At 38.6% G+C, this 72,089-nt stretch overlaps 4 protein-coding genes across 4 annotated transcripts; all 4 read right to left on the bottom strand.

Moving 5' to 3' along the window:
- Positions 1-8,236: 8,236 nt before the first annotated feature.
- On the bottom strand, positions 8,237-13,062 carry LOC130998343 (polyadenylate-binding protein 2-like). Its single transcript, XM_057923770.1, has 9 exons — positions 12,383-13,062; positions 11,203-11,321; positions 10,132-10,788; positions 9,946-10,023; positions 9,768-9,857; positions 9,419-9,553; positions 9,041-9,214; positions 8,765-8,962; positions 8,237-8,678 (listed from the first exon to the last, which is right to left on the bottom strand). The coding sequence occupies exons 1-9, from the start codon at positions 12,642-12,644 to the stop codon at positions 8,442-8,444; spliced, it is 1,950 nt and encodes a 649-aa protein (XP_057779753.1). The 5' UTR covers positions 12,645-13,062; the 3' UTR covers positions 8,237-8,441.
- Positions 13,063-16,333: 3,271 nt separating this feature from the next.
- Positions 16,334-17,875, bottom strand: LOC130998336 (WUSCHEL-related homeobox 4-like). Its single transcript, XM_057923764.1, has 4 exons — positions 17,766-17,875; positions 17,530-17,708; positions 16,826-17,083; positions 16,334-16,694 (listed from the first exon to the last, which is right to left on the bottom strand). The coding sequence occupies exons 2-4, from the start codon at positions 17,650-17,652 to the stop codon at positions 16,545-16,547; spliced, it is 531 nt and encodes a 176-aa protein (XP_057779747.1). The 5' UTR covers positions 17,653-17,708; positions 17,766-17,875; the 3' UTR covers positions 16,334-16,544.
- A 26,969-nt stretch (positions 17,876-44,844) lies between these two features.
- LOC131010623 (uncharacterized) lies at positions 44,845-48,019 on the bottom strand. The gene is made up of 4 exons (XM_057938240.1): positions 46,871-48,019; positions 46,054-46,796; positions 45,481-45,960; positions 44,845-45,381 (listed from the first exon to the last, which is right to left on the bottom strand). The coding sequence occupies exons 1-4, from the start codon at positions 47,742-47,744 to the stop codon at positions 44,845-44,847; spliced, it is 2,634 nt and encodes an 877-aa protein (XP_057794223.1). The 5' UTR covers positions 47,745-48,019.
- Positions 48,020-67,658: 19,639 nt separating this feature from the next.
- LOC130998331 (ethylene-responsive transcription factor ERF010-like) lies at positions 67,659-68,637 on the bottom strand. The gene has a single exon (XM_057923758.1). It carries the CDS (start codon positions 68,301-68,303, stop codon positions 67,854-67,856), a length of 450 nt encoding a protein of 149 aa, XP_057779741.1. The 5' UTR covers positions 68,304-68,637; the 3' UTR covers positions 67,659-67,853.
- Between the last annotated feature and the right edge of the window lie 3,452 nt (positions 68,638-72,089).

The raw sequence follows: 72,089 nt of genomic DNA, 5'->3' as shown, positions 1-72,089 counted from the left end.
AGGACACTATCGACTTAAGACAAATTGTCCCGTTATATGTGCTTTACGATTCGACAGCAAATGCCTCCAAGATACAACGGTTCGGAGAACTCGAGGTGTTGTACAATAACAGGCTAGACGTTCTGACGAATTGCTCGATATTCGGGACTGGGTACTTCCTTAAGACTCGAACTATATGAAAAAAAATGAAAGTAGAGTCGAATACGTTCGATTCAATATGTTGAATGTGTTATTCTGACCATGGGGGGACCTCTTATTTATAGCAGAAGGTAAGTTTTGTTCTTGAAGGGGTGCGAAGTGGTTTAGGGTGGTTGAACCCGAACAGGTGTGTGCGGTTGAACCTTGGAAGGTGCATGTCGTTGCGAATGGGTGTGTCTCCTGACTTTGAGTCAGGGCACGTACCATGTCAACTTTCACCATGTCTGCGCCATGTAGTGCAACCGCTGTCATATGTTTCCGCCCTCTACCACGTCACATGTCCACGTACGCACTGAACCATACCGTCTCTGGGTATGAGCAGTTGTTGAGCCATCGGACCCCCACATTGATATCATAAATCCCTTTGTATACTACTTTTTCCGCGTAATATTACTATGTATAGAATATCACATGTGGTGTTTAACTTTTAATCCTTAGAATTAAACATTTAATTTCTCATGTTCTTGAAATAAATGACTTCTCATTAATTACACAACATTTAATTTCTCCAATTAAATATTTTTACTTTAATAAGATACATTTATTACTACATAAGAACTTTGGTCTCTTCAAACTTATTCACACTTATAATAAATCGTGTTGTGTTTCTACATTATTTTTTATTATCTACGTTCACAATAGACTCATCATGTTCAGTTTAAACGTAAATAAATGAACAACAATATGTAGCCATAACAATACTTTATTTCTAGGGAAAATATCACTTTTTGGCTCATCGTTTGAGCGTTCTCTAAAAAATTTCTCACCCTGAGGGTAATTACGAAGCAATACTCATCGTTTCATTTTTATTTTCTTGTTTGTGGCCCGTGGAAATACTTCGACGACTGAAAAGTGAGCTATTCCAGCGAGTAGCCATGTATCAATAAGCTTGGAATTAAAAAAAACAAACAAACAAATCCACACACACAAATTATGACCTAGTTCCATAACCCTTCCATCTATGCATAACAATGGATTCATCTCTCGAGCTTGAGAGTTCCTAGCTGCGCGCAAGCGGGCAATGCATCGAGCAAGCTCACCCAATTCGGCCACACCCCGACTACCTATATTGCTCGAAACACTCCCAACACCTCTCCAAAACATTTGTTTATCTTGTAGCTCGATATTCAGTCCAAGATATAATGCTCTTGCATTGCATCTCATCAACATGGCTCAAGCCTTCCTAACCTGACCCATTCTCATATAACCAAAGATGAGGTTGTTCCAGGAAACCACGTTGATGAGCCCAAGTTTTGTGTTCTTTTTAGTATGGTGTCTAGGTCTAGATCGAGTCCTTTTGTGTGTGTTTTGTTTATTTTTGTGTCTAGGAGGACACTTCTATGGGTAGGGACTCGTGGAAGCCATAATGAGCACAATGGAGAAATTCTGATGAGATCTGGGAAGGCGTCTCAACGATCAAATCTAACAAAGTCTGCAAATTAGATGCAATTCAAAGATCGAGAGTCACATGTGTTGATCTACAGGGCACGATGTTGATCAAGAAGGTAGTACCGCTCAGAAGAGGAGTTCCATTAGGTCCTGAGCATGATGGAGCGGATTTCTGGGAAAACGTATTGTTGTCGTCGACCAAGATGTCGGCCTGACTATCGCTCAAAATTAAACATCCACCACGAGAGGCATTGAAGGCACGAGAAGGGTAGGATGGACGAAGGAAATGTGAACAGGGAAGCAAGGTGTAATGACCAGGCGTCCAGAGCAGGATGCTGACGTGGCAGATCCGGTGTGAGAAGATAAAGATGCGGGAATAATCTTTTTCCCCAAGCGAGGAGTAGATTTATTCAAATATTCCGGATATGCACGGATCAAGGGCAAGTCAATCCAAGGAAGAGTCCTCAAGTTTGAACACTCTGTCTTGGGCAGAACCTATACACTTCAACTGGAGTCAAACTCTTCCAAAGCCCTAGCCGCGTGTTGGCCTTCGGCCCACGCCTGGAAATCTATTTAAACTTGTTCCCATTTTATTTTTTGAATGCGCAGACTGATAAGAGATAGTGTGTGTGCCGAAAACAATTACTTTTAATTTTCTGCATTTAGTAGTTCAAGTCCCGGTTTGGGCAAAGACATTTAATTTATGCTCTTTTGTTGGCAGTGAAGTATCCTGCCTTATTTTTCGATTAATCGTAAGTATCTTTTATTTCATTCCAATGTTTCATTAATATTTTGTATTATTAATTTACTTTATATCTAGCTAAGTTTATAAATTTAGGCAAGGCATAGATGATGTGGATGTGAACTAACAAATTGTGAAGTTAGAATTAAGTGCTTAAGTAATTGCATGAATGTGTTCCCGATGTGCTGGGCAAGATAACCAAGTGTCTAAATCAATTTGATTAGTTAACAGACTATTAATTAATTGAATAGACTTAGATCACCAATAAATCAAGATTAAAGGGTGTGTACGATCACAATGCGTTTTGAGAGTATTAGCGAGCATGGGAGGTTGAAGTAGACTAAAGTTTGCCTAAGTTCAATATCAGGTCTATCTAGGGCTCAATGCTTCTTGGTTTAATTACATGCTCTAAGGTGTCCTATTGCATGGTTATGTCAAGATGATTTATTGGTATAGGTTGTCCCTTACCTTGGATATATACACAATGAAAGTGCATATGACAAGTGAGAATGAAGGCACTAGCCATTGATAATTTATAACTGGTAGACACATAAGTGTAATGAATATCTTGATTAACGAGTGATAGTAAGTAATTATCCACAGATTCGACGTCTTGACCAGATTATCTTTTATCACTGATATTTTTGTTTAGTGATTTTAGTTTATTTTCTTTATTTCGAGTCAAGTTGAGTTTAGTCCACAAAGGTGTCTCGTGACCAGGACGATAGTCCACCCCACCATTTTCATTTTTGTTCGTGACACCGAGACGCAACTACACAAACTCCATGTGAAATCGACCCTAGCTTATCATTGGCACTACGTCTGTCTTGGGCAAGGCATTATAAATTTATTTGTACGAAAGTTGGAACGACAACTTCGATTAAACCCAAAGTTCAACTTTGTCACACATCTCTCTCAAACATTTTGTCGAAAACCTTGTGCGCCTCAACCATTACATCACACTTCACATACATATCTAAGATTGAATTTTTCATTATACTGTTATCGATCAACCTGAATTTCGAGATGCGCCCGTGAATCTGTTTTCCCAAATAAACATCTAGGATCTCTTTGATTGACTTAATTACAAATGGGTACGTGAATCTATCGTGAGATATTTCAAATTGTCTAAGCACCGCCTGCTACCATCATTTCTTGATGCCAAATTGAGAGCTGGAAAGCAATGAAACTGCATCGGTGGATCTCACCTCGGTCGAAGCGCCGTCGACAGGAAAGAAGGACTTGATCGTATCAACGATGGCGATGGAGTCTAAAACGGCGGCAGGAAGCTCGAATTCTTCGTGTGGGCATGTAGCTGCGGTGTTGCTCGTTCGTGTTAGCACTCACCAAATCGATGCCACCAAATTAAAACTGGGGGATGAGGGGTGGTGGAAGAGGTTTGTGGTAGGGAACATGGCGATTGATCCAGTGGCTACCGACATTCTTGGTCGTAGGAGATAAGAATTTGTGTGTGTAGGAAATAATGATTGGTGTGCGTGATTTTTTTTTTAATTCCACGTGTATTGACACATGGCTACTTGCCAGAACACCTCACTTTTCAGTCGCTAGATTGTTTTTGTGGGCCACAAACAAGAAAAATAAAATGAAACGATGAGTATTTTTTTGTAATTTACCCTTAGGGCGGGATATTATTGAAAAAAACGCTCAAACGATTGGGCAAAAAGTGATATCTACCCTTATTTATATGCATGTGGGTATTTACAACTGGCTTTACAAGTAAGGAAAGATCACGTGTGATCTTTCCTTATCTTAAAGTCATTCACAATCCAAGCGAGCTTTGTATATCTTCACAGACCCATTAGCGTTGAATTTTTTTTTCAACTTCAATCATAACCAAGAAGTCTGCCATCCGAAGTGCATCCGACATCATCCCAAGTGTGATTCGTTGTGATCACCTCCATGTATTCCACGATAAAGTTGAGATTTTCCTGGATTGCTTTCCTCCAATTAGGAGCATATTCCCTTGAAAGGGCTTCTTGGATCGTTTTCGAATCCTCATTTTCTGGGTAACAAGCGAGATAGATTCTCACCTTCTTGTGAGGTCTCTCCGGGACATCGTCAGCATCATTGGTGGAGTATGCTTTTTCAAGTGCATTCCATAGGTCTCTCACATTTATCTTGTGAAATGTTGGAACGTGCACAATTGGAGAGTATTGATAATCTGGTTACAATACTCCAGTTCTCCATTTTCCCAAGAGAATGCCGCTAAGACATTGATCTCGCCAACACTGTCTATCTCCCAGGATGAGTTGGGATTCGTTAGGACATCGTCCAACCTATTATCTTCAGGTCGAACAACATTTCGACTTTCCATTGATTGCAGTCGTGAGCGTTACCCGTGAATTTCTCCGGTATTTACACTCCTACGGATGAATCCGCGCCTTCCAACTATATGAATTTATCTTACAATTTCATTTTATTTTTAGAATTACAAAGGTATCAAATAAGCAACCCGCGCACAAGCGGAACCCCTACACCACAAAAAGGTGAAAAAACTACCCGCACGTAAGTGGGACTACTACCCATGTAAAAGTAAAAAAAAAATTACTTACATGCAAGCGGGATTGAACCGAAGACCTCTCACAAATTAGAGTCTTTGAGTGCCTCAACTTTGCCACTTGAGCTAGGCCCCATCGGCGAATTTGTCTTACAATTGTTATATATATATATATATATATAGGGGTGAGCTACCGTGAGAACACATCTTAAAATAAGAAATAAGAGCAATTTTCAATATGTATGAATTTTATGTACAACATGTATGAATTCGCTATATGAAGGTATGAATTGTGAAAAATAAATTTTTGTAACCTTTGGGATTCGAACTCGTGACCATAAATCTATCCAACAGGGTTACGAATCAGCTGTAGATCTTGATGATCTAAAGGCTGAAAATGATTCTTATTTTATATCTTAAGAAATGAATTTATTTTAGTCCTCCACCATACTCCTATATATATATATATATATATATATATATATATATATATATTTATATATATATAGTAATGCGTTGGAGAACAAAAATTATAATAATAAATAAATACAACGGATACAGAAATATTTGAGGCTAGTGTTGGACATTATCTCCGTAAGATAAATTGTCCCATTATACGTATTTTGCGGTTTGACGACAAATACCTCCAAGATACAACGATCCAGTGAAGTCGAGGTGTTGCACATTAACAAGCTCGACGTTCCGACAGATTACTCGATATTCGAGACTGAGCACTTTCCTAAGACTCGAACTATATGAAAAATATAAAAGTAGAATATGTTATTCTGATGATGGGGGACCTCCTATTTATAGCCAGAAGATATTTGTTCGTGTAAGGTACGAGGTTGTTCAAGGTGATTGAACCCGAATAGGTGCATGCGCTTGGACAGGTTCGTACAGTTGGGTCTGAACGAGTGCGTTTTCTGACTCTGGGTCAGGGCACGTGCCACGTGAACGCCCACTATTGCCACGTCCGCGCCATGTGGCGCAATCTCTACCACGCGTGCCCCCTTTATCACGTCACATGTCCATGTACGCATTGAACTGCATCATATCTGAGCACGTGTCGCTACTGAGCTACCAGGCCACCACCGAACCATCTTTACGAGTCACTTAGCCAAAACTTTTGGCACCTCAATGTTCCTTGCGACGATGCGTTATAACATCTATTTTTTCATGGTTTTCAATGTTCTTATAATGTCAATATTGTAGGAAATTAAATGTTTAATAATTATTATTGTGTGCTTAAATTACTTTATCTTGTGTAAGGGCCAAGATTTCAAGCTTATTCCATTTGGGTCAAAGAAGAAGAATGTCCCCAGACTTGGCGCTAGCTGATCAAATGCTGTATCTCATGCTTGGTTCCATGCTTCACAACAATGACGGGAAGATGGAAGGAGAGATTGCTTAATTGGAGGATCTGGGAAAGCGAAACACAATCAGAATTAGTATTATATTTGCTACAAAACACATAAGCAATTTTAAATTTCCCAACTCGAAGGAATTTCGATATTGTTAAATTTAAAACTAGGATTAATATGAATATAACTTAATTCTAATGAATTAGTACTCCATCCGTCTCACGAATCTTGATACGTATTCTTTTTTTGGTCGTCCCACAGATCTTGACACATTTTCAAATAAAGTAATAATCAGTTCAAAAATATTATATTATCTCTTCTACTTTTATCACTTTATTACATTCTCTCTCATACTTTATCACTTTTATATTTTATTACATACACACTAATCTACAACTCTTTAATTTTCGTGTCAAAATCAAACGTGTCAAGATTCATGGGACGGAAGGATTATTATATTTGCCACAATAATATACAAATAGAGTGCATTTTCTTTAATTGTAAATTTATTATGGAAAAATGAGGGACAAAAAAATTTCACTCTTTAAATCTTTCATTTCTTTTCCTTCATTTCCTACTTAACCCTTACTCATTCCTATTTCCTACTTAACCCTTACTCATTCCTCATTTTCACTACAAAAGGAGGGATAATATTATCCCTTCAAAAATGTACTTTATAGTGAAAATAAAGAATGAGTAAGGTTAAGTAGGAAATGCGGGAAAAGAAATAAAAGATTTAAAGGGTGAAATTTTGGTTATTCCTTATTTTGCCATAATAAATTTACAACAAAAAAAAACGCACTCATAGAATAAATATAAAATAGAAGGGAAAAGGTGCAGATTGACCCCCGAAGTAGTAGCCCCTATAGCGTATAACCCCTCTTACTCACTGTGTGTGCAACTAAACCCCTGAACTCCGAGAAAAGGGTGCAAATTCCCCCCCTCTGACCTAACGCCGTTAAGTGTCCGTTAACGTTTGGGTTTAATTGCACCCTCTACTTCAAAGGTGGATCTGCACCTTAATTTTTTTTTTTTTTTTTAATTTCAGAAACTCACCTCCGGCATCAACTTAACCACCCCCCGTACTCATCGACTCAAACTTACACTTTGTCAGCTCACATGCGCCCAACTCAAGATGTGGACCTGGATCGAATCCTGCTTAGTCCAAATCCATATCCGTATTTTTTTACTTAGGTCAGGATCCGGTCCAAATTCATTAGGTCCAAAAAAATGAGATTCATGTCCAGATCCATTAGATTCACAGGGTCTCGAGTCCTGACCCCACCCGAATCCATTCTTTTTGCTCTTTCAAAATAAATTTATAAATATTAAATTAACCAAAAATAAAATCATAATTATTATCTAGAGTTTTAATAATTATTCAAAAATAAATAAATAAAATTTAAATATATATTATATAAATAAATATATACACAATTAATATCATAAGATAAACCTAAAAAGTTAAGATGTTGGAGGAGATGCTGTTGTGCGGGCGGTGAAGAAGCTGGTGGCGTTGTTACATGTAAGCGGTGAGCAGTCGACAACCAAGATATTGGGAGCATGCGAGCTGACAAGGTGCAAGTCAGAGTCGATGAGTACGGGGGCGATTAAGTTAGTGCTGGAGGTGGGTTGCTGAAATTATTAAAAAAAAAAAAATTAAGTTGCAGATCCACCCCTGAAATAGAGGTTGCAATTAAACTCAAACGTTAACGAACACTTAACGGCGTTAGGTCAGAGGGGAGAATTTGCACCATTTTCTCAAAATTCAGGGATTTAGTTGCACACACAGTGAGTAAGAGGGGTTATGCGCTATAGGGACTACTACTTCGGGGACCAATCTGTACCTTTTTCCGAAAATAGAATAACCAAGCTATCTTATAGTATACGAACAGATTTGATGCAAGATATCCCATATAACCTTACCACGGAGTTTGGTATCCAAGTAGGCCAACAAATACTCAAATCATGTATCCAAATAATTTGATAACAATAAAAACGCCCAAAACAATAGGCCTTCACTCCACATAGGAAATTGCAATCGCATTCAAATACTAAGGCAACCCAAATAAATTCCAGAGACCAACAATTTTAAGATAAGCGCAGAAAAGGAATAGGAAAACCAACAGTAAATATCACAAATGCAGAATCCTAGCATGTGTCCAACCAAATTTAAAACCCTCACTAGCAAAAAGTTGATTCAGATAGGCAGAGCGCCATGTCCACATCATTTTCAAGAAACAAGGTTGTCGTTGAGTGACAGCGAAGCAAGTTGGTCGGCGGGGCTGCCAGACTGCTGAACATTCCTCAGGACATCCATTGCCTCGGAAACCTTTGATTTCAAAGCATCAGGTGACTCAAGCAAATGAAGAACCTCGGTCTGGTCCATCTCCAGAAGCATGCCTGTGACCTTCGCAGCATGCTCATGCTCCAGTTGATCAACAAGAGGGTACAAGTTCTCACCCAACATCTGTTGCCAAAATTTAGGTATACTCATTAAACATACAACTACAAGACCAAAAGAAATGTAATTTGTACACTTGGGCAGCTGCTTACAGTTCTCTGTTGTTCAGGTGTTGCATTAGCAAGGGCAGAAGCCAAAGCAGTAATTGGCATAGGCTGGGGATCTCGAGGAAGCATGCCACCCATGTCATACGGAACAGAAACCATTCCTCCAGCAACACCAGGCATGGGCACATCTGGCACATTACGACCAGGAGGATACCTATACACCCTCCCCCCCCTTGGTAGCATCTGAGTAAAGAATATATACTTTTTAGCACAACAGTTAACCATACACAAGACTGAAAACATCAGAAACTTAATTAGAACCTGCTGTTGCATCATCGGGACAGGTTGCTGATTTTGCTGTCCTGGACCTCCTCGTCTGCCACCTGGTCGTTGGCCCTGCTGACCCTGTTGGACTAGCGGCACAAAGAAATTTGGCATGGGAGCACCCCCGGGGCGCATTCCAGGAACAAGCTGCTGCTGATAACCAAAGCCAGCCTAGAACATTTTGCAGATGTTTGAATAATCAAATAATATAACTACAGATGACACATATCTAATGTAACAAGTGCCCTCAAATAATACAAGGATAACTGCACCAAATAACTACCGCAGAAAATCACCTCCAGATCCCAATATAAAATGAAAATAAATACACATGCAAAGGACATGTAGAACATAATAAACCCTGAGAATGGACACCTGAGGAGGAATGATGGCAGGGGCTTGCCCATAAAATAGCTGCTGCCCAATACCAGGTGCACCAGGGGGATACATGGGCATACGTGGAGCCATAGAAGGTGGCATTGCAACAGGCCTCATTTGCAAAAATTGGGCCTATAAGTAACACAGTTTTCAGAACAAATATGAAGTCATTATATTATATGAGACAATTTGAGACATATGCAAACAAAAGATAAATCAAATAAACTCAAAAATAGATGCCAGAGAGTCCGTATATAATAAGGCAGGTTTCAGCTTTCATATGTAGACAAAAGAAAAATGTTCTTAAAAATACAAGAACATGTACTTAAAAGTAAAAAGCATGTACCTGTAACTTGGCTCTCCTCTCTTCCTTGCGCTGTGCCAAGGCAACGTAAAGAGGCTTGCTAATTAACATTTTCCCATTCATTTCAGCAAGCTAAAAATGAAAAACCAATAGCACAGTTAGTTCAAGTATATCATAAGAGATTTCATCTAGCAAAGCATCACTAGAGTAATTAACTAACAGCTCGGGAAGCTTCTTCCGGAGTTGAAAAGGCAACAAATCCAGATCCTCTGCTTATTCCACTAGGGTCTCGCATAACCTGCAATCCAAGACATAATCACATCAGTAGAAGTGGAGAAGATAGGTATCGGAAGGTGAAGAAAATTCAAAATATTTGTATCCCATGTAAATAACAAATGTTTAATACCTTACAAGAGGTGATGGTACCAAAACCTGAAAATAATTCTCTCAGTTTGTCATCATCAATGCTATCATCTAAGTTTTTAACATATAAGTTAACTCCTGGAAATTTGTCAACAGTTTCCCTGGTAGTTTGCTCAAACCGACTTTTAAGTTCCTGCTCTCTCTCCGACTTCTTCTGGGCTTTCCCAACATACCATTCCTTGTCCTCAAATTTCTTTCCATTTAGAGCTTCAACAGCTTTAGCAGCATCATCAGCATGCTCAAAATTGACAAATCCAAAGCATCTCGACTTTCCATCAGCATCCCTCATCACTACAGCACTAGTGATTATCCCATATTCGCCAAAAGTTGTTTTTAGATCATCATCTGTAGTAGACTCGGCTAGATTTTTCACAAACACATTGTTGAACTTAGCATTGCCCTGCGTCGTATCCCTCTCTTGCTTACGGAGGAAATGCCCAACATAGACTTGCTTATCATTTATGAGCATACCATTTAACTTATCTATAGCACTTTGTGCAGCTTCTTCAGAATCAAATTGCACAAATCCATAACCCTTAGATTGACCGTTAGGATCAGTTGCTATCTTACACGAAAGGATGTTTCCAAAGCTAGAGAAAGTGTCGTGCAGAGCTTTGTTATCAATTGTTTTGTCCAAATTCTGCAAAAGAATGTTTATTAGAAAGTACATACAGAAACTATAAGTACAGAACCAAAATAGCACAGCTCTAACAAGAATAACCTACGGAAATGGCTGAGCACAATAGATAAACAGCAGATATGCAGATAAGATAATGATGGCTGAAGATTGAAACAGCAGTGAAGTTATCCATTTCAATATAAAGGTCAGACTCAATTCCTAGCCAGTTCTGCGCACCACATTGTCATGCATCATAATAACAAATAGGATTAATTTCAGATCTTTGCTCAAGTAGAAAAGAGGCAGCCAACAGAGAATAATAAAGTTATGTCAACACTGAAAAGGTGTGGTGAAGCCACTCATCAAAATATTACCTTGATAAAGATAAAGATAACAAACCAAGCACAATAGAGCCAAACAACACGGGAAAGTTACCTTGATAAAGATATTTGCCATTCCACTTTTTCTAACACTTGGGTCCCGATGAGAATACATGACTCGGATCGACTTGTTATTGAGGGGAGTGAAGTTCAACAATTCCATAGCTCTTGCAGCTGTTACCGCGGATGATCAAACATTATTAGACAGTGAAAAACAACATCCTATTGTTTAGGTAGAAAAGAGTGCACACAGAACACACAAGAAAAAAAAAATACAATTTTAAAAGTCGTGAGAGCTGAAATGATAGAAAGCTGAAGCACCTTGGTGATAGTGCCAAACAGTAGCAAACAAAAGAAGAGAAAAAAAAAAAGTGCGGTCATGCTGCAGTAACAATCAATTGAGACCATTAGCATGCTATACAAACAAGGTAAAAACTGGGATAGGATTTGTAAATATCTATCGTACTCAATATTTAAATATGTAAACCTACTACAAGCTCTTCCACATGGCAATGAAACAATGCAGAGAGAGTTAACTATGATATTGTTGAGAGTCTTCAATATCTTCTAATAAAAGCTAAAACGAGCATACAGCTGTAAGAACCAAATTTTAGATAGCAAAACCTACTGAGAGCGACCATCTTTGCTCAAGCTTCTTTATGCAGCAGTTATCAGTAATATAGTTTTTTGTACAATTTATCTGAAATAACCATAGAATTTGGATCACATAAGCTCAAATTTCATATTTTGCAAATCAGAAGAAGAACATTGTCACAATTGTCTTGGGCGTTATCACATTGACACTATCAAATGGCTGACAATCCAAATATTCATTAGGAGACTTGCATTTGTATGATAAATTCGTCATCTCCATTCCTATCCCCAATCTGTTCACTCAAAATAAATAACACGTACTGTCATTCTGTTAATAAATTTAGGCACCCAACCTTCCAATTGTCATTGGAGTTCACTATACACGTCCCCAGAAACTGTGCCAGCAAAAGAACTGATTTTTCAATTTCATCGGATTCAATCACTTTTTCCTATAAGTTCTAGCAAAAAAGAAAAACTATTTTCAACACCATGAACCCATTAATTTCATCAGATACAGCACAACCTTGCTTTACACCCGACCATACTGCGATTGAAGCACGAGCTTGTGTGCGTGCATGCAAATAAAGCATCTAAAATGCATCAATTGATGATACAAATCTAAAAAAATTCAAAGTGCTAACCGTCCTGGGGGTTGCTATAATTGACATAACCATAGCCAAGGCTGCGGCGAGTGCTAAGGTCGCGACAAACCCTAACAGACACAACCTGCCCAACCTGATTGAACAGATCGTAGAGCTGCGAGTCCGTTACGTTGAAATCCAAGTCACCGACATACAGAGAGGTCGTCTGAAACTGTCCTGCAGAAGCCCCACCAGGCGCCACCGCCACTCCATTGGGAGCCGGCGCCGCCACATTCTGGTGCTGCACCTGAATCTGCGCCATTGCTCCAATTTCAGCTATATTCTTGATTCTGGGGGATATTTTCTCTCTCTCCTCGTTATTGATTAGAGAGAAGAACAGAGAAACAAGCAATGCTGAAAGTGGGAAAAAAAAGGTAACTCTTTTTTGGGTTTTCGGCTACGTATGTGTTAAATTGGGGGATAAATTTTGGGATAGGAATAGAAAACTTTAGAGAGAGAAAATTTTTGGGGTTTTTTGGTTAGGGAGGGCAGGGAACTGCACCGCACTCGGGGAGGGCAGTGAACTGTGACGGTATAAATATGAAGGGAGGCTTATGAAACCCTAGTTGGAGGAAAGAGGTGAAATCGCATTCGTTGGATTTGATTGTCGCGTCTGGGGAATTAGGATGATGCCACGTGTAACATGGCAATGAGAAGTGCATGACGTAGTCAAATTTTGTAAGTGTAGGAGTATATCATAACTTCCGTACTAAAGGAGCCCGAGCATATTTTGAAGGGAGATTATATTCATAGCCTACATTTTACTCTTTATAGCCTCTATATAAAATAATACTAATAATAAGTATTTATAAATTTACAATTTTACCCTTTAATCTAGGGCCCCCAGTGTAGGAGTATATCATAACTTCCGTACTAAAGGAGCCCGAGCATATTTTGAAGGGAGATTATATTCATAGCCTCCATTTTACTCTTTATAGCCTCTATATAAAATAATACTAATAATAAGTATTTATAAATTTACAATTTTACCCTTTAATCTAGGGCCCCCAGTAATTAAATGCTCAAAAAAGTCGATAAATTAAATATATGCAAAGTAGTCTATAACCATCAATCTCAGCTCAAAAATCAATCTCAGCCTCCGTCCAGTTGTCGAGTGTCTTCGCGTAAACAAGCTTTATGCCGCCACCGTCATTGATTCTTCGGCATCGCACCTTGTATATGAAGCAAATCCGCAAGGATGCAGTGGCAGCGCCACCCAGGTGAGGATGGCGACGAGGATCAGCACGACCACTGCCATGGAAAGGATGATTATACAACTGTCGCTAAAGCTCCGCCCCGTCTCCATGTCGTAGGCCTTGATGGCCGCAATAACAATCAGGTAGAGAGTCGTCAGATTCCCTACCACCGCATCGGAAATTGCCATAGTCGTCGAAGCTTTTGGAGCATGAGAGCTTTCTGCTACCCGCGTTTGAGAGAGGGATAATTGAAAGTGACTTAGAATATAAGAATAATAAGGGGTGAAGTAAGGGTAGGGGAATTGGAATTAGCAATTAAATGCTTTGGTCGGGGCGATTAAAGTGTGAAGATTGAGTGATGATGAGTGGGGTTATAGATTAGTTGATTTTCTAAAATGTGGGGCGGGAGAGCGGGGGGAATCTTAATCTCAATTCTGGAAAACGAGGATTGAGCGTCAATCCTCTGTCTGCTATTGAAGGATGAAGGTCCGTTCATCAGTCAAGAAGTTGTGTGAGTTTTGTCGAACTATAAAGCGGTGTGGGCGTTTGTATGTACTGTGCACAGCTAATCCAAAGCACAAGCAACGATAATCCGTATCAACACTTGCTTATGAAGGCCCACTTGTTCCACTGATAACTTTGAAAAAGACGACGTCGGCCCAGAATGGTCTCCCCAAAATGAAGAGTTGGTCTTGTCTCGCATCTGTTCAAAGAGAGTAGCAACAAGAGTAATATATACTATATGCTAAGGTCCCTTCACATTATTTTCCAAATAACAAGAAATAGTAATTGTTGAGTTTTTTGCGTAGGCTTCTTAGACTCTATTTAGTCTGGTGATGAATGGGCTATCGTTTTTATTTTATTTTGTTTTCTGGGATTGGGCTTTGCCTTTTCATCCTATTTTGCTGCTTATATGTGATGAAGAACAACAAACCAAATGAAGAAGATTTACTAAAATGTGATGAAGAACAACAAACTGCCATGGATGTCGTCTATGCTCTAAGAGGCAAGGCACGACGTTCTATGGTTTCGGTGGTTAATTTTTAAGATTTTTTTCCCCTACCTTTGTTTTTTAGGGAATACAAGTCTTGATGTAAATATTATATATATATATAAATATATTATATATATATATAAATATATATATATAGATATATATATATATATAAATATATATATATAGGGAAAAGGCGAAATGTAGATTTTGAAAATGTGATTACTGATTTTAATTTAATTATTGGGGCTATAAATTAGAGGGTAAAATAATATTTTTTGTATTTATTATTATTATTATTTTATATAGGGGCTATAAAGAGTAAAATGAAGGCTATGAATAGAATCTCCGTATTTTGAAACTTGGGGAAATATAAACAAGCCCGAACATTTTGGGATGAAGGCCCAAGTTTAAAACAAATTAATAATTTCATGTACAGAAAAGTGCGAGGCCCATTATCTTAAATGTGGACGTAAGCCATTTATGAAAAACATCTAAGAGATACAAGCTCCAATCAATAAGATTCATAAACTGTCAGATATCCATTTGGAATTTTTGATCACCAACTACTGGTCTCATAAAAATCAATTTTGTTTTCCCCCTCAAAAAATCAATTTTGTTTTTTCTTTTTCTGAATATTTTTTCTTAGCCAGTTGACTTTTTCAAAAAATCCAACTTTACATTTACATAGAGGCCACCCTAAAACTAAAAGTAAGAAAAAAAGTTTCTTGTATATCAAAAATATTTTAGTAAGGAAGATGCAAGCAAAAGCGAGCCCATATTATTATTGTTATTTTATTTTTTGTGTTATGGGGAAAACCACATAAGTTACTTGAAGACACTGGACAAACTTTTTTTTTTTTTTTAAACCACACTAGACAAACTTTTTAACAGGAAAATATTACGATAATTATTTTACTTAAATATAAATTTATAATAACCATAAAAATAAAAATATATTAATTATAAATATTCTCTTTAAAATACCCTTTTCTTATTGCAGTATAAAATTTATCAATAATTTAAAACTAGAAATTTGAATTTTATTATACAAAAATTAAAGTTTGAAAAAAAAAAAAACCCCTCCGCCAACCCAATCCCCGCCGTCAGCAACACCTACATAACCGCCGTGGCACCCACTACCTTATATCATCAAATTTCAATATAAACATTATGGTGACGGGATCGGAGGAGGCTGGGTTATGTAGATTTTAATATTATCATCAAATCTCAATTTTGATGTAATTAAAAATTGTCGTAGTATTTTTTATTCGTGGGGTTCTCAACTCGAGTCACAATAGATGATAGAAAAGATTTGCATGCAACAGTCTCGCCCAATCCAAAGCATATAGATATAGTTAAAAGCCAAATACATTTCCGCACACGCCAACAAATACTTATCTTATCTAGTTTTTCAAATTCCTTCCCTCCAAATAGTCTCGTCTCCATCAGATACACATCTGACCCGGCCCCACAAACCACTACCTCATAAATCACAATTAATATTTATAAATATATTTATATATACTTGAAAAGCTTTGTAAGTTGTAACCAAATCTTTTGTTACACGAAAAAAAATACACACACACTTGCTCAAAATTGTCCATGAAAGAAAAACTTGTAGATATGCATGGACTTCAGTGTCCTACCATTCTGAGCTTGTACCATTTCCAACCTTAAAGTAAATACAGTATTTCTATAGTCAAAAGTAACGCTTCTAATAAATAGCCAAAGCACTTTGCATTCAGACATATTCACAGCTAGCAAGAAATAATAATACCTTGTAACTGAAAATTGATCAGAATGCATCAGAAAGTTGCCCCATACAATACAACAACTTGTCTTCTTCCCTTGTACAAAGCAAAAATTAGAAAAGCAAACATAGAATAAGGGTTGGACTGGCAGCTGCAGACATTAATCAAAAGCAGACTACAAATAAGCATAACTAAGGTCAACATTAACTATTAATTCCTCAAGATCTTCCTTCAGGGTGCAAAGGGAATAACTCCAGGGTTCTATCTTCAACTCCTTCTTCTTCCTCTCTACAATATCTGTAATCTACTTGATCAAACGCCCACGATCTGCACTTTCTTTTCTGCGCGCTACAATCTAAATCCTCTCCCTGAACCAAATTAATTAAATTTAGTTCTAAAATGAACACTTACACCATATATAGAAACATGTTTTACTGGTGAGCCTACTCAGATGCTTCCGATTCGTGACTGAATTACACAAATTTGCAAAGTTACATACCGTGGCAAATGGAGAAGGCGGTGGTTGGCGGGGGCTGAGGCCGCGCTTCTGCTTCTGGCGCTCTCGCGCCTTATGGTTTTGGAACCAATAAAACACGTTTTTGCCTTCGATCTTGCCGTAGTTGGCGAGCTGCGCAGTGATCTGCTCGATTTGGTGGGCGTTGGGCGTTCGCATGCCGCCTTGGTACAGCATCTCCAGTATTCCGATCTGTTCTTGAGTCGGATTCCACCTCGTCCCACCCGGCGCCGGCGCTTCCGCCTGCATCCAAATCGGAACCCTCACTCCCAAATTCAACATCGCCGTCTTTGTTTTCAAACTATGGTGGGCCGTTATACAAGAACTTTTGGAAAAACTGTGTGAAAGTGATATTATATTTATGATTGAGAGAGAGAGAGAGAGAGGCCTAATGTGCCAACTATTTGCATTTTCTCTCCCGCAGTGTAAGGCGAGAAATTCCCGAGTGTGAGTGCGAGTGTGTGGTTGTTGCATGCAACAGTGAAATTTTCATTTTCATTAATGTAGTCTGGTGGCAGGATGGCACTTTCTGACTTGGAAATCTAGCTTCCATACCATTTTAAATGACATCACACAGCTGAATTCAAGCAGCATTTAATATATATGTGTAAATCCCTTCTGGCAGTTGAAACACCATCGGCATTAATAATTAATAGAATAAGAGATTTTGTGTGGAAGAGATATGTCACCTGAGTTGATTCTCTTTTCTGATAATCCGAGGATCCATGTCTGATGAAGTTGAAGGGGGCGGGGGCGAGGGGGCGGAGGCGCTTGCAGTCCCGGAACCCACGTGCGAACTGGTGAACCTTCATGGTCGCACGGGTGGCATTCTTTGATGGGGAAATTAGAATGTGGTGGTTATATAGCTTGATCCATTTTCTTTCAATAAAATTTTTACTTTACTGATCAAAAAAAAAATATAGCTAGAAAGGTGATGACATTGATGAGGAAAGGAAAAGGAAAATATAAAGGGGAAATAAAGCTAAGAGGGCTACTAGATTAACCAAGACCAAATGATGAGGTGAGGTTGACTTGAGGTTTTCCATCTTATAAAGACGAATTGGAAAGTGATCCCTCTACTCTAGCCCACTAAACCAACATTTTAGTGTATTTCCTTTAATCATATGACTACCACCTAATTATTCATTCAATTCACCTTTTTTAATTTTTACTTATTATCATCACCTTTCTTCCTTTTAATTACTAATCATCGCCACCCATAGCTTTCTCAAACAGATATTTGTGACTGCCTAAAATTTAAGTGCTGCTTTTTTTATCAATAAATCTATGCAGCCACATTGTGGTCACCCACACACTAATATAATAAGAACAATTTTGATTTATTTAATTTATTTTTGAAAATAAAAATAGGATTTAGTTATTTTATTATATTCTCTATATTGTACTTATTTTTTTAAATTTTTTTTTTGTATTTTTTATTTTTTATTTATTTTTTAATAAAAATAAAAAGTTACCAAAAAATTGCAAAAAAATAATTATTATATAGAGAATATGATAAAATAACTAAATCTTATTTTTATTTTAAAAAATAAATTAAATAAATTAAATTATTTTCTACTTGGGTAAATTGTGGGTGGCCACAATGTGGCTGTTTAGCATTACTCTTTTTTTATTTTCTTTTTTGGGCATATTATATTGTTGTTTGAATTCATAAATGCGGGACTCGTATTTCTCGTGTCATACGTTATGCATAGTGCGTGTATCATAACTGGCATGCTAACTACATTGTCTTATAATTTTTGGTGCTTACATGACAAGTTTGAAATTTGTGTTGCAATTATGCTAACAGGACTTTAAAGTTAAATGCATTGTAACGTTTGGAAGAGAATATTTTTGTATCAATCTCCAAAGAGAATTAATTAATTATACTTGTTCAATTATCACAATGGTCGACCCTTCATGGACATTCCAACGATGTGACCTTTTTTGTCCCTTTGGGATGGCCTAGTGGTTAGGGTGGTTGCATGTTGTCCAAGAGGTCACAGGTTTGAATACTCTCGGCCACAATAACCACTAGGTGGGGTGTGTGTGGTTTGTATTATTTATAATGTAATTTCATCAAAAAAAAAAACCTGGCTCAAAATATATGCAAGAACTAATGGAAAGATAGTTTATATATATATATATAATTTTTATATAGTTATTCTTAAACCTAAACTAAGAAAATTGTGATTCGGATCCTCTAATGGTGTTTCATTCTATATTGCATTTATGAATGAACAACGTGTAGCAATTTAATTAAAGATTAAAATATATTGGTGTTAAACAATAGCATTGGAGTTCGAGTCACTGTAAAAGAGGAATATGAAACCATTATTGGTGCTCCTTAATCAAATTCTCTTGGCAAGTTTTACCATTTCTTTTGCGAGCAAAACTTTTACCATTTTTACAATAAATCAATTAGGTATATTAAAAATTTTCTCATGCCTTATGAAACACAAGTATACAATAAACGATGTGATAAAATTGGATTCACATGGATTCATAAAGTTATATATTAGCGCCTCTTTGCTATCAATGGTTATATATAATTTTTTTCTTTTTCAATAAAATTTCAATTCAAAAAAATGTATTCCGTAGTCTGTATTTTTTATTTTTTTTAGAATTATTTCAAGAGGTAGTCTGTATGGAATGGGATTTTATTTAATAAAATTGTAAGCATTGTAAGATTATATTATCACAATTCACAAACATGTCATATTATACTAATAATTATATAATATAATATAAAAAATGATTGGTATATTCTCTCTCATTTAATTGCACTCCGAAATCAATAATTGACATGCGCAAATATTGAGGGGAACATGGGGGTAATAGAAAAAGATAGGAGTATACGAAAACACACATATAATATATATATTCATGCGTATGGTTGGGTAGTCTAATCAAACTGGTTAAATTTTCTTGCTTTCATGATAAGTTGTCGTATATATGCTTTTCGGTGGCCTCGTCTCCATGAGAGAGAGAGAGAGAGAGAGAGGGGAATGTTAGAACAAAGCTCCTCCAATCCCAAAACTTGAAAATGCAAACACACTTTTTCCTTTTCAAGATACGGATATGGTGTGTCGCCTCACACCAACTGAATGCAGTCTTTTTAATCAATGTGTTCAAACTTTAAATAAAAGAATATAAATACATGAAAATTAAACTACAATTACAATAGAATATGTGTCTGTGTGCGCAAACAACAAAATCTATATGAATGAATCCCATGTATACGTTTTGCGTTTAAATCTCTTGTCCTTTATTATAGGGAACTGTTGCTCCAGTTCCCCAAATAGTGTAATTCCACCAACTAACTTTTTTATTTCTTTTTTCCATTAAGAAAAAAATATTGCACTAAAAATATACTCTGTAATCTGTATCGATCAAATTTAAAATTATGAACCTTTAGTTTCATAAGTATTTTCCCTTTTCCTTTTTTGAGAGGGGAGGGGGTATATTATTTCAATAAATCTATGCAGCCACATTGTGGCCACCCACACACTAATATACTAAGAAAAATCTTGATTTATTTAATTTATTTTTTAAAATAAAAATAGGATTTAGTTATTTTATTATATTCTCTACAATGTACTTATTTTTTTATATTTATTTTGCATTTTTTATTTTTTATTTATTTTAAATTAAAAATAAAAAAGTTACCAAAAAATTGCAAAAAAATAACTACAATGTAGATAATATGATAAAATAACTAAATATTATTTTTATTTTAAAAAATAAGTTAAATAAATTAAGTTATTTTTTATTTAAGTAGATTGTGGGTGGCCACAATGTGGCTGTTTAGCATTACTCATATTATTTACGGGGTCTCTTTCTCCTATTTATCCAGGAAATACATAAAGGAAATACATCAAATAAATAATTTAAATGTTGTCACAAAAGTTTTTGGGAAACTTAAAAAGTGCAGTTCGTGCTTAAATGGTACGTAGACAGCATGGGGGTTAGGACTATTTAAAGAAGGTTCTAACAATTTTGACAATGGCAGATTGACATGAGAAGTTCGGTAAATGCCAATAGTAAATAATTTTGATTTTCAGAATTTGAAAAATTCGTTGTTCAACAAAGTGACTTTACAATACGATAAGGTAATTTATTGTATTCTTCAACAAATAATGCATCTCTAATAAAATATGGAAGCATATATTTATATGAATATAGGTTAAAATGAAAATTCTTTTTAAAATATGAAATAGATACAATTTTCAGTCATTAGATTATTAACAGCTACGAATAATTCATCATTATATGAATTCAAGGTTATGGATTAAAATTTCATAGAAAGCATAAATTTTATAATTTTTGAAATTTATATATTTACACAATAAATTCAGACGTATACTACATAGAATTTAGATATTATTCAGCGATTGCCCAAAAATTAAATCTCAACCGTTAAATTATATATAGGGTCAGCTTCAATGGAGACCACTTCCCTATATAGAGAATAGAGACCAAATCAGAGCCATTGATCTCACCAAAATCAATGAATCAGATAAATCCGAATTCTTCAAGTTTAGGAAATCCCGTAAATTTCTCATTTTCCAATTCTGGGAACCAACGAACATTACTATGAACTTACGAACATACTAATGTTCGTCGATGTGTTCGTATAAAACACAAATGAACATACTAATGTTCGTCGATATGTTCGTATAAAAATAAATGAATATACAAATAAACATACTTATGTTCGTAAATTCATAATAATGTTCGTTGGTTCCCAGAATTGGAAAATGAGGAATTTACGGGATTTCCTAAACTTGAAGAATTCGGATAAATCCGATTCATTGATTTTGATGAGATCAATAGTTCTGATTTGGTCTTCATTCTCTATACAGGAGAGTGGTCTCCATTGAACTATTCCCTATATATATATATATATATATATATATATATATAGAAAGGTTAAACAGATAATGCTAAATATTTATAAAATAGAGAATTCGTGAAATAAAAACGAACAGATGTATAAATTTGATGAACAAATCAATGTACCACATGAACAACAATTTGCCCCAGGTTCGAATCCTGTTGGTGGCGAGTTTTCCTCTTCTTTTTTTTACCAAATACGTCTGTTCGTTAGTTATATTGATCTGTTCGTAAAATGTATAGATTTGTTCAAAATGAAATATATATAATAATTCTCTGTTTAACTTGACCATATATATATATATATATATATATATATATATATATATATATATATATAGGGTTAGCCAACAGATTTCTTAATATGGAGGGCCAAGATTACTTCTCTTTTCTCACTTACATATAGGCCTTCTTCATTGAACCTTATATACAGGAGCGCGCTCCAGTGAGCCCCCTATTTTTCGTGAGACACTGAGTGCAATGAATAAAACGTATATACTGATGAACAAGGGCCACAAGGCAGTATATACTGATGAATAACGAAATTTAAAAAATTGGTAATGAATAAGACATATAAACTGATGAACAAGGCAGTATATACCGATGAACAATGCAGTATATATTGATGAATAACGAAATTTAAAATATTTCGCTCCCTCCAAGATTCGAACCCTGAAAAAAAAATCTCCCTTTAGATACAATATCAGCCATAGGATTTATGAAATAAACACACGAGATCGTATGCAATAAACGCACGAGATCGTGTCTTAGGTCTCACTAAAAATAGGGGGTCTCATTGGAGTGCTCCCGACTCCCCTATATATATATGGAGAAGATCAAATGAGAATGGACAAATGTGGCGAGAATGGAGAATGATTGTATAAGCCAATATATATGTTGTAATTTGCATAAACTGCTTGTAATGACTGCATAACAAAATTCAATTAATTAGATAAAATTTTCGCTATCTCTAGGATTCGAATCCAAGTAAAAATTTTATGCAGTATTATACTGCACCTTATACAACAATATATACTGTCTTATGTATGCAATTATCCTCATTTCTCATGAAAGATAGAATTCTCAGTATAACTCATCCCTATATAAGGGAGCGTTTCAATGAGATCCCATATTTATATATAATTATAGTCTGATCTTTAGGTCGAGTTGTACTCCATTTAAGATATGCAAACATAACCTTATTTTTAATCATATGTATATTTTATGTTTAACATCAAGTATAAAAATATATATATTTATACTTTAATTGCACGATGAAATCCTGTTAAAATAGGAAGAAAAAAAACTGTATTTTTTTTAAGTTTATATATTTTGGTGTTCAATAATATGCATTTTTATATTTAATCATACCTTTTTGTGTTTAATATTAAGAGTTTTTTTTTTTTTTCAAATGGTGTTTAATATTAAGTGTTAATTATTGAGGTCCGCATCAATTGACGTCCTAAATTCCTGAAATCCCAGATACAACGGGTCAGCTTATTTTGTGAAATAATCATACAAATATTGAATAAATTTGAAGATTGATATACGCTTTTTGTCCGAAGATTAGAATATCAAAAGAAGAATATAAATGAATTATATTTGTTTGTTAGTATTCTAGTAGGCTCACTCCCATCAATCACGAAGTTGTTGTCTTTGCCTAGTTTCGTAGAGGCTCATAATTCTGCACCTAAATCCATGTTAGTTATCCCTTTGAACCAAAAAGAAAAAAATGTTGTATGTTTCTTGAAGTCTTCTCATTGAGAATTATTGGGGGGGGGGGGGGGAGGGGAATCATATGATCGTCTTTCACGATATGTTTTAATTAGACAAATGTTGATTTCCCTCTATTTTCAAAACTATTAACAGTTATTTGATTCCGTGCTGAATTAGATCGTGAAAATTTAAATATAAAGAAGGAATAATTCTATAGTATCATTCTTAATTAGTCGCGAGATACTTTATTCTGTGGAACAAAAGCACTTTTTGATACACATATATGATAAAATATGATATGTTTGATAAAAATATTTTTTACAATATGCCACATTAATATTAAAACATCTATAAAATATAAATATTACTCATATAATGCATTAAAGTTATATAAAGCTAATCATGGTTATAATTATGACCTGAATTATGTATATAATCTCTTCATGTAGTATACAGATCACTCAAATTTGTATAATATTTTTGGGACTTTTAATTTACAAAAATTGTTCATGTAGTATAGACATCACTCAAATTTGTATAATATTTTTGGGACTTTTAATTTACAAAAATTGTATATTTTGTACCAAATAAAATATTAGAATGTCATAAATATTATACATCATGATTACGTGTACTAAGCGAGCCACAACAGGATAACTAAATCGATATTAACTATATCATCATTTTCTTGAATTTAGTTCATTTCTCGACAACTCACTATTTTAAAATAAATAAATATTACTGAATTACAGTGCTCAAATACCTATATCAACCCTTTAAAATAAATGGGATGATTGACAATTGTGATAAATCGCATTGAGAAAATCTTGTCACAGACTCACAGTGAGCCAAGACAAATTAAGAAAGAAATTTTATCAAGTCCAGTTTTGGATAAAATTATAGAGAAAAATCTCATAGTTTGAATGATTTCTGGAGAAGACGTTGAGTTTGCGGGGGGAAATGTAAGCAAGAATGAGAGATTGTATGGCAAAGAGGTGAAATGTAAATTTTGATGGTCAAAGGAAAAGGTTGGATGGCATTGATAGTGGAGCCCACACAATGAAACAAACGGTGCAACTTCATCATTACCACCACAACACATTCCCGCCATATGCACGTGTCCACCGGTCCCATTTCCAGCACAACAATATTGGAGTATTATTTTTTGGATTAGTAGCAAATCTATCTTCAATTCTATCATATATAGCAATTGCAGAAATTATATTTCAAAAAATATATTATAGATTATTTAGAAATTATATCTCAACAAATATATAATCTATAATATGTTAAAAATGTAACTTTCAATTTGAAATTAATTTGAATGACATTTTTATAATGCTAAATACACATAATATGTGCGCACATAATTGGATTTTTTTGTCATTTTACATATTTTCATAAATTAAGAAAATAATCAAATTTTAATTGAATTTGTAATTTACATATTTATCCTCTAGCGATAATTAAGGAAGGGACAATTCATTGAATGCTATATCTTTCCTTAATATTAAAATATTTTATTTCCTTAAATTGAAATAACCTATTATCTACATTCTAATTTATACAAATATTAATTTTTTAGACATTAATATATCATGAAGTCAAATCCTACGGGAAGTATCAAATTGCATTCCTATAAAATATACAATATTTCTTTTCGTTAATTAATCTAAATCGGAATGCATAAATTATAAAGTGAGGTTAAATTATTATTTCAAATTCATACTTAATAAATGTCAAATTTTGTGCTAATTCTTTTTTTCATGCACGAAAAAATTTGTGCCAAATTAGGAATGTTTTTTTTATTATTATGCACGAAAAAATTTGTGCCAAATTTATGCACGAAAAAATTTGTGCCAAATTTTTTCATGCTAATTCTTTTTTCATAAGTCTTTATTTATAGGAAATTAGGAATGCTTTTTTTATTGAATAATGCTAAATACACATAATATGTGCGCACATAATTGGATTTTTTTGTCATTTTACACATTTTCATAAATTAAGAAAATAATCAAATTTTAATTGAATTTGTAATTGGTGAGGAGCAATATATGCAGAGTAGGGAGAGAGTACAAATCAGGGGAGTCACTCTCATCAGAGGAATCGTATGGGTCAGAAGAACCATTGATGAGGGCTGGAATACTCATCAGCACTGTGCTTGGCAATACAAGAATATCTTACTTGTTATTATTATTATTGTTATTATTATTATCACTGGAACTAATGAGCCCAGGTCTAACTAAAAAGACTTGCTGACAAATGAATGTGAAGAGTCAATCAGCCTTGACCAAAGCGCGGAGCTTTGCTAAAGTGCGAGACAGCAGCTCAGACCGGGGGGCAGCGCAGCATAGCTGCGCAGCACAGCAGCACAGAAGTGCGAGACAGCAGCTCAGACCGGGCAGCGCAGCAGAGCTGCGCAGCACAGCACAGCAGCGCGAGACAGCAGCTCAGACCGGGGCAGCGCAGCAGAGCTGCGCAACACAGCACAGCAGCGCAGCACAACTACCAGAGCCAGGTTGCCAGAGTGCAAAGCTACCAGAGACAGCCTACTAGAACTCGCAAGGCCTGAGACTAGCAACGAAGGGAATTGGCGGCGCGAATTACCTAAGCTACTTCGCAGCACAGCACTGCAGCACAGCAGCACGGCACCGCAGCACAGCACCGCAGCACAGCACCGCAGCACGGCACCGCAGCACAGCAGCACGGCACCGCAGCACAGCAGCACAGCCAGAGCGCAGAGCTGGTCTTACTGGAGCCGGAGTTACCCGCTTCACCAACAAAGGACAGCGTAGATGGGTCAAATCAAGATCATTAAAGGGCCTAAATCCAACTATTAGAGTTCATGGGCCTAAGGCCTTTAGGGTTCATTCTCACAACTATAAATAGGAGCTTTAGCATTAGCAGGAGGGGATCAACTCATTCCAGCCACACACTTGTAACATGTAAACTTTCTTGAGCTATAGTGAAAACGAACGAAGAACTCCCGTGGATGTAGGTCTTAACGACCGAACCACGTAAATCCGTGTGTCGTTTATTGCTTTTTAGTTTCTAGTTTAGGTGTTGGTGATTCAGCGCATCACCAACTAGCGCCGTCTGTGGGAAATGGGGGCTACGTCGTGAGTTCCGACGAGCCTCTAAAAATGGGTATTACTGTTCATTCAAAAAAAATCATCATCATTTTCGGTATTACTGTTCATCGGGTTACTGTTCATCGAAGAGGGGAAAAATACGAGAATAATCCAGATCCACCCATGTTCTTGCATTAGGGGTTGAGTTCGATTTCTAGTTTCCGGTTTTCCAGCTCCCAGATTTCGACAGGAGGCAAAACAGCAACAGCAGTTCTCTTTTGAGGCATCGCCTCCAAATTTTCAGATCTGGATCGCCACTCCTCCGTAGCCAGTGAATCGCCGCCTTCCTCCTGCCGAGCACCGAAGATGCTCTCCGCCGCGCCGTCGCCGCACACCGTCGCCGCGCGCACCGCCGGTGACAGCCCTGAGTCCGATTGCCTCAATTGAGGGCCGATGGGGGGCTCTGATAGTGCTGGGACCTAAGGAACAAAATCCTTCGTCTTCCCGCCCGTCACCAGATGCTGAAGCTACGCAGCGCAGCTGCCTCACTCCCTAGTCGTTGCTCTGCTCGGCTGCGCAGCCGCCTCTCTGAAATCGAGGGATTGATTTCTTCGGATTAGAGGCGTGATTCACCGGAAAATCTCCGATAATCAAAGCCCTAATCCACGTCAAAATCGTCGTCGCCTACTGGAGCCTCCAGTGAGCCGCGTCCTCTCGCCCGTTTTCATTGGAAACCCATTCGAAGGAGGACCTGGGTCTCATGAAGAAACAAAAATAAAAGCTAAGCCATCTACTCATCTCTCTAGATCCTGTCATCCTTTGAATTGCATCAAGGAAAGATGAAAACTGACTCTTATGATCCGCTAATCTCAGTTTTACTTTGAAAAATGTTTATCTGTGGAACACATGAGTTTTGCTAAATATCTAAGACTATGAATCGCCTTGTTCTTGGTTTAAAGGTTCGAAGATTTGGGTCGAGATTGACGTTGTCAATCGGGAGATTATTGCGTTTGAAAATAAACACGAATTTCTGATGGTTTCCATTCAGGTCCATGAGCAAAAACAGGTCCATAAATCAGGAGATTTATGGCTCTGGCTTCAAATCTCTCTTGTTTCCGGCTTCGGCGAACAGCTGCACTACCAGAACCCTGCACGGAAGCTTTCATCACCGGGAAGAAACCAGACCAAGTCAGCGCAGGGCTCAATCGAATCCTCAGGAATGCTGCTCGTGGAGACCCTGCGCAGCCAGCTCGGCCATCATAATCGAATTTCCAGCAAAGACATTGAGGCAGCTCAGCTGCGCCGCCAGCTCTATCGTCCTGACCAAGCGCCTGATGAAGATACCGGGGCAGCGCAGCTATCCAATCAGCACTGAAGTATCGCTCAAGGATTGAGAATGACACTTTGCTTCCAGAGAGGCTTGCCCGAAAAGTCCATACTAATCACTACTTGCTATCAATGCCGAATTGCGGGAAAAACAATGAAGGCTAAGTCTTTGATTCCTTTGCTCTAACTCGAATATTACAAAATTGGATTGACTTTGATTGAGAGTCTTCCGGCATTATCTTTAATGTTGGGGCTGACGACATTATGGTTTTTGCTCTAATTTCAGGATTGATCTCTTTATGTTTCCGCTCTGATTTTGGGATTGCTAATGGGAATAATTTCATTATTTTGGCTCCGTTTTTATTATGTTTATTGTATGTGAGCTCGTTTGATGGAGGAAGGGGCTTTTAATCCAAGTATCGTTGCATTGTTTCAGTGTTTAGGGGACTCCAGCGCTGATACAACTCTTAATATAAGGCATTGCTGCATTAATTCAATTTCGCGAGGTTCATTGTTATCGGAGCAGTAGGGCATCTGAATCTGTACAGGTGGGACGGAGATCATCGTTACTCAGTCCACAGCTCAGCGCACGAGCGACAAACGGATGGCTTATCGACACACAAAAGGGCAGCGCAGCGCAGGTTCACAAGGAAGATTCAGTGCTGCTGCTCAGCCCGGGAAGAGGCTCTCAATTTTCAGCGCAGCTACTCAGCTCGGGAAGAAATTTGCAATCTTCAGCGCTGTCGGCAAGGATTATCAGTGAACTCTCCATCTGTGAACATCAAGACACCCGGTCATAAAGCCTTCCTTGGTCTTTATGCCTGTCCTGCCAGGGAACCACAGATTGAGAAGTGGGGAAGGTCCTCCGTTCGCTGCAGTTCTCCGAATCCAGAGGAACCAAAAATATGGCGCTGCCTCATTTGACAGGGAAGATTTAAATTTCGTCTGCTTATTTTACTGGCAATCCAGAAAATTGAGCTCAGTTTATCTGTTCTTTTAGTCATTGATATATATGTATAGGGGGAATGTCTAGGATTTTTGGAGAATTTTGTGGGTTGCTAAAATGCCTAATCAAACTCAAGGGATTTTATGTGTTTAATTGTGGGATGGATTTTCGGGAATATTGTTTGGTTATCTATGGTTATATGCACATTTTTCTGTGAGATTGTGTTGCTTTGGGGTTATATTTGTACATGATGGGGTGTAGTTCAATGAGTTTTGTCAATTTACTTGATGTTGAAATACTTGAAATACTTGAGTGCCGAAGCTAGTTATGTTGACCAGTTCTTCATTTAATCAAGAGTATGCTGCCTCACTTGACAGATGTACTTGTGATACGTGGAGCAGGGTGAAATTTATGGGGAATTCGAGATTTGAAGTAGCTGAAAATTCATGCAGCCGTTCGTAGCAGCTCTGGCCACTCCGGGAGTGTCGCCACTCTAATCAGAAGCTCTGACTTCCGACGCAGCACCTCCTCTCTGCGCAGCCAGCGCAGCCGCCTCACGCCCTCATCGCTGCTCCGCTCGGCAGCGCAGCCAGCGCAGCTGCCTCTCTCCCTAGTCGTTGCTCTGCTCGGCTGCGCAGCCAGCGCAGCCGCCTCTCTCAAGCGCCACCTGCTGCGCAGCCAGCACCACCTCTCTGCTCAGCCTGCGCAGCTACCGCCACCTCTCTGCTCAGCCCGCGCAGCCAGCGCAGCATTCGCCGCTCCTCTGCAACCCGCCGAAATAGCGCCTATTTCCGCCGAAATCGCGCCGAGGGATATCTCTAATCTGAGAGGGAGATTTTTTCTTTTTGTTTAAGGATTTCATCGATTAGTTCATGCCAAGCTTAATCTCTTAATTTATGCTCCTGCTTTTAATTTCTCATAATTTTGTTCAATTCCTGGTGCAAGGACAAATGAAATGTCGAGCAATGATTATTGCTTAAGGGAATTGCTGATTGAAAGAGCTAACTGAAGCTCGGGAAAATTCCGTCCATGCCGTCGATGGGTTCGGCACGAAGACATCGCAGCTCCGGGTCTCCCTCTCCCCCGTTATTAAGCTGCGCAGCCAGCTCCGGGTCTCCCTCTTCTCCGTCATTAAGCTGCGCAGTCAGCTCGGGTTCTCCTTCTCTCTGTTATTAAGCTGCGCAGTCAGCTCGGGTTCTCCCCTCTCCTTTGGCACCCCGATCAAGTTCAAATGATTGGCGTAGCCGCCCTGACCAAGTTCTCAGCGAAGATACAGAGGTAGCGCAGGCAGTCGATGCAAGTGCTCTGGCAGCAGATGCTTCTCTGGGTAACAAACACAACTTCAGCGCAGACAAAATCCTCACGAAGAAAGTGAGAGTAGAAGGGCAGTGCAGCTGTTTTGAGTGAAGGGAAGCGCAAGTTCGAAGATACACAGAAGGGCGGCGCTGTTGTCCTGAAAGCAGGGCAGTGTGGGTCAACCCAATTGGCACGTTCAGAGTGACTCTATCAATCTATCATAGTGACGAGTAATCTGTTATTTTTATTTTTGGGTTGATGTTGTGTTCAATTTTATTGGGATTATTCATTGGATATTGCATTTAAATTTCAATAACTGAATTTGAGATATGGCAACTATCTCTTACTTTATTTGGGTACCCAATTATCACCAACCGGCTGATTTTGACCTATATCTTGGTGAAAAAATACTTTTACAATTGAAACAGTGAGTACTTGTTGAATGGCAGAACTCTATTGAAATTCAGGGTGTGAGGAAAGCTTAAAGTATTTGATTTTGAAGGAAATTTGATCTTGGGCACTTTGCCCCCTCGACTCATATGTTTTTCTTGAGAAAATGGATCAGGGTTGGGGTAAATGAAATGTACTCCGTATATCTTTGTCATGAATGAGTTCACAGCCCTGTTTTAAGGGCTCTCATATTTTTACTAATATTTTTGCTTAAGAATTCTTACAGCACAGAATAAACATCTCTGGGGGAAAGGACTTGAACAAATATGGTGAACACCATACACATGAAAAGGTCACCCACTAACAAGGGGTGACTCAGAAAATGAGCTTTAGTGGCAATTCAGCCACGCTACGGAGGGGAAAGCCTTAAGTGGAATCTGGGTCTTCTCAGCGCAGTCAGGACATTTACCTCAGCTACCTCTGCGCAGCTATCTCAGAGCAGCTATCTAGTTATCTCAGCTACCTCAAGGCAGCCACCTCAGTGCAGTTATCTCAGAGCAGCTATCTAGTTATCTCAGCTACCTCAAGGCAGCCACCTCAGTGCAGTTATCTCAGAGCAGCTATCTCAGCTATCTCAGTAGTGTTCAGCGCAGAATGCCCGAGCCGTTGTCAGTTCAGAATGTCTATGCTCCGCGCAGGAATATCGTAAGCCGCGAAAGTTAGGCAGGGGTGTACCATCTTGATTGTCTATGCTCCGCGCAGGAATATCGTAAGCCGCGAAAGTTAGACAGGGGTGTACCATCTTGAGGGCCGCTCTGCGGGGGTGTACCATCTGTGTTCCATCTTAAGGGTGTACCATCTTGAGGGCCGCTCTGCGGGGGTGTACCATCTGTGTTCCATCTTAAGGGTGTACCATCTTGAGGGCCGCTCTGCGGGGGTGTACCATCTGTGTTCCATCTTAAGGGTGTACCATCTTGAGGGCCGCTCTGCGGGGGTGTACCATCTGTGTTCCATCTTAAGGGTGTACCATCTTGAGGGCCGCTCTGCGGGGGTGTACCATCTGTGTTCCATCTTAAGGGTGTACCATCTTGAGGGCCGCTCTGCGGGGGTGTATCATCTGTGTTCCATCTTAAGGGTGTACCATCTTGAGGGCCGCTCTGCGGGGGTGTACCATCTGTGTTCCATCTTAAGGGTGTACCATCTTGAGGGCCGCTCTGCGGGGGTGTACCATCTGTGTTCCATCTTAAGGGTGTACCATCTTGAGGGCCGCTCTGCGGGGGTGTACCATCTGTGTTCCATCTTAAGGGTGTACCATCTTGAGGGCCGCTCTGCGGGGGTGTATCATCTGTGTTCCATCTTAAGGGTGTACCATCTTGAGGGCCGCTCTGCGGGGGTGTACCATCTGTGTTCCATCTTAAGGGTGTACCATCTTGAGGGCCGCTCTGCGGGGGTGTACCATCTGTGTTCCATCTTAAGGGTGTACCATCTTGAGGGCCGCTCTGCGGGGGTGCACCATCTGTGTTCCATCTTAAGGGTGTACCATCTTGAGGGCCGCTCTGAGGGGGAGTACCACAAATGTTTCACAAAGTCTTCTCGACGCAGCGCCGCCTCTCTGCTCGGCAGCGCAGCCATGTACCTCGACGCAGCGCCGCCTCTCTGCTCGGCAGCACAGCCATGTATCTCGACGCAGTGCCGCCTCTCTGCTCGGCAGCACAGCCATGTATCTCGACGTAGTGCCGCCTCTCTGCTCGGCAGCGCAGCCATGTACCTCGACGCAGCGCCGCCTCTCTGCTCGGCAGCACAGCCATGTGTCTCGACGCAGTGCTGCCTCTCCGCTCGGCAGCGCAGTCAGCACCACCTCTCTGATCGGCAGCGCAGCTAGCGCCGCTTCGCTCCCTTGTTGCTATCTCAGTGCAGTCAGCGCGGGGTTGTTAGCGCAGTCAGTGTAGTGCAGTCAGCACGGTCTTCTCAGCGCAGCTACCTCTGCTACCTCAGCGCAGATCACTTGAGTCTTCTCAGCAAAGGTCGCAGGGAATCGTGTATGCTTAATGGACACGGGAGAACAGCACAGCGCTGACTTCACACCACACACCCCTAGTTGAACAAAGAGAACGCTGTTCAACTAGACCAGATGGGGAGTAGCTGATGAGGGCTGGAATACTCATCAGCACTGTGCTTGGCAATACAAGAATATCTTACTTGTTATTATTATTATTGTTATTATTATTATCACTGGAACTAATGAGCCCAGGTCTAACTAAAAAGACTTGCTGACAAATGAATGTGAAGAGTCAATCAGCCTTGACCAAAGCGCGGAGCTTTGCTAAAGTGCGAGACAGCAGCTCAGACCGGGGGGCAGCGCAGCATAGCTGCGCAGCACAGCAGCACAGAAGTGCGAGACAGCAGCTCAGACCGGGCAGCGCAGCAGAGCTGCGCAGCACAGCACAGCAGCGCGAGACAGCAGCTCAGACCGGGGCAGCGCAGCAGAGCTGCGCAACACAGCACAGCAGCGCAGCACAACTACCAGAGCCAGGTTGCCAGAGTGCAAAGCTACCAGAGACAGCCTACTAGAACTCGCAAGGCCTGAGACTAGCAACGAAGGGAATTGGCGGCGCGAATTACCTAAGCTACTTCGCAGCACAGCACTGCAGCACGGCACCGCAGCACAGCACCGCAGCACAGCACCGCAGCACGGCACCGCAGCACAGCAGCACGGCACCGCAGCACAGCAGCACAGCCAGAGCGCAGAGCTGGTCTTACTGGAGCCGGAGTTACCCGCTTCACCAACAAAGGACAGCGTAGATGGGTCAAATCAAGATCATTAAAGGGCCTAAATCCAACTATTAGAGTTCATGGGCCTAAGGCCTTTAGGGTTCATTCTCACAACTATAAATAGGAGCTTTAGCATTAGCAGGAGGGGATCAACTCATTCCAGCCACACACTTGTAACATGTAAACTTTCTTGAGCTATAGTGAAAACCAACGAAGAACTCCCGTGGATGTAGGTCTTAACGACCGAACCACGTAAATCCGTGTGTCGTTTATTGCTTTTTAGTTTCTAGTTTAGGTGTTGGTGATTCAGCGCATCACCAACCATTTTTATCAGAAGGATTTCACCCATCGGTGGAACGACTCTAGCCAGAGGAGTCATTCACACCAGAGGAGTCATTCGTGACAGAGGAGCCCTCTTAGCCAGAGGAGTCATCCACACCAGAGAAGTCATTCTTGACAGAGGAGCCCTCTTAGCCAGAGGAGTCATCCGCGCCAGAAAGGTTACCATCGCCAGAGGAGACACCTTTTACCAGAGATGACATGTTTACCAGAGGAGACACCTTTACCAGAGATGACGTGTTTACCAGAGGAGACACCTTTACCAGAGATGACGTGTTTACCAGAGGAGTCCTTCATGCCAGAGATGTCTACATCACCAGAGAAGACGCCTTCGCCAGAGAAGACATTTCCATCAGAGGAGCCAATAAACGCGCGGGAAGGTCTCCCGCGTATTATCGGAATTACCATTGTACCCTTCCACCACGCAGGACGCATGCACCGAAGATGTTTTTACTATTTTACCCCTCCGCTTGTAAATCTATAAATAGGGCCCGAGCTCGTGTATTATTCTTTACGCTATCTCACATTTTCAAATACAACTGATATTTTCTCCTGCCGTGCAAGATTTCCGATTGTTCTTTACTCCGTCTTCTTCCAGTCATTACACTAGGTATAGTTCACGGTTTTTTCTCCATAGTTTTAGGTGTTGGTTTCATTAAACACCAACTGGCGCCGTCTGTGGGAAAGCTACTGAATTAAGACGTGAGATTACGGTCGCCGGCGTACGCAGATCTGTGAATTCAATCGGATTTGCGGGCGTTGGCACTGGTCGGTCCGAATAATCTGGATTTCCAACTATGTTTAATCGTTTAGTGGCGTTTTCTGGTTTAATATGTGATTAATTTGCTGAGCTCTGCGTTGATGTGTGTTTTGGGTGCATGGGGAAAGGTGGCGACGGGCGTAAAACATGAATTAGGGGAAATTTACGTTTATTTACCGTTTGTTTGGTGTAATTATCTGCGAATAAGGGGTTCTCTTGTAGAATTGAGATTTTACTCACCGATCTAATGTTTTGCATGAGGAAATTGTATTTGGGTGCTCTGTTCCGATTATGTTCGACATTTCCTTACGGATCCCCGATATTTTGGGTTTATGGTGCGTGTATATGGTCGTTTTATGTGTTAATGCGATAACTGTGGGTGATCTTCGTGTTTTATCTTGTTTTCGGTGAAGCGTGTGATTATTACTGTTAATTCAGGGGTTTGCATCGATAAAACGCCGATTAGTACTTTGCTTCTGTTGTGCTCGGGTTCGTGTTGCTAATCCGTGGGTATTCCTTGTTTACAATTGATAATTACCGTTACTTCCTATGTTTTGGTGACTAATCCTCGATTTGTATCGATTGGATCGGAGTTGATGCTCTGTTTTTGTTATATTGGTTATGTGCCGAGGGTTTATAGACGTTTTTCGTTTAAGGGAGGGGGTTTATGGGTGTTTTCCATGATTTTCGTGGTTGATCTTCGATTTCGATGATTGAATTGGGAAGCAATGCTCTGATCCTGATATATTGGGGTTTTTTGCTGCGGATCTATGGGTTTTCGTGGTCAATCGTCGATGTCAAGAGTATTTATTGTCGTTGATGCAAGAGTTTTACCTCAATAATATGATAATTAACACTTGGTCTTTGTTTTGGTGAAATTCATATTATTGTTTTGTGAATGATCTTCACTTGTGGGAAACGATTATTCATGATTCTTCATGTTTTCCTTGACTAATCTTCGTATTATTAGCTTGATCACTTACATAATTCCTTTTCTTATTATGTTTAATGCAATCGTGCTAACATATCTCCTGGTGGTAGCTCTGCTTGTGTTTATCTCTAGGTATTTTGCGTCTGTGGAAGTTTTATTGAGGGCCCTGTTTTCTCAATCTATACTCTGGGTTTATTTCCCCGAGTGTAGAATTACTTGGAAGGGAATTTTTTAACGGTCTCTGCACCGGAAGCCGGGATTTCTTATTGGATTTCTTACATTGGGACTCCAATCGGTAATAAGGGGTTTATTCTTTCGTCGTTAGAATGGTTTCTCACTTTGTTTATGTGTAGGTACCATGGGATCATCAGATGCACACTGCAACCTAGAAAGGGAGTTCGACTCCGCTGCTCTCACCACTGAGATGCCACCTTCACTGTTCCCGGGCCTACAGGGCAATGCTACTTTCACTGCCCCACCAGGGTTTCAGGCTATCCCCGCCACTCCGTTGACAGGATTGAATGCAAGTCTCCAGAGATCTGCTCTGGTGACTCCAGGATCTGACATGCCATGCTTAACTCCCGCGTCTGGAACGGGACAACTCACGTTTGGATCGATGGAACAGATGATGGCGCTGCTTCACTACTCCGCTGTGCGTCAGGCACTAGGAACTCCCATGTTGTCCACTGTTCCCACTGTAGCTCCACTGGTGGGAACGACTACTTTGCAGGGCACTGAGGCCCCACCTCCCGCTGCTCAGGAGGTAAACGCTCTAGCAATCAACAAACAAGCTGCGATGCCTCTGGAAGTGCAAGGGGACCCTGCTGACAGGGAAGTGGAAAGAAGACCAGAGGGGAGCCGGGTCAGACTTAACAGTGTGGTGAGAAAGGAGAGGGTTGACGAGTCTGATAGTCAATCCGTCTCTTTGGTGTTCGAGGAAGAGAGACCGAGGGAGAAAGCTCGGCTAAAAAACCAAGTGTCTCAGCTAAAACATCAACTCCAGGATCTGGAGGAGTCACTGAGGGAGAAATCCCGAAGGGAGGACAGGGAACAAAGGTCAGGAAAATCGCACCGGGTGGAAAAGTCTCATCGATCGGAAAAATCGCGCTACACAGAGAGGTCAGAGGAAAGAGAGCCGGAGTATTCCTCTGGCAGACATGAGTATAGAGTCCACAAGCGCCACGCTCATGAAGTACCCAGGGACAGAAGGGAACAGGGGAGGCATAAGGGGGACAAGAGAGCTAAGACATCGAGGTTCCACCCGATCCACAACCGCAGTCCTTTCTCGGACGATATTTTGGCAGATGCCTTACCTAGAAGCTACAAGCCCATCTCACTGGATTACGATGGCACTACCGATCCGGAGGTACACCTCAATCGGTTTGAAGGTTTGGTTACGTTGCACATGTACACGGAGGGCATCAAGTGCCGGATCTTCTCCACTACCCTTACTGGACCAGCTCAGTTATGGTTTGGGACGCTGCCCCCAAATTCCATTCACTCTTTCGAAGAATTACAGACTCGTTTTTTGCGTCAGTTCGCGAGTTCACGGAGGGTAGGGAAGTCAGCCCTTTCGTTGATGGATATTAAGCAGGAGCAGGGAGAAACGCTTCGGGAGTACACAGCAAGGTTTAACCTTGCCGCTCTGGAAGTGCCAGAGGCAGAATCGCAAATTAAAAACTGCGCCTATGTCAGAGGACTCAGGCCAGGGATCTTTTTTGATGAATTACAAATTCGACCAGCAAGGGATTTTGATGACATCATGGCAAGGCTGCCGGGTTATCTACAGTTGGAGGACGCCAAAATGGCGAGGAAGGTAGAAAATGAAAAACACAGAGTCAAGAAAGCTGAGGAAGCACCCGAACGACAAAGACAGCAGGATAGGGCCCCATTCAGAGGGTTGCCTCCTAGGGTACTCCCACCCCAGGGAGGAATGCCATCTAATCAACAGCGCACAGTGAATGAAGTAACGCGGTTTACCGAATACACGCCCTTGATTAAACCACAAGAAGAAATTTTTCATTTGATAAAGGATCAGCCGTTCTTTAGGGCACCGGGGACCTACCGGACTGGGCCGCCGCAGGAAGGGCCTAACAATAAGTTGTGTGAATATCACAATTCCTTCGGGCATTACACGAAATATTGTGGACACCTTAAGCACCAATTGGAGTTATTGGTGCGCCAGGGATGTCTTGACCACTTCATTGACAGGGGAAATGAAGGTCAGAGGAGGACTGATCAGAGGGATCAACATAATCAGAGGGATCAGCGAGATCAGAGGGATCAAAGAAATAACCGGGATCAGCGACGAGAGCAGGGGAACAACAACAGAGATCGCAGGCTCGATGATAACCAGGATAATCGCAGAGAAGGGGCAGACAGACAAAATCTTCCTCCCCCCCATATAGAAGGGAAGTTCACATGATTTGTGGGGAAAATGGGATGCCCACATCAAATAGGGCTAAAAAGCAAGTCGTCAGAGCAGTCAAAGCAGGGTATTATCCTAAAAGAGTCATGGAAGTCACCAGCGCGGCAGAGGAGCCGGCAATCACTTTTGGAGCAGAGGATATACGCACATTAATGTATCCGCATGATGATGCGCTGGTCATCACGGCGGACATTGCCGGCTGCATTATTCACCGTATTTTCGTGGATTCGGGCAGCGCTGTAAACATCTTGTACAAGGAATGTCTCCAAAATATGGGAATTAACGCTCATGTTGAGCCGACAAATGCTCCTCTGTTTGGGTTTGGAGGAGAGATGGTCATGCCCCTGGGATATGTAGAGCTGCCGTTGATTCTTGGCAGTACAGCGGCGGGCAACAAAACAAGGATGGTACGTTTCTTAGTGGTGGATATGCCTAAACCCTCGTACAATGTCATACTCGGCCGGCCCGCCTTGACGGCGTTCAAGGCGGTTATCTCTTTGTTCCACCTAAAAATGAAGTTTCCAATCGAGGGTGGAAGAGTGGGAGAAGTGTGTGGCAATCAGACGACATCAAAAGCATGCCACGTGCAAATGCTCACACAGTCAGCGGGGCAGAAAAGGGAAAGATGGACAGAGGGGTCGAACGCCCGGAAGAGGGGGAAAGTGGGCGAGGTGCATGCCCCAGCAGAGGAGCGCCAAGAGTTGGCGGATTTATTAAAAGACAGAGACTCCACAGAGAAAACCGCGCTGGTGTCCACTAGCGATGTTTGCAATATGATAGAGTTATTTCCAGGGAAAGAGGGTTTCCAGACTAAGATTGGATCGGCCATGAGTGATCAAGTCAGAGAAGAGCTCATTGGTTGTCTTCGACGAAATGCGGATGTGTTCGCTTTTAGCACCTCAGATTTGAAGGGAATCGATAGAGGGTTGGCGGAGCATTGCCTCAACGTGGACCCTAAGGTCAAGCCGGTAAAGCAACGGACAAGGAATTTTGGGGCTGAAAAGGACGCTGCCATCAGAGAGCAGGTCTATGAACTATTGAAAGCTGGGCATATTGTGGAAGTGCAATACCCAGAGTGGATCTCAAACGCAGTGATGGTACCCAAGAAAACAAACACCTGGAGGATGTGTGTGGACTTCCGAGATTTAAACGCTGCTTGTCCGAAGGACCACTATCCTCTGCCGAGGATTGACCAATTGGTGGACTCCACTTCAGGATGTGCCTTATTATCCATGATGGATGCGTACCAAGGGTATCATCAGGTAAAGATGAACAGGGGAGACGTAGCCAAAACGGCCTTTGCCGTCTGTTGTGGAGTATATGGGTGGAAGAGTATGCCGTTCGGTCTGAAGAATGCAGGAGCCACATATCAGCGGATGATGGAGAAAATTTTCAAAGAACAGCTTGCTAAGAATATCTCAGTATACGTAGACGATATGCTCGTACGGAGTAACAGGGCAGAGGACCATGTGTCTGATCTGGAAGAGATCTTCACAGTAGTCAGAGATCACAGGCTCATGTTGAACCCAGCCAAGTGTACTTTTGGGGTCACCACAGGGAAATTCTTGGGGTATAAAGTCACGCCAGCAGGGATTGAGGTCAACGCCGACAAGGTCAAAGCTATTTTAGAAATGACACCGCCCAGAGGAATCAAGGAGGTGCAGACTCTGAATGGGCGTATCACTGCTTTGAGCAGGTTTATATCGCGATCGGCAGAGCGAAGCATGCCATTTTTCAAAGTGTTGAGGAAGGGAACCAAGTTTTTATGGACAGAGGAATGCCGAGCGGCGTTTGAGGATCTTAAAATATACCTAGCAAAACTCCCAACTCTGACTAAGCCAGTCCCGGGAGAAACGTTGTATCTATACATAGCTATGGGGGAGGAGTCAATTAGCTCTGTGCTAATCAGAGAGGAGGGAAGTCATCAGAGACCCATCTACTTTGTCAGCAGAATTATTCAGGGCCCTGAGCTCAACTACACAGAGATCGAGAAGGCGGCTCTGGCGGTCATGATCACGGCAAGAAAGCTGAGGCCTTATTTCCTTTCACATCGAGTGGTGGTACGCACGTCTCTACCTTTTAAACAAGTTTTGGGGTGCGCGGATTTGTCGGGAAGAATGGTCAAATGGGCTGTGGAACTAGGGGAATATGATGTAGAGTACGAGCCACGAACGGCGATCAAGGCACAGGCATTGGCAGACTTCATACAAGAAACAACTCGTCGTCCCATACCAGAGTTCTGGGTGGCTTATGTGGATGGGTCAGTGACAAAAGAGGGGTGCGGAATTGGGGTTTATATTACTTCGCCGGGTTATGGGACATACCAGTTCGCCATCAAATTCACCTGTCGGTTATCTAACAATGAGGCGGAGTATGAGGCCGTGGTCAGAGGGGCTCATATCCTATCAGAGCTTAAAGCTGAGTGTGTCATTATAAAGACAGACTCCCAGTTGGTTGCACAACAATTCTCGGGAAGTTACAGTGTCAAGGATCAGAGGATGAAGGCGTACCATACCAAAATTAGCGAAATGAAAGAAAAATTCATGGAGTTCAAGCTCGAACAGATTTCTCGGGAAGAGAACACGAAGGCCGACCTACTGGCGCGCATGGCTAGTGCAGTAGAGCAAACTTGGAGCGACGAGATTATTTTACTTTGTGATACCAGAGAGATGGAAACTTCGCAGGTGTTCTCGGTAGAAATCAGGGATGATTGGCGGGCTCCGATTATACACTTTCTGAAGACAGGGGAACGACTAAGCAGAGAATCCAACCAAAGGGCCCGCTATGAAAATTACTGCCTAATCAATGATCAACTCTTCAAAAGATCTTTTACTCAACCTCTGCTAAAATGTTTATCGCCAGAGGAAGCTAACTTTGCTCTGAAAGAGATTCATGCAGGTTGCTGCGGCGGGCACACCGGATTTCGAGACCTCGTACGCAAGATCATTCGGGCAGGTTTTTACTGGCCTCACATCAACCAGGAAGCCAGAGAGTTTGTCCGCAAGTGTGAAGCTTGCCAGCGGCATGCCGGGAAAATCAACATACCAGGGGAGCCCATGGGTGTAATGTACGCCGCTTGTCCGTTTGATAAATGGGGCATTGATATAGTTGGGAAGCTGCCTACAGCACCTGGAGGGAAATGCTTTCTCATTGTGGCAGTGGACTATTTTTCCAAATGGGTCGAAGCTGAGGCCGTGAGCAAGATCGATGAAGTTACAGTGGAACGTTTTATCTGGAGGAATATCTGCTGCAGATTCGGAGTGCCACGCATCATCGTGTCTGATAATGGGACTCAATTTACAGGGCAACGGGTTGCGGACTTCTGCGATCGAATGGATATCACACAGCGTTTTGTCTCGGTGGCTCATCCACAGGCAAATGGACAGGTAGAATTGGCTAATAGGACCATATGCGAGGGCATCAAGAAGAGGCTAAATCAGAGCAGAGGGAAGTGGGTGGAGGAGCTGGATACCGTTCTTTGGGCTTACCGAACTAGTCCAAAAACGGCGACAGGGGAGGCACCATTCACACTGGTGTATGGATCCAATGCGGTGATACCAGCAGAGGCACGACTAGAATCACACCGGATTACCACGTACGACACTGAGCACAATGAGGAGCTCCGCCGAGCAGAGCTGGACTTGGTGGAGGCACAGAGGGAGGAAGCCCGTGTCAGAGCGGCCAAGTACAAAGGCATTATCAAAGCGGGGTATGATAAACGGGTCAGAGTGAGGAAATTGTCGAAGGGAGATTTGGTTCTCAAGCGAGCTGATGCATTAAAGGCGGTGGGTAAGTTCGAAGCCAATTGGGAAGGGCCATACATCGTCACAGAGGTTTTGGGAGGCGGTGCGTACATATTGTCGGATTCAGACGGCAGAGCTCTACCCAGACCATGGAATATAAACACACTCAAAAAGTTCTATGTATAACTGCTTCTTAGCAGGAGTAATCACTTGTAGACCGGATACTCTTTTTCCCCACAGGGGTTTTAACGAGGTCCGGGGCCATAATATCAATAAAACAGATATGTGGTTCTAGGGAATTCCCTGGTGTTGTGTTTGTTTATTTCAATTCTTGTTTTCTTACACTACATATGCTACTTAACATGTTCGTGCAGAGCACTGCACATGTCACCAGAGGGGGGAGTAGGGTGTATACCCATAATCCTCAATTTTTAAATTCAAAATGCAAACTGCTTCTTAGCAGGACAAGGGAGAAACAAATAAAAAAAAAACTGCTTCTTAGCAGGTCAAAGGGAAAACAAGCATCAGGGATGGACGTCTCTTCTTCCATGATCCAACACTCCAAGTTCTTCCTCGTGGCTGGGACATGCTCACCTCTCAGATCTACTTCAACTCCACTTTGTGTCTGCAGAACACCAAGAAAAACAACAAGTCAAAATGCCAAAAAGAAAAAATACAGAGGAGGAACAAACCAAAGGCCAGATCTGAGGAACCAACGCTCAGATCCGGAAACCCAACGCCCAGATCTGGGAAATCAACGTCTAGATCTGAGGAGCCTGGTTACAAAACACTCAAGCAAGGGAACTCCACTCGTTACAACCACAAAGTTAGAGATCTACAACAGAAGCACAGGGGAAAAGGCGGAAGCCCTCAGGGATGTGAGTGTTTAGAGGGGAAATTCCCTTACTTGAGTGCCTTACAACTGATCTAGGGAGGCGAAACATCAGCAGATCCAGGGTTTAAAGGATCGGAAGAGGATATATATAGAGGCGATACCGGGCTTAAGAAATGGGCTAAGGGGTAATGGGCCCGCATGAGCTTATGGGCCGGAGAAGGGAGTAAGAAATAATTGGGCCAACATGTTCATAACAGAGTATTGCACATGTCACCAGAGGGGGGAGTAGGGTGTATACCCGTAGGTCCCAATTTTTAAATTCAAAAATTGCTTCTCAGCAAGACTAGGGCAAACCAGAGGAATTACACTCCACCAGAGCAGAGGGGTCATGCTCAACCAGAACAGAGGTTCCTGTCAATCGTAAGCCGCGAAAGTTGGTTGTGCCGCCCGGGCCCTCCATGCTCCGCGCAGAGATAGCACTTAATCATAAGCCGCGAAAGTTGGTTGCACCCCCCGGGTTTTCCATGCTCCGCGCAGAGGTTGCTTTAACCGTAAGCCACGAAAGTTGGTGGCACCCCCCGGGTCCTCCATGCTCCGTGCAGGGTGTTCTTTCAATCGTAAGCCGCGAAAGTTGGTCGTGCCAACCGGGCCTTCCATGCTCCGCGCAGAGGTGGCACATAATCGTAAGCCGCGAAAGTTGGTTACACCCCCCGGGTCCTCCATGCTCCGCGCAGAGGTTGTCCTTAACCATAAGTCACGAGAGGTGGTGTGCACCCCCCGGGTCTGCCAAGCCTCGTGCAGGGTGTTCACTTAACCGTAAGACATGGAAGGTGGTGTGCATCCCCCGGGTCTGCCAAACTCCGTGCAGGGTGGACCTTTAACCGTAAGCCACGAAAGTTGGTCGCACCCCCCGGGTCTTCCATGCTCCGTGCAGGGAGTTACTATTCAATCGTAAGCCGCGAAAGTTGGTCGCGCCATCCGGGCCTTCCATGCTCCGCGCAGAGGTGGCACATAATCATAAGCCGCGAAAGTTGGTTACACCCCCCGGGTCCTCCATGCTCCGCGCAGAGGTTGTCCTTAACCGTAAGTCACGAGAGGTGGTGTGCACCCCCCGGGTCTGCCAAGCCTCGTGCAGGGTGTTCATTTAATCGTAAGTCGTGAAAGTTGGTCGTGCCAGCCGGGCCTTCCATGCTCCACGCAGAGGGTTACTATTTAATCGTAAGCCGTGAAAGTTGGTCGTGCCAGCCGGGCCTTCCATGCTCCACGCAAAGGGTTACTATTTAATCGTAAGCCGTGAAAGTTGGTCGTGCCACCCGGGCCTTCCATGCTCCACGCAGAGGGTTACTATTTAATCGTAAGCCGTGAAAGTTGGTCGTGCCACCCGGGCCTTCCATGCTCCACGCAGAGGGTTACTATTCAATCGTAAGCCGTGAAAGTTGGTCGTGCCACTCGGGCCTTCCATGCTCCACGCAGAGGGTTACTATTTAATCGTAAGCCGCGAAAGTTGGTTGCACCCTCCGGGTCTTCCATGCTCCGCGCAGAGTGCGCAGACTTGAATGGGAAGCAGCTTGGATGGGAAGCAGCGCGGATGGGAAGCAGCTTGGAAGGGAAGCACGAAATCGCCAGCAAAGAAATCAACCAAATCCTCGTCAGAGGAAGCGGTGAAATCCTTTCCAGAAGAATCAACCAAATCCTCGTCAGAGGAGGCGGTGAAATCCTTTCCAGAGGAGTCAACCAAATCCTCATCAGAGGAAGCGGTGAAATCCTTTCCAGAAGAATCAACCAAATCCTCGTCAGAGGAGGCGGTGAAATCCTTTCCAGAGGAATCAACCAAATCCTCGTCAGAGGAGGCGGTGAAATCCTTTCCAGAAGAATCAACCAAATCCTCGTCAGAGGAGGCAGTGAAATCCTTTCCAGAGGAGTCAACCAAATCCTCATCAGAGGAAGCGGTGAAATCCTTTCCAGAAGAATCAACCAAATCCTCGTCAGAGGAGGCGGTGAAATCCTTTCCAGAGGAATCAACCAAATCCTCGTCAGAGGAGGCGGTGAAATCCTTTCCAGAAGAGTCAACCAAATCCTCGCCAGAGGAGTCATCACCATCCTCGCCAGAGGAGCCCTCACCATCCTTGATAGAGGAGTCACCACAATCCTCGACAGAGGAGTCATCACAATCCTCGCCCGAGGAGTCATCACCATCCTCGCCAGAGGAGTCATCACCATCCTCACCAGAGGAGTCATCTCAATCCGCAGCAGAGGAGTCATCACAAGAAATTAAAGCAATTCCAAGAGAGGGGATCAGAAAAGCATCAACAACAATCATAACAAGCCAATTCAAATCAACAGGGGAAAGACGGAAATATAAACCCCACCTCAACAGGCAGCAAAAACAACACACATAACAGAGATAAAAGAAGCAAGGAGGGGGACGAAATTTCATTAAAACATGCTCAAGAGGCAAAGATGTACATCAACAACCGGCGGTAAGTGTTCAGTTGATACAAATTAGAGAGTTACAAAATTTTCTTTTGATAAAGTCAGGAGAGAAAGGGGAAACATCAAGAGGGAGGAATAGGGGCAGCTTGGGCAACAGCAGAGGAGACGGGAGCAGAGGCAGAGGGAGCCCGGGAAGGAACACCACTTGCAGAAGCATGACCAGAAATGGTTTTCTCTGAGAACACGGGCAACAGGCCAGTTTCCTTCGCTTGGGGAAGACGAACTCCCAAATCCAACAACCTTGCAGCCTCCTGCACATACAGATCCTCGTTCTGGTACAGGTTGAATAGCTGTTCCACCGCGGCAGGAGAAGAGGCAGAGTCGGTGAAGGTAGAAGCCGCTAGTTCAGAGGGCAAGAGAGGCTCCAGGCCGAACTGAGAAAATGTTCGAGAACTCTCTCCAGAGGGATCCCGCAGCCGGTTCACAAAGCGCACCAGGGTAGCGGAGAACGCAGGCGCATACATGGGAGCAGAGGGTAACGAGTCAGATCCAATCCCAAGAGAAAAATAGGGAATGGCTTTTTCTAGCACCGGGTACCACCACTCTGGCTTCTTTGGAGAGTGCGCAGAGATTCCCATCCGCTTATTTATCTCCTCATCCTGGAGGTTATCCATCAGGGCTTTGAAATTCAAAGTGGCAAGTTGCTCTGGGGTGGCCCCCGCCATCTCCAATGCCTTGAAAGCTGTTTGCTCTATCACATAAGCAAAGAGGGGTCCAAAATCCTCCAAGTATTCGGGAGTCTTTTTGAAGGCCTCCAGAGTGCCTTCCAGCATCAACCCCAGGAAATGTTGACCCCGCGGAGACAAGAAATACTCCAGGCGTTGATCTCGAGCCCCCAGAACGAACGCGCGGTTCTGAGCTTCCACAAGTATCCTCTTCCAACCCCGCCTGGCTTCCCTGTAGTCTCTTTCATAACCAGCTTTGAACTTGGTTAAGCTTTCGTGGCTCTCCTTTGTGACTCTCGACAACTCGGAGGCCAAGGACGCTCTCTCCACCTCCACTTGAGCTAATTTATCTTTCAAATCAGCGATCTCCGCTTCAGCTTTACTCAGACGCTCCACCACCCCAGCGACATCATCATCACGCTTGGCGATGTCTACCTGTTCTTTCTCCCGTTCTTTCTCAGCCGTCTCGTAGTCATGGATGCATTTAACAGCCCCCCACATCCCCGACTCCACCTGCAAGAAGATAAAAGGGGTTCCGACAAAACCGTAAAAAGGTTAGTAATTTAAAAAAAAATTTCTTAATAAAGAGCATAAGATGCAGGATACCTGAAGAGCCAACCGGCAGAGCTGAGTAGCTAAAGCCGGTCGGGTCAGCTTCACCATTTTCTCTTGATCCTTCGAGTGGACACGAGCTATCAAGGCGTCAATCAATTCCTGCCCCGATAAACTCGAAATCGGCCCAGGAACAAGATCCTCTGGTTCGTCAGTCGGGGGCACCACAGCTTTGCCCTTACCCTTTCCACCGGCAGAGGGGAGAACCTTGGAACCACCAGCGGACTTCTTTGCTGGCCCTTTGCCCCTGTCCCCAGCAGGAGGGAGAATCTTCACACCACCAGCAGACCTCCTCGCTGGCTCTGAGGACTTGCCAGTCTTTTTCAGGCTTTCCTGTCTCACCTTCTCACCCATAGAGATCAGGGAACCTCTCTTCCTCTTCTTCGTAAGATCAGCAAGGGTGGCATCGGGAGCCGAATCAGGTGAAGGAACCTCATCAGTAATATCCACGACTTGGATATCTTCTTCACGGGTGCCAGTGACATCACCAACGCTGGAGTGTCTACCCCTGCGAACAAGGGCCCCCGCATCAACTTCCTCCGCATCAAAGGGGCGCGAGGCTTCCACATTCCTCTCTGGGATCTCAACTACAGGGGGAATAGGGATCAGTTCGGACCCAGCAGGTTGCTCCGAGGGACTTGTTCCGGAAGCAGAACCGCCCGGGCCATGTGCTCCGCGGCCAGCAAGAGAAGGGGTGTCAGGCAAATTGTCCCCACATTTCGATCTCCAAGACATATCTGCAAACCAAAATTTCACACCATTAAAAGCAGGGTAACAAGAGCTAATGTATTTTCTAATGTATATTTTTTACCTATTGATCTCTCTGGATACAGGGGAAACAGACCATTATATGCCAGAGAGGAATTGTTCTCGGCCAGGTACCTACAGTCTAGAGGGTGGGCCTTATTCATAGCATTAAGGTGAGCTATAATACTCTGGTCACGAGTAGAAGGGACTTCGGAAGAGGCTGGTTTATAAGTAGTGCGACTTGTATGCCATTCCAGCTCCAAAGCACCATAATCCCGCCAATTGCCAAAAAGGGTGCGCACATAACAATAATATTTCAAGAAGCCCTTATCCAAAGAATTCAGGGAGGAAAGAAAAGTAGCAGGGTATTTAGGGTGAGAGGCAAAACTATACAAGGGATTGCCCTGCATGCGAAGGGTCTGGGTCTGACAAAATAGCTTGGCGGTGTCCCCAACACCGTTAGCTCGGCACAAAACATGGAAGGCATATAACCTCCGAATAGCAGAAGGAGCGACTTGAAAAAAGGGGATGCGAAAGTAATTACAAACGTCAACCAGCAAGGTAGGGGGAGGGAGCCTCAAACCAGCCTCTATCTGGGCTTTCCAAACAACTATCAACTTGTGATGATGAAGTTTCTCGGGAGGCGTTGAATCCTTAGAAAAGGCCTCAAACTTCAAACCTTCAGGACGCCTACATTTGCTTTTCAATCTTTCCACCTCCGCGACACTAAGGCGGGATGGAGGAACATTTTTGGGGGGTTGGCGGGGCTTTTTCCCTTTTTTCTTAGGTGGAGAAGGAGGGGGTGTAGTTTGAGATTCATCAGAAACAGAAGGGGAGGGAAGATTTTCAAGATCTTGCCGCGACGGGGAGGAAGATGAAGGGTCTTGGGCAGAAGGAGAGGGCGAACGAGAGGGTTGAGGGGCAGAGGTGCAGGCCATGATGGGAGATGTTAACCTTAGGGTTTCTAACACGCTCAATCAGAGCACCAACAGTTATACCACTACACTACGATTAAACACAAAATTGCAGTGAAGAGGATACGCGAGTTACCTAGACCGGAGAAAGATGGACGGTAAAACCTGGAGCGGAAAGGTCGCGGGAGAATGCCGGAACAGTGAGGAAATCGCCGGAAAATGCAGAAAATTCGCTCGGAAAACTTGGAGAAGAAGAATAGGGAAAAAAGGGGAGTTCGAATCGGCTAAGTAAGATTGTACGCGGGTAACCACCAGCACGCGGATGAACGGCACGTGGCATACGGAAGAAATCAACGGATGAGAATTTTTACGGAAAGGCGAAAGGACGCGAAGGTTAAAAAGTAACCTCGGGGTACGGGAAAAATACTGTAGACTGGGCAGACATTTAATGCGGATGACGTCATCCACGCGGGCGAGTCCTCTGACTAGTTGCATCTCTCCAGAGTGAACTAGCCAGACCAGGGGGTGGGAGTAACAAAAACGCCAGAGAACAATTTACAGGGCTTCTTTTTATTCTCTCATAATGTCAAAATGCTTATGTCTTTATGATTTGCAGGGGTCAAAGAAAACAACAAAGTGTTGATGCTGATAACACACCACTGGTTGAACACGAAGAATACCCGGTTCAACCAGACTAGAGGGGGGAGTGGTTGGTGAGGAGCAATATATGCAGAGTAGGGAGAGAGTACAAATCAGGGGAGTCACTCTCATCAGAGGAATCGTATGGGTCAGAAGAACCATTTTTATCAGAAGGATTTCACCCATCGGTGGAACGACTCTAGCCAGAGGAGTCATTCACACCAGAGAAGTCATTCGTGACAGAGGAGCCCTCTTAGCCAGAGGAGTCATCCACACCAGAGAAGTCATTCTTGACAGAGGAGCCCTCTTAGCCAGAGGAGTCATCCGCGCCAGAAAGGTTACCATCGCCAGAGGAGACACCTTTTACCAGAGATGACATGTTTACCAGAGGAGACACCTTTACCAGAGATGACGTGTTTACCAGAGGAGACACCTTTACCAGAGATGACGTGTTTACCAGAGGAGTCCTTCATGCCAGAGATGTCTACATCACCAGAGAAGACGCCTTCGCCAGAGAAGACATTTCCATCAGAGGAGCCAATAAACGCGCGGGAAGGTCTCCCGCGTATTATCGGAATTACCATTGTACCCTTCCACCACGCAGGACGCATGCACCGAAGATGTTTTTACTATTTTACCCCTCCGCTTGTAAATCTATAAATAGGGCCCGAGCTCGTGTATTATTCTTTACGCTATCTCACATTTTCAAATACAACTGATATTTTCTCCTGCCGTGCAAGATTTCCGATTGTTCTTTACTCCGTCTTCTTCCAGTCATTACACTAGGTATAGTTCACGGTTTTTTCTCCATAGTTTTAGGTGTTGGTTTCATTAAACACCAGTAATTTACATATTTATCCTCTAGCGATAATTAAGGAAGGGACAACTCATTGAATGCTATATCTTTCCTTAATATTAAAATATTTTATTTCCTTAAATTGAAATAACCTATTATCTACATTCTAATTTATACAAATATTAATTTTTTAGACATTAATATATCATGAAGTCAAATCCTACGGGAAGAATCAAATTGCATTCCTATAAAATATACAATATTTCTTTTCGTTAATTAATCTAAATCGGAATACATAAATTATAAAGTGAGGTTAAATTATTATTTCAAATTCATACTTAATAAATGTCAAATTTTGTGCTAATTCTTTTTTTCATGCACGAAAAAATTTGTGCCAAATTAGGAATGTTTTTTTTTATTATTATGCACGAAAAAATTTGTGCCAAATTTATGCACGAAAAAATTTGTGCCAAATTTTTTCATGCTAATTCTTTTTTCATAAGTCTTTATTTATAGGAAATTAGGAATGCTTTTTTTATTATTATGAGTGATAATCGCTTTTTCTCTGAAATATGTATATAAAAAATTTAAATTCAAATATATTATAATATTATTAGGTGTTTGGCAAATATTATAATATTATTAGGTGTTTGGCAAACACCCTCTCAATATAAAAAATATAGGATCTCTGAAGAAAAAAAATATATTAAAAATAATAATAAGACAAAAACTCAAGTATCTCAATATTAATGGAAATAAATTGCAATAAAATAAAATAAAATAGAAAAGATAACAAAAAATAATAATAATTTCATAAAGAAATTTGAACTGTCAACGTCCCAAGATTTTAAAATTTTCATTTGCCTTTTCCCATAGTAACATTTGCAATATAATGAAGAACACAGTTACTCTTATAGTTACAAGACATTATATTGCAATACATTAGCGAATTTAAAATAAAAATATAAAACAGGAATGAATTACTATAACGGTTAGGATAATACCATACATTAACTGCATTCTTTGATTATTTCATAAAACTATATGCTGATGAAAAAATCAAAATAAATTAACGAAATTGAAAAAAAAGAAAAAAAAATACGGAGTATAAGTGAATGATTTTAGTTATGGAAATGTTGCGCACAATAATCGATAACTCAATAAAAAAAATATAATAGAAAAATAATAGTTATAGTAGTAAAAAAATATGAGAATAATTATAATGGATATAGTAGTATCATACGTTAGCTACATATGAGAAAAATTATGAAAAGTAATAGTTATAAAAAAAATATAAAATTGGAAGGAATTGTTATAATGGTTATAGTAGTACCATACATTAGCTACATTATTTGATTATATCATAAAATAATAGGTTAATGAAACAATGATGTTAAATTAGTGAAATTGAAATAAGAATAAAAAATTAATATAAATGAATGACTATAATTATGAGAATAATGTCAGACATTGAATACATCAAATCGATAAATCAATAATAATATTATAGAATTTAATCATATGTTTCAAAAGAAGTGGAACCGATGACATATCACACACATTACTATAATCATTTACCATCTTACTCAATAATAACAACAAAACATATTCAACACAATAATTCTTATGCGAATAAGTATAATAATAAATTAGTGAAATTGAAATAACAAATTAAAAAATATAAAGAAATGACAATAGCGGTGATAATAATGTTATACATTGACTGCAATTTTTATTTTTTTTTCATAAAATTACATATTATTATTAATTATTAATTTATGTCAAGAGGAAAAGTATAAAGTTGTCACATTACAAGAGAATATTTCATATTTGCGAATATTTCTAAGATAATAATATGTGGATCCATTTTTGTTGAATTGATTAATCATTTGTTTACATTAACAAACATTAAAATAGTTATATATTAATATATAAGAAAAAATTACAAGGAATGAAATAAAAATATAAAATACGAAGGAATGCCTAAATAGTTAGAATAATATCATACGTTAGTTACACTTTTTGATTATTTTCATAAAAGTACAAGTTAATAAAAAAATCATAACAAATTAGTGGAATTAAAATTAAAATAAAAAAATGTAAATGAATGACTAGAATTGTGAGAATAATGTTATGCGTTTAGCACATTGATCAATAACTCAACAAAAATATACTATATGACAATATATCATAATAAATTAGTGAATATGAAATAAAAATTAAAACATAAAAATAAATTAATATAATAGTGAAAATAATGTCATATGCTGACACATTGATCGATTACTAAATGAAAATATACTATAGGACATTATATTACAATAAGTTAATGAGCTTGAAATAAAAAATATAAAATACGACGGGATAGGTAAAATGTTTAGAATAATATCATACATTAACTATTTTCTTTGATTATTTCATAAAAGTATAGGTTAATGAACAAATAATAATAAATTAGTGAAACTAAAATAAAACTTATAAAATATAAATGTATGATTATAATTGTCGGAATAATGTCATATGTTGAGTACATCGATCGATAACTAAAAAAAAAATACTATAAGACAATATATTATATAATAAATTAGTAAATTTGATATAACAAATTAAAAAATTTAAAAAATAGTATAATTATGAAAATAATATCATACGTTGAGCACAACGTTCAGTTACTCAAACAAATGACATTATAATAAATTTAATGAATTCGAAATAAATAAAATATAAAGGAATTACTATAATTGTGAAAATAAAAATGTAAAAATATATATAAAAAAAAGAACAAAACAAATTAAAACAAAAATGAAAAAGGAAATGAAAAGAAAAACAAAACAAAAAGTATTATAAGTACAATTAAATATTAGAGGAATATTATGATGTTTTTTACGAGCTAGATATGTAAAAACAATAAGTCGTATTATCTTATCATTGAATTTTTATTTTAAAAATATATCATGGATAGATCATGATTAGTGAAAAAATTTATATTTTAAAAGATTCGTAGATTGTGATTAGTGGGCATGTCAATCATTTGTTTCAAAATTGTTGAAGTAAAAAAAGAAACAAAAAATCTTTAGAATCTTTCCAATGTAAATTAAGGGTAATTTAGTAATGTTAATAATTTTAAATTAAGTAATAAATTTTCAAGGGTATTATGTGTGCACATATTATGTGTATTTAGCAGTACTCTTTTATAAATTATTAAGAAAAATTAATTGATAATATCATTCATTATTGACCGGGTAACTACCGTTTTTTTTTTTTTTTTTTTTTTTTTTTTTTTTTTTTTGCAGGGACCGCTACTAATCTTCCATTTTACATATTTCCATGTAAATTTGCAATAGATTTAATAGGTGGTTTGATATTATATAGTATATATGTTCAATCAAAATTCGAAAATTTATAATTTTAGGTTTCTTACATGATTATAGTTTCTTACACACCCTTTATGTAAATTTATAGATAAATTAAAATTTTATAAACATAAAATATTTTTTTTCGTATATCACAATCTAGTTTAACTTATCAATTGCATCCTAATCTTTATAATTTGTATCGTTTTTCAGATAATTATTTTAGTCAAATTTAAATATAATATCTTCGTATATCAGAGTTAACACATATCACGATTCAAACATTGGAGTGAAATTTTAAAGATAAAATTGTTACAATTTGGAAATATTGTTATAAAATTGATAAGTTTCAAGAGTGGAGATAGAATTAATACATTGACTAGTAATTTAGATATAATATTTTTGGATTATCAAAGAGCCTGGACAGTCGCTCATGTTGGCCCACCTTTAAATTTAAATGTCCAGTACAGGCTCAATGGGACATAATTAGAAATTATTTATTAATCTAAGTATATAGTATTAATATAGGATAATCGAAATAATCAAGAAATCAAGAGGTCGCGAATGGGGGTGTGCAGCGGGTCGGACCCGGACCGACCCGAACCGACCCGCCGGGTTTGTAGACCCGATTTTTTTTAAAAAGGGACCGACCCGGACCGAAAGTAGAGAGTGGGCTGACCCGGGACCGGACCGAACCCGAGCAACGGGTCCGGTTCGGTCCGGGTCAGACCCGCTAAAAACATGATTTTTTTTTTATTTTTTTTCCCTATTTTTCAGATCTAAAACATTAAAAATATGATACCAAAACACATATCATAGTCTCAAATTCAAGCAATCCACAATCACAAAAAACAAAACATAAATAACAATCAAACTATTACATGTCCAAGCATTGAAGTTCATAAAAAAAAATGAGAAATCTTCAATCCAATCCTAACTTGCATTGCTAGTGCTATCCATCATTTGCACTTGACTTTGTTGAGTTTGAGAACTCATCCCTTGAGTTTGACTCACACTCCCCTCCTCACTTCCATTGATGGAGAGGTTCTTCAAACCTACATAATAAGATTTAAAATTATAAAATTAATAAACATCTAATAACATAAGTAATACATATATAAATTATGAAAATATACTTTAAAATGTTACCTTCTTCATGTTTTTGTATGTCTTCAATTGTTTCTTCAATCATGATCCTTTCTTTTGCCTTTCTTAGCCAATCTTGAGTGCATATGTGGGACTCGACAATTGTAGCGGATAAAGAACTCCTAAAAGGATCAAGAACTCTTCCTCCGGTGCTAAAAGCCGATTCCGAGGCCACTATAGAGATTGGGACAGCCAACAAATCTCGAGCTAGATGACAAAGAACCGGAAAGCGGTGTTGGTTAATCTTCCACCACATCAAAATATCAAAGCTCTCATCATCTGTAAACACAACAAGCTCATTGCAATAGACATCCAACTCATCAATTGTAGAGATTGATCCAACTTGAACCTTTTGCCTTTTGAATCTCTCAAGCATGACTCGTTTCTTTGAGCTTTGAGATGATTCATTTTGCTTTGAAGATTGAGATTGTGTGGCTGTGGTAGTTGCAGGTTGATGAATTTCTTTGTATGCATCATACAACTCATGCAAGCTAGCCAAAACCTCTTTGCCCACTTTCTTTCCAAGCACTTCACCCCACTCTTGAACTAGTACATAATCAAGAAATTCAAACTTGTACCTTGGATCAACAATCACACTCAAGAAATTTATGTGATTCATTTTATACGGATCTCCCCAATACTTATCATACTTGTTTCTCATTCTAGCACCCATGGATTTGACTACTTCATCATCACTTAGCATCCAATCATTCAACATAGTACTAACAGAAGTAATCTCATGCACAAATTCATTACATGTAATATAATTTGTGCCCGAGACTCTAACTGTCAACTCATAGAAAGCAAGGAGAAGCTCAGACATTGTTCTCCCATTAACCCAATCCTCACCCAATGGAATACCCAATGGAGCACCATCATGATGAGCAAGATCGATGCCAAAGTAGGGATCTTTCACACTATAAGCCTCAAATGCCTTCTCAAACTTGCAAGCCACACTCAACATTAGATAAGTTGAGTTCCATCTAGTAGGTGTATCTAGGCATAAAAGACTCTTAGTGGAGATGTTCTCTTCAACACAACATTCCCTAAACTTGACCAACCTTAAGGGAGATTGCCTAACATACCTCACCGCCAATCTAATCATCTTCACAGAAATGCCTATTTCTTTCAACCCATCCAAAACCACCAAAGCAATTATATGAGCAACACATCGCATATGTAGGAATTTACCCCTCAATAGACAACAACCCCTCGCAGATAACTTGTTTTTCAAAAAACTCATGCAAGTATCATTTGATGAAGCATTATCAACAGTCACAGCAAAAACCCTAGCAATCCCCCAATCACGCAAACAAGCATCAAGTTGCCTACCCAAATCCTCACCCCTATGCCTCTCTATTGTGCAAAAATTGATTATCCTCTTGTTCAACTTCCACTCTTTATCAATAAAGTGAGCAGTAATACACATGTAATTCAATCGTTGAATAGAGGTCCAAGTGTCTGTAGTAATACAAACACTTTGACCACTTTCAACGAAAAAATTACGCAGCTTAAGTTTTTCATCAAGATATAACTGAAAACAATCCCTTGAGATTGTCCACCTAGAGATAAGCTTAAACTTAGGCTGCAAAGTCCTAACAAATTCCTTAAACCCTTCACCTTCAACAGTCTTAAAAGGCAATTCATCCTTAATTATCATCTCAATTAACTTTCTCCTACACAATTCTTGATCAAATTTCCAACTCACAAGCTCACCAACAGTATCATCATCCCCCTCAACAATTGGGTGCAAAGATAAATGTTGTTGTCTAGGACCAATTCCTTGAGGCTTTTTTTTTGCACTTTCTAAAGTGTTTCATCATAGCAGACGTACCGTTTTTTGAGGTATTTGCACAGTAATCTGCCTTGCAGTAGTTGCAATAAGCTCTTTCTGCTCCATTTTCATCCGTATATCGGGTGAAGTGCTGCCAAACCACAGAAGTTTTTTTCCCGGTTCTTGTTTCTTTTGATGCAACATCCTCGTCATCGGGTGGAGGAGTAATAGCTTCACCTTGTGCTTCTACCGGCACATTAGTTGTTGTTCTCGACATCTTATCACCTACAAGTAACAAAAATATCCAATTAATTTATAGCAGCAGTTCAGTTCGGTAACTTCGGTTAAGAAGCAGCAACAACAACATAATATTTATGAAGTAACAACATTCAATATTTTTTTCCATAAAGCAACAACAGCATTCAACATAGGAACAACATTCAATTCTACTGACCAAATACAATTCAACAACAGCAGCATTCGGCAGCTTCCATAAAGTAACAACAAACATTCAACATTCAATTCTACTGACCAAATAAAGCAACTTCAATATTTTTTTCCATAACAAACAATAGAAGGCCAACACAACAGCAGCATGGCTGCACGAATTGAGCGCATTAATCAATACTTAACATTGAGCATGGGATTCGAAACTTACCGAGGCGTGGTCGGACCAGTAGGCGGGGCGGCGGGTTTGAGTGAGGCCGAGGCGTCGGTCCGGTCTGGGCGTGGGCGCGCAGCGGGGAGACCGCGTCAGGCGCAGGCTCGCAAGTCGCAGCGCCGCAGCGGTGCTGGCCTGCTGGCTGCTGCCTGCTGGTGCTGGGTGTGAGGGCGTGGGCGCGGCGGTCCGGTTGGCGGGGCGACGGGGCAGCGGGTTAGGGTTAGATTGAGGGTGGATGATGGGTCAGCGGCGCTAGGGTGTGAGACCGAGAAGCGAGAGCAGAATAGTTTTTTAGGGTTAGCTTTTGAATCAAAAGTATAACTTATTAATATTATAAATATTAATTATTAAATATAAATATTAAATATTAAATTTTAAATGGCATGGGTCGGTTTCGGGTTCGCCGGGTTTCGACCGGGTTCGACCCGGAAATCTCTCGGTCCTGAAAATAGGACCCAACCCGGACCAAACACCTATACTGGGCCGGTTCGGTCCGGGCGGGTTCGGCGGGTCCGGGTTGGGTTTGCACACCCCTAGTCGCGAACGTGGATGATAGAGAGCATCCATTCCGCCACTAAATTATTATTCGTATTATGGTTGATTATGGTGCTAATTGAACTCACATCAATAGTGAAATATTGACCTGCTCATGATGACATTTTGATAATGTCTAGTTTTCTTTCACTAACGAATATTTGACATTTCACTTTTCGTCGGCATCCACTCACCCACACAGTGAAAAGCACGCAATGGACCTACCAAGAATAATAAACATGAGTGTGGTTCATCTCTCGAACTTTTTAATTAGGAAATCTTCTTCATTTCATTCTATTTTTAGTTTTCTCCTTAAGTATAGTAGTAGTTTTTTTTTATTCATTTGAATAATTGTGACCTAATTTTATGTTATTCAGTTGAGTTCAGTTACTATTTACTAGCAGGGGGATATAAATGCCATACATGAGCTCTAACTTGGTTGTTCTACCTCTAAATTTGTAGAGGATATATCTCTAAAGCAAAGACATATTTTGTGTTGCTAAAAAATAGCATATTATGTGGGAAGGCAAGTTGTTGCTGAGCAACGAGACTCATTGAAGATATTACATTATGAGTGATGCACTCTCTTTTTTGCGCATAAAATAAAATTTATAGATTTTTTATATATATGCCCACAATACATTATAAGAAAATACGTAAGTAATTTTTACTATTTGAGTGGCATAATTCGGCCTAAGGCGACCAATAGCTTTCAGGCATTGCCGCATACTAATGGTACATGTTGGAGAGATTTGGAATCGAAAGTCGTAGATCTTTATTTCAATGAGTTCGAGATTGAATAATCTTCAATATCATCTTATGTCATTCTAACTAATTAATGATGATGTTATTTTACTTTATTTTATAATGTGTTTGAATAATAATCATCTTGTTGGAATGGGGCTAATACCACACAACGTTAATAAAGAAAACGTGGATAAAACAGGCGATGATAACATATACAAATTTCATTTTCACATGCAAGAAGATCACATTGGTTAAAAAAAAGAAGTTGCCATTTCTTCACCCGAATGTTGAGGTCCTTGAGGATGTATGGAGGACTTATTGGGATTCGTCTGAGGTCTGAAGTCTCTTCAAGCGCATAAAAATAGCCCTTCTGAGCCATGTGGTCGGGATACACGGATAACCATCAATCACGGAGAGTCGCACAATGTTATCAATCATGCCGAGCATCTGGTAAGTTTGAATTGTTTTTAGTTTAAGTTATATTTATATTATATTATTAACTTATTTTTATTCTTCTTAATATGGTTTTCCTTAGGATGGCTTGCGACTCATAGTGTATGTGGATTTTTTTTTTGTTATAATAATTTATTTTAGAACTATTTAAATTTTATTTATATTGAAAGAAGAGATTCAGAGACTATTGGATGAGATGTGCAGCACACATGAGGAGGTCACCTCCCAATAGGCTTAAAGATGATTGGATGGATCGCGTCTTTTGCGAAGTCGTTACTCATGACTCGAGGGGACGCGTGATGAGAATGGATATAATGTTGTCTAAGATTATTACACGTCCTCTGGTAGATCTAGCTGATCACTAATTAATAGCAATAAAAACTGTAACCAACACAGTATGATGTTGTCGAAGATTATTATACATCCTCAGGGACTGCTAAACGAAAACACTCTAATTAATCCTAATAAATTGTCAAACAATATTCAGGCAAACACAAATATGATGAATAATTAAAACTAGACTCAATAAAGAAAATAAAAATCAGATAAGCGATCAAATATAAAAGACTAATCTTAGGGAATGCAATTTCGTCAGTTAAATTTACACAATTAACCTATTAATCCAAATTAACAATTTAATCTAGTCCTTATGAGAGATCACATAAGTAATCACATACTCACGCTAGAGCAGTTTATGATAGCTTATTAATAATTTTCTATATGCAATAGGTCTCAAGAAAATCTACTAACTCCCAAAAGCTCACAAGAATCGTTCGTACGATCCATCTATCTCTACTAGGTCTAAAGGTTATCACACGTTGTTGAGTCCGCTAAACAATTATATTTGCTAGGTCTCAAACTGAATAACTAGACATGCAAATAATTGTCTAGATAATCCACAAGAAACAGGAACCAGAAATTGTAAATTAGAAACATGAAGGCAAATAAGGTATCAATAAACCAATCATATATATAAATTCAATCAACTATTTACAAACCCTAGAAACAGAAAAAGAACTAGCAAGACATAAATAAATAAATAAAAGATGTAATTAAAAAGAAAGTAATTAAAATAAATAAAACTGATAGAACCCGAAAGAATTCAGTATGAACAACTGGAAACTTGAATTTTGCAGAAAATAAATCTAAGACTAAAAACTATGAAATAATTAAATTCTAAAAGTAAAAACTGAAAAATATGAAAATAGGTGACTAATAGATCAACGAAAGGATATATATATATATATATATATATATATATATATATGTATATAGGGTGCGGTTATAGTGAGAACCACACTTATCGTGAGAACATAAGAACCATTAAAATCAATGCATCTACTATATAAATTAATGCATTCGCTATTAAATTTAATGCATCCGAAAATAATAAATTTTTTGCTCCCTTCAGGATTCGAACCCAAGATCTGCATTCATCCACCAAGATGATGCATCCACCGTAGATCTTGATGATCGAATGGTTTAAAATGGTTCTCTGTTCTAATTTTATTTAGTGGTTCTTATTTGAACCTCTCCCTATGTATATATATATATATATATATATATATAGGATAAATACAATACATAAATTGAAAATATTGGTAAAATCCCGAAAATTCGTAAAATTCCGTTGGCCACTATTCACTATTGCGCGCGACTTTTTTGATTAAGTCATATCTCTCTCGTTAGAAGTTTGATTTGCTATTTGTTTTCACTCAAGAACTCGTATTACAATGATCTACAACTTTCATTCAGATCATACCTCCAAATTCAACTTTGAAATTTTTATATTTATCAAAGTACGATCAAGTATCATATTTTGCAAGATAAAATAATTTAAGCATAAAATAACTATTAAACACTAAATTTTCTATAAAATTGACATCATAGAAATATTAAAAATCATGGAAAAGTGAATGTTATCACTAGCACGCAGTCAACTAGCACCTCTCCAGACTCTTCATCCACCATCTATTGTAGCCGAGGTCACAAGACTCAATGATGAGTTACAACAAATGGAGCAAAATGAGGAGACTTTGCCCCATAAGATGAAGGAAATACATGCTCAAATCGCGCTACTCATGTAGAGACATTAGCCTTCTTTCTCCAATGCACATATATATATATACACTCTCATTGTCCCCATAAATATGCGTAGTTGACCACAACACGTATTTTAATAAAAAGATATTTGAAGTATTGATAGTATAGAAATAGTCCTACATTGAGGGTATTATTAAGTAAATTATGAGTAAATAGTGTAAATTAGAAAAGTAAAATTATGAAAATTATGTGTGGGTAGTGTATAAAAATAGAGTATGCATAAATTTGAGGAACGTACCAAAAAGAAAAGATATGCATAAATATGAAAGACGGAGAGAGTATAAAAAAAATATGTGTATATTAGTTTAGTGGTAGGTGGTTAATGTCCAAAAACTGAGGTCTTGAGTTTGAGTCCATTGAAGTGCGATTATTAAATTTTTTTATTTACCTATGTAATTTATTAAAAATAATAACAATAATTAAAAAAATGTGTTATCTATATCAGTAGAAGGCGTTGAAGAAAATTGGGAAAAAAAGAAAGTGGAGAATATCGAAAGGGAAGAAGAGAAAAAAGAAGTTATGGGTATGTGACATATGTCAAACAAATGAACAGAAAATTGTTAATTGAAGTTGGCTTTATCTCATTATCTGTGAGGCTGGAAAAGGGGTTTAATTATTCAATAAATCTATGCCGTTACGTCACGTTGTGGCCACCCACATAATAGTATAATAAGAAATTTTTTGATTTATTAAATTTTTTAAAATAAAAATAGGATTTAGTTATTTTACTATATTCTCTATATTGTACTTATTTTATTTTTAATTTTTTTGCATTTTTTATTTTTAATTTATTTTTTAATAAAAATAAAAAAATTACCAAAAAATTACAAAAAAATAATTACAAAGTAGAGAATATGATAAAATAACTAAATCTTATTTTTAGTTTAAAAAATAAATTAAATTATTTTTTATTTAGGTAAATTGTGGATGGCCTCAATGTGGCTGTTTAACATTACTCTTAATTATTACTCCCCCGTCCACTAATTCAATGCCTACTTTTCTTTTTGGTCCGTCCACCAACTCAAGATCTATCCATTTTTAGTAAGTTTTATTCATATTTTAATTGGTGGGGAGTACACTTTTTCTCCACTCAACTAATAAACAATACACTTTGTGGGCCCCTTTCTCCACTCAACCAATAAACAATATATTTTGTGGGACCCTTTCTCCACTCAACTAATAAAAATACTATTTTTTAAAACCCGTGTTTTTTCATGTAGGTCTTGAATTAGTGGATGGAGGGAGTATCAATTTTGGCTATTTTCAATCAATAACTACCTTATGGTCGAATCGCTCGCCACCTGGTGAGCATCAATGATGTATAATTTGTCCACAGAGGTATATTTATTGTTTAGAAGATGATGTTTCATAAAATAAAATTTGTCACGGTTCACAAAAATCTATGGTACAGTTTATCCATTCCCAAATTTGTCAGACGCAAATAGTACATTTTCCAGTCTGACATGTAATGCAGCACGGAATTGAAGGTTTGTTGTGATCCAAAATACTTAAATCAATCAGCCACAACTACAACTTCTCTAGCAGTCGTAGCTCAGCTGAAGGTCTTCTGCCAACTATAATGGACTACACGTATATAAGAAAATAATTATGCTTTAGACCATTCACAATGTTGAATCACTTTGGGGTTGTAAGGAGTTGGTTTTCACACGAGACCCTTTACTCCATCATAAGGGCTCTCTAATTATTTTCATTTTCATTTTATTTCAATTAATTTTTTCAAATTTAAAATTCAACAATATTAATAGTATTAGTTAAAATAAGATATGATAATGATAATGAAATTGCAATAATTACAAAAACATTACATTAATTTGGGAAGAAAAATATGAATAAGATGGAAGAAAATGAGAGAATGGATAGAGAATTGATGTAAAAAGTGTGTAGAAACTAGAAAGTGAAGGTATATATAGATGAAAAAAATGAAAAAACATATTGACGACCGCCGGCAACAATCACATTAATTAAAAGAAAAATTCAAATTTCTCATCAAAAATGCCATTCGATTTTTTTTTTTTAGATATGGCGCATGCGATGCGTATACATAAAGCCACAATAGCTAGACACGAGCGAATGAGCCAAGCATTGAACTCAAGGGTGCTGCAGCGGGAGGGCGGCTTTAGCTGTGGGGATTCGAGCTGCGAATGCTCTTAGTTTACATCAATGACTCTTTCTAACATGAAACATGATTAGTTTTCTCTTCTTTTGTTGCGATTCTGCAGCAGACCAACAACACTCTCCTATTAACCCTTCTGTTTCAATTTGTAGGTCAATTCGTAACTAGCTATATGCACAACATGCAATTGTCTAGGACCTTAAATTGTGAGGGGCCCATTTTTTAGCTCAAGTATGTATGTATATATAAATATTAATATTAGAGGCAAAATGTGATATACCCTTTTTGAAAGATGAAACATAAAATATACTCACTTTTTTAAAAACAATAAAATCTACCCACTTAGGACATTTTTACCCCTATGTGTAATTCGCACATTGCTCGCATTGCTCGACACTGAAGCGTCGAGCATTGAACTGTCGAGCATCGAGCATGTCGAGAAATAGTTTAAATTGAACTATTGCTCGACGCCTCGAACATCGAGTGTCGAGCAATTAAGAACTGTCAAGCATGTCGAGCAATTAAGAACTGTCGAGCATGTCGAGCAATAGTTCAATGTCGAGCAAGACGAGCAATAGTTCAAATTGAACTATTGCTCGATATTAAGTGTCGAGCATTGAGTGTCGAGCAATGTGAACCGTCGAGCACTGAACATTTTTGGCACAAATTCAAAAATCAAACTTCAGATCTTGGCACAATTTCAAAAATCAAACTTCAAATCAGAAATCGTGCGACATCAGATCGGAAATCGTGCAGGTGGGGGAATCGGTAGAGAGAGAGAGAAGAAGAAGAAGAAGAAGAAGGCTGCGGTGGATCTGTGGCCACGGCGACGGGATCTGTGGCTGCGGTGACGGCGCTAGGGCGGCGGAGGCGGAGGCACGCTGGAGGGCGGCGGAGGCGCGCTGAGAGAGAGATGGGAGAGAGAAGAAGAAGAAGAAGAAAAAGGTTGCGCCTGTAATTTGGAGAGGAGTCGCGGCGAGGCAGAGGAGGAGGAGAGGCTGGACGGCTGAGACGGGAGGCTGCGGCGGAGGCGTGCGTGGAGGCGCCGGAAGCGCGCTGGAGAGAAAAACGGCGGCGCGCGACGGAGGCAGATCTGGGCGGCCACGACGACGGGATCTATGGCTGCGGCGACGACGCCAGGGCGGCGGAGGCGGAGGCGCGCTGAAAGAAAGAGAGATGGGGAGAGGCTGCAATTTTTTTTGGGGGTGGGGGGAAGAGGTTGCGATTTTTGGTGTTTTTTTTGGAGAGGGGATTTGTTTGGTATTTTCTTTTTGTTTTAAGGGTATCTTAGTCCTTTCAACCTCAAAATGGGTACATTTTATATGTTTAATTTTGGGTGGGTATATTTTATGTTTCCTTTTTCAAATAGGGTAAAAAACACCATTAACCCTTAATATTATGTACTTAAAGATCAATATTTATTATTTTTCTCTTTATTTTGTGTTCAAATACAAACAACACAGATGGATAAAGCTAGAAAGGTGAGTTGAGTCTTCAATTTTTTTTCTTTTATTTTATTTAATAAAGTATTATACTATGTTAAATTTGGTTATATTTGTTTTTTTTGGCAACTTAGCATTCATAATCCAAATATAAAAAAGTTGGTGATTTTTATGTTTTACTAAATTTCAAATATTATATTAATTGATATCGTAGAAAAAATTGCATAATAAAGATCTATTTTAAAATTCTTGCTTAGGGCCCCATGAGACATAGATAGGGCCCTATCTAAGGTAAAGAAGATAGTAACATTTAGTTGTGTTTCACTAATGATGTGACATTAAGACGGAGAAACGTAATTTAGTCGGTAAGATTTTTCTCCTCTAATTTATAAAGTGGGAGTTGGAATCACCTAGACTATATGAATGTGTGTATATCGAATTCGTAACTGTACTAAACATTTGATTGTGTTTAATTATAGTTGGAAAAAGAATACAAGCATGAAAGATTAAATAATTTGTATGCATGTCTACATTACAAAAAAAGATATTGACCTTATCTTATCTTGAGATTCTTTTTTAATTGTTTTGAAGAATGTTTTTAATTGATATTTTATTACATTTACATTTATATTATGCATACATGAAATTTAGTAATGGACCAAAAAAATGATTTCCCATCCCAATGGGCCAATGGGCCTGCAACGGATAAAGTTCATTCGAGGTTGGACAAATTCTCCCCTAAAAGAGAGCGCTAGATTTCAGCCAACTTTTCATCGATTCGAATTATTTGATTAACAGTTACAGAACAAGTCTCAGATTTTTATTTTTATTTCTTCTATGTTCGCGTTTGTTACTGCCTATTATATAAAAAGAAGAAACAAAAAGAAAGTGAACATCGTTGCGCTGTGGCAAGAGAAACCACTGATGATTTTGGCAGGCCCAAATATGCAAACTAGTCGAAGTGGAAATGACAATATGAAGTAAGAAGGAGTGGTTATTTGATGGACCTAAACGGAAACTTTATAAATAAACCCAAACTAATCTTCACATTGACTAAACAGGAGAATGTGCCCCGAAGACGAATGGATGGATCTTTTGTCCACCAATTTATTATGTCTCTTAATCACTCCATTTTATAATTATTTGTTATAAAAATAAAAAATATTATTAAATAAAAACTCTAATTAATATTTATCACTAAAAATTAACAAATCAAAATGGAATACGATGACATATATAAATTGTGGAATAGAAGATTTTCATCTGAAAAACAAGAGAGTAAAAATCTCCACATGACTAAATGAAATGAGACATAAAAGCCCTAAACAACACTGTAGAGTAGCCCAGAAAAAAATATACCAAGACAATTGAATTGAAGCTTCCTCCAAAACCAACGTGGGACGAGGGAGCAAAGAGAAATATGATGAAATTAAAATTATATATATTCTAAAACAGAATAAAAGTCCTAAAAAGTCCCAAAAATTACAAAATGAAAACTTAGGATCAAGTTTCATTATTTCAATGAAAACTCATTGGAAAAAACATCAAGAAAGAAAAAGAAATTATTGTCTAAAGTGCGTAGCGAACAAGAAAAGGAAAATAGAAGTCATGAAGAACAAGAGAGAGAATAGCGGTTCAGATCCAAATGCATTGTCATATTGTATTATTGCTATGACCACAAATATAACATAAAATAATTATAAATCACCACGTAAAATAATTAATCCTTCCTCAAAATTCGACGAATTCACATACCAGTATATTCTTCTACATACCATATCTCAATCAGTAATAGTAAATTAAGAATGTAGGAAATAAAACAAAAAACAAGTAGTTAAACTAGTCTTGATTTGGTTTTTCGAAATATTGTAATTATTAGAAACCGGAAATGAGCTTTAATAATTTCCTATTTGGCCGATGTATCCCATCCACAAAGAAACGAAGGAGTGACATTTGTTGGAAGCCGGAATTGATGAGCTCTCACGCCAATCATGTGTGTGCGCTCTAATGGCATGGCATTATTTTAATACATTATAGATAGCATGCGAAGATAGTCGAACTAATATAGTAATAACTCTGGAGTGGATGGACTACAGTTCGGCAGCCGCACATATTTTATGTCAAGTCATTAAAGAAAGCTTTGTAAGACAAATAGTCCAAAATTTAAATATAAATAATTTGCCATAACTATATATGATTAATGGTTTGGTCCCTCCATGGGCGCTCTAGATCATAACAAAATGTACTATTCTAGTCCAAAATTAAAATATAAATAATTTACCATAATTGTTTGGGCCCTCAATGGCCTCACTAGATCATAACAAATCGTACTATGCTACATCAACAAACTCTGACTAATACAATATGTAAATTATTACCTGTTTCTCTTCCCTAATTTAGTGTTTTAAATTTCTTAAATTTTTTTGAGGGAATTTTAAATTTCTTAATTAATTTGGTATATCATGGCCTTCTTCCTATTCTCATCTTGACAAGGTCAATTAAGTTGAGTGAAATAATATATATATAGGATGTGAAACCTGTTATTTATTTGTCCATCTTCACGCGCGAGGATGCATATTGTTACCACAAATAGATAAATATATTTGCGTATATTTACGTGAATATTAATGCAAAATTCGCCCAATCAAACTGATTGCATTTCAAGATTCTGCGAAAAATATCTTACGTACGAAATTAAATTTATTTCAAGTAGGTATGATCCAAGTGAAACTGTCCAAAAAATAATGACTATGAGAGGTTTAAAGTTTCTTTTATCATCCATCAGCCAAAAAGAAAAGAAAAGAAAAGAAAAAGGTTTCTTTTATCATCATTTCATCTATGGTGCCATGGAGGAAGACTCCGTTCATCCACTATTTGAGGTGATTGGGACATACGAGAACAGGAACAATAAATGAGCCGACCTATTCCAAATTCTACTCCACAATTAATTAAATTCGTTTCGTTAACATAAATACAAAATTCAAACTTAACTTTGACATTACTTATTTCATAGTGCTTGATTAAGCTTGTGAGTTTCTAACAATTTTGGTGATTAAGCTTAATTCACCAGAATAATTTGGATGGTATTAAACAAAAATTACTCCATTTTGTTTGAATATATTCCAAAATAACGGATGCGGATCTCACCACTGAAAAGTCGTCACTTCCCACTACTTAAACATTTGGGCATCGAAACACATTCCGACTCTGGTCCACTAATTTTGCTCTTTCTTTTCCATGTTTGAATTTGGTTTTACTTTTTCTCTGTTCTTGAATATTTTTTTGTCACACTGACACACACATCTTCTTCATCAATCGGGGTATCAGTTCTATAATACCTTCGGTTTCTTTGAGTTTTGAGGGTAGGATTATATCAATTTATTTTTTTTTTCTCAATCTTGTCTTAAACTTATAATTATTAGTTAGATTATACTCCCTCCGTTCCCCATTAGTAATGTCTCAATTACTATATTGGGATGTCTCATTAGTAATATGTCATATTATTTTTAATAAAAATTTAATTATTTAAAATATTATTAATGATGATGTAATTCATTTTATACATAAGCCATGTGGATGTAATACTTTTTCATATTTATAATTAATAAAATTAAAATAATAAATTTAATGATGCGACAATATTGAGAGGGATGATCGAAGTGTCTGTTTTGGCAGTGTGTGCGCAACCTTTCTCTCCACCTTATCCTCTCATCAACTTGAGTTGCCCTCTCTCTCTAGCACTCCAACTCATAAAAGTAGGCCATACACCTGTCTCTTGTATCAATCTCATTTTACGCACAATGGAACAGAAGATGAGTTGCCCCCCCTCTCTCTCTCTCTATCCAACTCATAAAAGTAGGCCACACACCTGTCTCTTATATCAATCTCATTCTACGCACTCAATGGAACAGAGAACTCGCACATACAATATATACCCATTATTTTATTATAAAATAACCCTGAATTATTGATCATACTTTCATTAATTTCGACACCTCAATAATTCTTTATGCAAGATGAATTGATATCGGTATAATTTGACTCAATAAATGGGATTTCCTAATTAGCAGTCCCACAATTTATAACTTTTCACGAAATTCAAAGATATATGAACACATAAATATAATTCAAATTTATCAAAACACAAACCAAAATATAAATTAATCTCTATAATCTTTTCTTTTATATAAAACCCAAAATCAAAGTTACAACCCTAATCGTTCCGGCGAAAATACAGTTAATTTTTCCGGCGAAAATTACAAAGAAAAGAAAACTTCTAAAAAAAAAAAAAAAAAAATTAAAAGAAAGAAAGAAAAAAAACTTCTGATACCACAAACCATATCAGACTAGTTCAATTGTCCTCCGAACTCTCCGGGCTGGGGTACTCATTCAAATCGGGCTTCTCGAAGGCCCGGCCCGGTGTGGAGCGCGCATGACCGCCGGCGCTCTGCAGCGCGTCGACCCTGGCGCCGACCTCCGTGGCCTTCTTCCTGATGGCGGCGGCGGACAGGTCGCTGGGCTCGTCGACGACGTCCTTGACGATGTACTCGGGGAAGTTGAGGCGGGCGGTGGGGCCGCGGAGGTAGAAGAGGGCGGTGTCGTAGGCACGCGCCGCCGCAACGGGCGAGGAGTAGGAGCCGAGCCAGATTCTGGAGCGCTTGTTCGGTTCTCGTATCTCCGCCACCCACTTCCCCCACTTCCGCATCCGTATGCCTCTGTAGGGTTTGTCTTGCTTCCGGTGCTTCCGCTTAGAAATTTCCGACGACGACGTCGACGAAGCTGTGCAGCACGCTCCTTCCATAAATTAATTTCAACCCAGAAAGGAAAAAAAGAAATCGATGAGGAAAATGAAAAAAATTGTTTACTTTTTGGATGAGATCTTTTGGACAGAATTTATGTTTTTAGGGTTTGATATTATTATTTGTGTGGGGCGACGGAGAGGGAGAAAAGAAAGAATCTAAAGAGGAATTCATGCTAGAAAATAACACTTACTTTGATGCGATGCGTCTCAATTTATATGGAGGTGGAGTGGGCAGTGGGATGGGATTCGGCTTTCTAATTATTCAACTATTATTACTATCCAGAAAAAATTGAATAAAAGTAATAACATACAAAATTACTCATCATAATACCATATATATACACTTTCAGTCACTACGATTTTTCTAGTTTTATGGTAAGTGGTAGTTTTAGATATTTATTGTCGTCGGCAGCAAAAAAAATACAATTGCCAGAAATGCTAGCATTTTGAGGAATTTGATATCAACATATACGTACGTGATGTTTTATGTAATGTTAATACCAAAAAACTATAATCACTTTTATTCTAATGTCTTGTTTAAATTAATTACATAACAAATATAATTATCAAATTATCAATATAGGATATAGCAACGAGCATTAATACATAAAACACAAACCAGATAGTAGTTAAAAAGTTGGCATTTCATTAAAAATAATTTATACAAATGTGTAAGCGGTTGATAAAATTTAAAAAATTAACATTAAAAACAGTCCTAAAATTAAGTTGCTACATAGCCTACATGTACTAATATAATTTTTTATTTATTGTCATCATCATCGGATTAAGAAAGTAATCCAATAAATTTATATCACAAAAAAGACTAATTAACAATAAATATTTATTTACTTACAAGCCAATTTTAGTATATTTGTAACAGTTAAGTATAACCATTTTAAAAAAGGAATATAGTAGTAAAAAATAAACATAGTGAAGCAATGAAAAATACAACGAAATAAAGCAATATATATAGAATGTATAACACTCCGGCCAACTATGAATTTTAACTAAAACAAATTAAATAAGTCTTGAACTGTAAAAATATAGTTGAAAAAATAAAAGTTCAAAACATTAGCTTGACTGTTTGAACTAAGCAAATTAAATGTAATTTTATCCATAATCATTATTTAGAGAGCTAACTATGTTAGTACTATATTTAAAGAACAAGCCTCTCCGATCCTGTGTTCGACCGTACCATATGGACACACAATACAAATAAATTTATTATGACACTCACAAGTCACAAGTATTCTACTAGATAGAAAACTTGCAAGTATCCTATAGAATTTTTGTGTGTTTGCATTGTGTGAACTCCTGCGAGAGATTTTATGATATTTTGAATTATACTAAAATCTTTTAAGACAAATAACCAAATTAACTTATTTTTTATTACTTTCCTGAATTTTATTTATTTATTTACTTTTTTGTTACATATATAAAAATTTCACAAAACATAAAATAGTAATCATCAAATTATTATCCCAATCCAGGATTCCAGATGCAAAATGCAATGACGACGCTTTCTTTTGCAAAGGCTAAATGTCAATCAATTTCTTTTAGTCTATGTTAGCATGTTTTTAGTAATATATATATATATATATATATATATATATATATATATATATATATATATATCTATATATATATTAATTCATACTTAAAAAATTTATTATTAATGTCATTAATTTTATAAATGCATAAAAATCAAAGTTTGATTTATTCATTCACCCTATAATTTCAAATAAACGAATAAAGCTTAAAATGAACTTTAATTTTTATGTAATTTATAAAAATCAATAATATCAATGACAATTTTATGGTATTATAATTAAAATAAATATATAAAATAAAAAAAATAACGTTAAAGTGAACGTAACGAGAATGGTTCTCACGAACATTGACAGTTCTCTACATACATATGTATTATTCGAGTTAGTAATCCTTGGAGCTAAAAATAAAGATATTCTGATGTCACTAAATATTTTACTTATTTTGTACCCAGAAGAATCTTAATCGTTTACCATACGCGATAGCTCTTCATCTAATAATACAAATATATATATAATCCTTATTTTTCTTCTCGCCAAATCGTCTATTTTAATTATAGTAAAATCTTTAGTGGTGTATATTCGATTTTTTGCTAAAATATCGAATAAACAAAACTAAATTAACTGAAATTTAAAGTATTATAATCGAATCAAACCAACTGAAATAACCTAACAAAATTCGAAAATCAGAAAATGAAGAAGAAAAGTTGAAAAACAAATATATATATTATCAATAATCATCTTCCATCTCAAGAGCACGCAAATATCCATCTCAATAGCTCATTCATTATATATTATTATTATTATTATTATAATTATTATTATTATTATTATTATTATTATTATTATTATTATTATTATTATTATATAATTTGATTTTAGGTGTCGTTCAATTAAAAAAAATTAAATTGAATCGAACAGAAGCCTAAAATTCAATTTCTTTCAAAATAAGATGAAATCAAATTTTAAAAATTAAAAAAATCAAACTGTATTTTATTATTTAAATTTGAATTAATTTGAGTATTTAAGTTGAGATATTTTGTGTACCCCTAAATATATTATTCATTTTCGAGTTTAACAGTACGCAGCAGCGGCATTAGATAGTTTGCATTTTGCAACATATATATGAATAGTAGTCGAGATAGGTGAGGGGTTACCAAGTTCTTAGATTTATAGATAAAAAATAAATTTTGTGTTGCTTACAAGTAAAATGGGGTGATGTGATTTAAAAAAAAAAAAAAAAAAATAGTAGCACTTACTTATTTGTGGAAAAGAAGGAAAATGACAGGTTGGGCATCGGCATCGGCCGTTGGTGATAAGCTGCGTGGTGGGGGCATGAAAACTTGTTGGCTGCAAGTGTGTCGTCTGGGCACGGCCAACACGTGTATTGAGATACATTAGATAACTACAACTTCGGCCGACACCATATATCAAATATCCCAATTCATTCTTTTCCAACAATACAAATTGCCTAATTGGACTACCAATACCATCACATTCTTCCCAATCACTATGGATCTTTTCTGTATCTACTAATACTACATATTCACTAAATTTTTCTTTACTTGCAATACTCTACAAATTATATAAAAAATCTAAACAATTATTATTATCATTACTATTACGTATCTATGCAACCATTATTTTCAGAGTATATTGAGTAAACTTCAATTCATGTGTAATAACTAATTATATAGTACACTTAAAAAATCAAGTATAATAATTAAGTTCAAATATTTAGAGGCTCTAATAAAATTCAAATTTGGGACATTTTTAGCTCCATAACTACCCACTCCACTATTAAGTTATTCTCAAAATTCTCTCTTAAATAATCCGGGTCCTTAAAATAACATATGCTTAATTTTTTTTTTCTATATTTCGGACCTAAAAGGAACCACAAAAAGCAATATTATATGCCTTTGTCTCAATTCTTCCTTGTAATAGAATAGGCACATTGTTAGTTTGTTTTGGGTATCTTCTCTAAGAAACCGCATCCTTCCCTTGCCCTCATCTATCTCCTTAAAGATTAGGTGCAATGGGCCTTTTTCTCCCTTGGATATGCCCTTTTGTATTTTATTCTTTTTTTCGTTAATAATATTGCATTTTTATATATAAAAAGAGAATATAAAAATTTAAAAATTTTGATGGACGAAAAAAATACTACTCTTAAATAAGCTTAATAAAACACTCCAAAGTCATCACTAGTTTATCTTTTCAAATCATTAATTTGATTTTAGGA

The sequence above is a fragment of the Salvia miltiorrhiza genome, chromosome 1, assembly GCF_028751815.1.
Source record: "Salvia miltiorrhiza cultivar Shanhuang (shh) chromosome 1, IMPLAD_Smil_shh, whole genome shotgun sequence".
Classification (NCBI taxonomy): domain Eukaryota; kingdom Viridiplantae; phylum Streptophyta; class Magnoliopsida; order Lamiales; family Lamiaceae; genus Salvia; species Salvia miltiorrhiza.
This window is presented reverse-complemented; position numbering and strand designations above follow the sequence as displayed.

Bases quoted from the DNA above. Each gene is read 5' to 3' on its own strand.
- LOC130998331 (XM_057923758.1), bottom strand. From the start codon at position 68,303: ATGGAAGGAGCGTGCTGCACAGCTTCGTCGACGTCGTCGTCGGAAATT.
- LOC130998336 (XM_057923764.1), bottom strand. From the start codon at position 17,652: ATGAAGGTTCACCAGTTCGCACGTGGGTTCCGGGACTGCAAGCGCCTC. The intron at 17,084-17,529 runs GTGACATATCTC...ATTTGGATGCAG, and splicing joins AGAAAAGAGAATCAACTCAG to GCGGAAGCGCCGGCGCCGGG. The intron at 16,695-16,825 runs GTATGTAACTTT...AATTTGGTTCAG, and splicing joins CGCCTTCTCCATTTGCCACG to GGAGAGGATTTAGATTGTAG.
- LOC130998343 (XM_057923770.1), bottom strand. From the start codon at position 12,644: ATGGCGCAGATTCAGGTGCAGCACCAGAATGTGGCGGCGCCGGCTCCC. The intron at 10,024-10,131 runs GTATTAAACATT...CTTGGATTGCAG, and splicing joins GTACCATCACCTCTTGTAAG to GTTATGCGAGACCCTAGTGG. The intron at 8,679-8,764 runs GTAAGCAGCTGC...TTTTGGCAACAG, and splicing joins CACCTGAACAACAGAGAACT to ATGTTGGGTGAGAACTTGTA.
- LOC131010623 (XM_057938240.1), bottom strand. From the start codon at position 47,744: ATGGCCTGCACCTCTGCCCCTCAACCCTCTCGTTCGCCCTCTCCTTCT. The intron at 46,797-46,870 runs GTAAAAAATATA...TTTGGTTTGCAG, and splicing joins GTATCCAGAGAGATCAATAG to ATATGTCTTGGAGATCGAAA. The intron at 45,961-46,053 runs GTATCCTGCATC...ATCTTCTTGCAG, and splicing joins TCTGCCGGTTGGCTCTTCAG to GTGGAGTCGGGGATGTGGGG.